Source organism: Malania oleifera, chromosome 4 (assembly GCF_029873635.1).
Source record: "Malania oleifera isolate guangnan ecotype guangnan chromosome 4, ASM2987363v1, whole genome shotgun sequence".
Classification (NCBI taxonomy): Eukaryota; Viridiplantae; Streptophyta; class Magnoliopsida; order Santalales; family Ximeniaceae; genus Malania; species Malania oleifera.
This window is the reverse complement of record NC_080420.1, coordinates 87,715,101-87,787,189: the sequence shown is the minus strand read 5'-3', so window position 1 is coordinate 87,787,189 and position 72,089 is coordinate 87,715,101. Positions and strand designations below refer to the sequence as shown.

The following is a 72,089-nucleotide window of genomic DNA, read 5'->3' as shown; positions in this document are numbered from 1 at the left end:
GCCAGCAGGTAAAGGCTGAGCACCAGAGGCCAAAGGGGCAGTTGCCGTCGTTATTTATCCTAGAGTGGAAGTGGGATCATATATTTATGGACTTCATGTCAAGATTACCGACGGTGTTACATGGCCAGAATGCCATCTGGGTGATTGTTGACTGTTTGACGAAGACCGCCCACTTTATACCTATTAAGATCAACTATTCCCTTAGCCGTTTAGCGAAGACCTACATTCAGGAGATAGTTCGTTCTCATGGGGTGCCAGTATCGATAATGTCAGATCGAGACCCGCAATTCACGTCACGATTTTGGAAGAGTTTGTAGGAGGCTCTAGGGTCTTAGTTATCGTTTAGTATGACATTCCATCCTTAGTCAGACGGACAGACTGAGAGGACGATACATATACTAGAGGATATGCTCCGATCGTGCGTATTAGATTTTGGGGGTAGCTGGACTTAGTTTATGCCGCTGGTAGAGTTTGCGTATAATAACAATTACTAGTCTAGTATTGGCATGGCACCATTTGAGACTTTATACGGTAGGAGATGTCGATCTCCTTTGTTTTGGGATGAAGTGGGTGAGTAGCAAGTAGTGGGGCCAGAGCTTGTATAGCAAGCATATGATAAAGTTCGGCTTATCAAGGACAGTATTAATGCAGCTCAAAGCCGACAGAAAAGTTATGCTGATAATCGCCATAGGAATTTAGAATTTGATATGGGCAATCATGTATTTTTGAAGATAGCTCCGATGAAAGGGGTTATGCGATTTGGGAAGAAGGGTAAACTTAGTCCTAGGTTTATCGGTCCATTTATGATTCTAGATAAAGTGGGACTGGTAGCCTACCGGCTAACTTTATCATCTGTGTTGTCCAGAATCCACGACGTATTCCATGTTGCTATGTTGAGGAAATACGTCCTAGACCCTTCTCATATCATCAGTTACGATGAATTAGAGCTCAGTGATTCACTGGTGTATGAGGAGGTACCAGTACAGATTCTGGATAGGAAAGTACAGGAGCTACGTAACAAGAAAATTCCTCAGGTAAACGTTTTGTGGAGGAATCATGCGGTAGAAGAGGCTTCTTAGGAGTCTGAGGAGCTGATGAGACAGAGGTATCCATATTTATTCTAAGAAGTTTAATTAGGTAAAATGTAAGTAGTTAGGTAGTTTTCTTTTGCAGGTACATGTAATGGTTTAATTAGTGTAGTATTTTAGTTTTGGGAGAATTTTTCTTTTGTTTATATGTAATCTCCCAGGAAGTGGAATGTAACCACGGTATTCCTCTACCATAAGTGAGGGTAGGTAATAAAATAAGTAGACCCCTTTTTTCTGGTTAAAGGATGACGAGTTATGCGAATAGTAAATTTTGAGAACGAAATCTTATAAGGAGGGGATAATGTAACGACCCGAAGGAAATAGAAGTTAAATGATAAAGAGGAAGGGAATTGGAAACAGTAACAGAAAGAGGAAGTTTACTTCGTCGACGACATTAAACTTTGGAAGGAATAACCAAGGGGAAATCATCAAGGCTTCGTCGACGAATACAGGGGATTTGTCGACGAAGACTAAATTTCTTCGATGAAGAAATACCGAGAGAGGTTTGAGCCGACTGAATTTCGCCAACGAAGGACTGAATTTCATCGACAAAATTATTGAAAGATTCATCGACGAATGACATGGCTCGTTGACGAAATCCCCTGTCTATAAATATCAAAATCCGGATTTTAAACTTCCCTAAGAAGCTAACTCTCTTCTCTCTCTCTCCCCTTCGATTCTCTCTCTCTCTCTTGTCTATTTCAGGCTAAATTTACGTCAGATCGTTAATCCGAAGCCACCATGACACTCCTGGGGAAGTTCTCTCCAAATCTACCGGAGCAGATTGTTGGTGAAAGCAAGTTCGAAATCATCCCTGAGTTAAGGTAAGGCTTTTTAAGCAAAATTTGGTCTTCCGATAGTTATAGGAAATGATATACAAGTGGAAATACTAAACTTTAATACTGAGAGTTTTCATTTTCAGGGTATTAGTTAGGAAATCCTATAGGTGTCGGACTAAATTATTTTGGGCGCTTTCTCAGTAGCCACGTAAGGGGATAAACTAAGTTAGTACTTGATGAAAAATATGTATACTGTTATAGCATTTGGTTTCTAGAAAAATAAATATATTTATATATGAATTACATTTGGGAAAATACTGCTGGAAATGATCATATGTTGAATATGCGAAAAATTTGTTAGTGTGGCATGAGTATAAATTGTTTTGAAATATTGTTTTTTAGGAATGTTAAAATACGAATTTTATCATGGAAAACCGACGTATGGGCCGAGATTTTTATATATGTTTGCCGACATACAGGCTATAAAGACTCAAAAATTTAAAAAATTAAAATAATTTGAAAAATAAATAAATAAAATAACAGATAAATAAATAAAAGGAATGGCGTGGAAAAAAATAATAATTAAAGAAATTAAATTAAATTAAGATAAATTAAATAATTATTTATAAAATTAAATATTTTTACATTGAATAAAAAAAACTAATTAGAATGATATATATAAGTAAGTTATTATAATATATATATATATATATATATATATAAATATAAAGTCAAGTAAAAGAAAGAAAAAGAAGAGAGAAGAAAGAAGAAGAAGCTGGAGCAGGTACGCCCCCCCCCCCCCCCTCTGCAAAATTTTCTGCGTGCCAGCCACCTACGTCTCCATCTCTATCTTCTCTCAATTTCTCGGCGAGTTTGCAACGGATTGGGAAACGGAAGGTGCTGTTGGAATCTTGGTTTCGCTGCCGACATTTCTACTGGAGTAGGTTTTTCATGGAAATGATTTAGGCACTGCTCTTGGGGAAGGTAATTTTTCTCTATTTTTTCAATTTTTCCTTTAATATGCGGTTAAATCGACGATCGGACACCACCACGGGGTCCTAATCGTCGTCATCGTCATTTTGGCGTAAGTAATTTTTCAATTGGGGTTTTTTAGGCCCTACTCCAAAGAGAGAGTGGGATTTGGGAATTTGGCTAAATTTAAGGGTATTATTATTTATTTAGGAATTATGGCCCTAGGAAATCTTTAAATAATATTTTATTCAGGAATAATTTATTGGAACTAGGAATTTAATTTCAAGGTCCGGGTGAGCGTCGCAGGTATTTTTCGGAGTCCCTATTGGCGTAGTTCAAGAAACTAGGTAAGGGGAAAAATATACATAAAATCAGAATTTTTATGAATTTAATGGAAAAATAAATTGTGTTATATGTACGTGTGTATGTTTCGGTATGGGTAAAATGTCAACTGTTTAAATTATATTTTTTTTTTGAGTTTAAGATTGTTTATTAGATATGTATATGCGAAAATGAACTAATTTTCAGGATAATTATGTAAGAAATGAAAGGTATTTTCAGTATATAAACATTAAATATTGGTTAGCTTATTTTACAGGCAGTGTATGAATTTTATTGCTAAATTGTGTGGTATGAGTAAATAAAATGCTGTGTGGAAATATGTTAAATGTATGAGATGCAGGTCAAGTAAAACAATGAGAATAAAATATGAGATGGACAATGTTGCCTATGTATGTTAAATGCAACCATGTAAAGGTACAACAGCTGAAAGTCGGGTTAGCAGATTCTAGCTCATTTCTATGTAGACTAACTGATGACAGCTAAAAGGAGCTGTGTTAGATTCTAGCACATTTCTATGTGGACTAACAAATGACGGCTAAAGAGCAGCTGTAGTACAAAGGAATGAAATGAAAATGTTATGAAATGAAATGACAAGGAATGACAGTGCAATGAAATGAAATGTGAAATGTGAATGATACGAATGGGAAAGAGTCACTTAAAGTGAAACACAAGGAAATGTTAAATTATGAACATGAGAGAATGTGAATGATTGAATAACGATGGAAAGAATGATGTATTATGATATTAGAAGTATCTATGTACGTAGAACATGTTACGATTGGGCAATGCGTACCTTTCGCCTAAGGGCTTGCTGAGTAAGGCGAGTGTACTAGTAGTTATAGATGTGGCAGTAGTCGCATAACGTACTAGGGCAGAGGGAACCTATTTGTATGGGTAGGTAGATTTCCCTATCCTTAAGGCCTTCGCCGATAAACTTTTGTGATAAGTGGTTCCATGTAAAGTGTGTGAAGATTACCCCCGCTAAGGCTGAGAGCATTAAGCAATACAAATGCCCATCTTGCAGGAATTTTTTTCCGATTTATCTTTTTTTAAGAAAATATATTAAATAATACCTTTTTTGGGCAAATAATTTCCAAAATGACTTTGACGTAATATCGCTACTTGGTCCAGCGAGATTTGCCATGTGTCACGAAACGACTCTTATTTGATGTGTTATTCTAGATTTGTACGGCATGTGTGTATGAGATAATCTTTTGGCCTTACTAGCATGTTCAAACCCCCCCCCCCCCAAAAATCCTTTTGTTGCTTGAATCATTCGCCTAAATGGAAACTAAAATATTACTTTTAATGTTTGATAACATCAAGTATTCATATCCTTTGGATCCATTAGTTAATTAACTTAAAATAATCTTCACTCATTAGTTACTTAACTGTTTGATTTACGAATGGGGTTAGCGAGTCTCAGTTCAACCAAGTTTTGAACATTGAGCTGGATCAAATTATAGAAGTGTTTACGCTTATCCAAGTCCTTTTTTTACACTTATTACCCACACTATTTCGTTGGATTAATTTGAAATAGATATGTGATCATAAATTTTTTTAACAATGTTTCATATGTGTAGGTATGTTGGCTAACAAAGATAGCCTTCTAGTTTGAAATTTGACTTCGTTTGGTACATGCTTGAGCATGCATGTTGGATTTAGTTTTTTTTTTTTTGGTGGGGGGGGGGGGGGGAGGAGATATAGGGTTCAAATTTCAGGAACAAAGTGTAGCCCTCTAATTATTGTCAACCTTCATCTAAGCAGTTGCACTGATATGCTATGCTCATTTGGCAGCAACTTTCATTCACAATTCATGAAGTTTGACATCATTTTCTTTTTTCTTTTGTGGTAAGTATGCAGTTGGTGACCTACTTTGCAGACATGAATTGTTTTCACATAAACCATGGTATATGTCCAATAAGTTAGTGTATATTTATAACGTATGATTGTTATATTGAGTTCTTTAGTTGTTGTTAACCCAACATTCTATAATATGAATAATAGTAATATGAGTATTGGAACTCAAAATTTGATATACATTTAGCATAGTGTGGCTGACCAATTATATAAAGAATCATTACTGTAGAAAATTCAGAAGAGTCCCCTTTAAAAATTGAGCATATCCCATCCATGCACCTGTTCAAAGAAAACATTTATCCAACACAATCGATAACAGTATGTTCACAATGTTACATTCACCAGTTTCATACACATCCAACCTATCAAATTACTATAAAAATTTCGGCAGAATCCCCTTTAAAAATTGAGCATATCCATCCATACACCTGTTCAAAGAAAACATTTATCCAACACAATTGATACTAGTATGCTCATAATGTTACATTCACCACTTTCATACACATACAACCTATCAAATTATTATAAAAATTTTGGCAGAGTCCCTTTTCAAAATTGAGCATATCCATCCATGCACCTGTTCAAAGAAAACATTTATCCAATACAATTGATACCAGTATGTTCACAACGTTACATTCACCACTTTCATACACATCCAACCTATCAAATTACTATAAAAATTTTGGCAAAGTTCCCTTTAAAAATTGAGCATATCTGTCCATGCACCTGTTCAAAGAAAACATTTATCCAACACAATTGATACCAGTATGTTCACAACGCTATGTTAGACCTAGTGGCTAAGGGCTTTCATTCCAACCTTGTTTTGATGACAACAACCCATTAGCAGTTCTTTAAGGTTACTAATAGTTTTCCTCTATTCTAGTCCAGATGCACAGGACAGTTCCAAAGCAAGCATAAGAGATAAACAAGTCTCAAACTAGTAAAGAGCAGATGACCATCAACATAGTCCAACATATGACATACCCAGAACTTAGCCACTCAACCAAAGCGTTTATGGATCCTGCATAGCAAGCACAAGCTCTGGGCTGTGTGTGTGAGTAAGGGAGATTAATATTGTAACTCTTTTTGTATGGTGCGGTTCAAAAGTATCTAGAAAGAGATGGGTAAATTACATATGCATTTAGTTCACGATAGACTAGGACACAGGCACTAGTCTCACACATACATAACAAGTCAAGTAAACTGCACAAGATGTCTATAACCCTCAAACATATTTTATTAAACCCAAGACATCTTAAAATAGATTAAAGGTCATTTCTAAAACAAAGATGAAAACCTTTTACTTCAACATAAACTTGGTTCAAATGAATTTAGAAAGAAAAGTAAAGGGCTCGTCAATGAACACAGGGGTTTCGTCGACGTACACAGGGTACTCGTTGATGAGAAAATACCGAGACCACCTAAAAGTTCAAAGCACCTTCGTCGATGAATACAGGGGATTCGGGGATGAATTTTGTGCAAAGGTTCGTCGACGTACACAGGGTACTCGTTAACGAAAAGAAACTGAAACCTATCTAAATTCATAACCAATGGTTCATCGACGAACACAGGGCTTCATCGACGAAGGGACTCATGGGGCTCGTCGACGAAGGTGTGACCTCGTCGACGAACGTCGGGTTGTAGACAACATTTTTTGCGCGTAAAATAACCCGGGAAAATATTAGTGACGATTTCTGGGGTATTAGTGACAAATTAAATCCGTCACTAAAAGATAAACATTAGTGATGATTAAATAACAGTCAGTACTATTTTTTTAAGAAAATAAAAAATGTTAAGTTCAGAGTATTAGTGATGAATTTGTAGGTTCGTCACTATTAGGCCATTATTAGTGACAGATTTGACAACCGTCACTATTACTTACTTTTCAAAAAGAAATAAAAAAATTTAAGTTCAGAGTATTAGTGACGACTTTGTAAATTCGTCACTATTAGTCCCTTATTAGTGACGGATTTAAGAACCGTCACTAATACTTCCTGTTTTAAAAAAATAAAAAATTTTAAGTTCGGAGTATTAGTGGCGAATTTATAAATTCGTCACTATTGGTCCCTTATTAGTGATGGTATAAATTTGAGAACCGTCACTAATACTTCCTTTTTTAAAAAAAACAAATAAAAAAATTTAAGTTCCGAGTATTAGTGACGATGTTGTATATTCGTCATTAATAAGGGACCAATAGTGAAGAATCTACAAATTTGTCACTAATACTTCTTTTTTTTTGAAAAAAAAATAAAAAATTTTAAATTCAGAGTATTAGTGACGAATTTACAAATTCGTCACCATTGATCCCTTATTAGTGATGAATTTCTAGATTCATCACTACTAAGCCATTATTAGTGACAAATTGTGGACCGTCACTAATGTTATGTTATTTTTTTTAAAAAAAATTAGACGGAGAGTAGTAGTGACGATTTTGAAACCGTCACTAATGCCCAAAACTCTTATCCCTTCCCGTGGGGTATTTTCCCATACGTTCTCTTGCTCCTCGCTTTTCCCTCCTGCTCCAGCTGGCTCCTCCTCCTCCCCTCCTACTCCCGCGAACCTCTCTCCCAGTCTCCCATTGCTCTCGGTCTGGTATGCCCTGTTCGCCGGACATCTTAGGCTTCATTGGAGCCCTAGCGGACTCGCGACCCCCGTCGAACCCCTTTCCCAGTCTCTCGCTATTCCCAGCCAACTGACGACCTTCTCACCGGACATCTTGGGTTTGGTTGGAGCCCTAGCCAACTCGTGACCCCTGTCGAACCCCTCTCCCAGTCTCTTGCTACTCCCAAGTATCTCTTGAGACCTATACGTCTATTTTGTATTCCAGAAATATTTTGCATTCTGTTGGTGCTTTAGGGTATCTATTTCTGTCTTGTTTTTGCTTTTGCTCCTGCGTTTATTATTTGTTATTTTTGAATTTTTGTGCGTAAAATAGTAGGAAATCATTTCATTCAAATATGCTTTATTTGAGACTTTGTTTTGATTTTTGAAGTGTCCAAAATTGGAACACTTCAGAAGTAAAAAGCTCACTTTGTTGGAATTGTTTTAGGAAATGGTCTACAATGTTGTGAAAATGTTGCCTTTCAAAATTGTTTGGACTTTGGATGCAGGTTATTCTTTATGAGCACATCATCATCCAAGAACCCTCATTTTGTGCTGTTCTCAATTAATGGAGAGTTCCCATTGAATACTCAAAATTTATTTTCTATCTTTTCCTTTTATTTTATTTTTTTTATTTTGAGTAATACATTCTAGTTTAAAAATGCAGTGGCCATTCTCATTTTGCTTTATAAGCATCAGAGAGAGAGAGAGAGAGAGAGAAGACATGAACTTTTGTGCATTTCAATTGATTTCAAGTTTTCTGACTGAAAAAGAGATTTCAATGGTAACATACAAATATTAAAAGAGATCAATTTAACTTTATTTTGTTTGACATAATTTCATTTTTATTTTAGGGATGATTTTAATATAAGACCCTAATATATTAACTTAAATGGTACATTCTAATTTACACATAAATAATGCACATTATGCTCGATATAAATCCATTCAAGGCAAAAAAATGCAAAGAACTATGTAATTTAAGAAATTAAATTAATAAATAAAATTATATTTGGTTGGCTTATTTCCTTATGCACAATATATTTCCTTGTGGCTTGTGTCTCTATTTAAAGATATTCTTGTCCTTGTGCATGAGTTGCATATTTATGAGCTCCTCCATAGCTCCTACAGCTTGATGTTCGTTTATGGAGTTTGTTGTAGATTAATAGCTCATTTGCCAAAATTAATTCATACAAATAATTTCATACTTTAGAATGTTTTAACACGTGGTGATAAAGGTAATTTTATTTCCCTTAATGTAATTACATATATTTAAAGAAAAACATTGACACTTGAAATTCTTAGGATATTTCTCGGAGAAATTGCAAATTAATTCAAGAAAATAAATATGCTGGAGGAGTGACAAAAGAAACAAAGAGGAATCATTTGGCTTTGCACTGTGTTTGTTAGGTAAGAGGAAGGAAAAGGGGAATGAAAATGTGAGGGGAAAATCCTGTTTTTCTTCATTTGGTAAATACAATAGCTTGAGTGTTTTTAGGTTAAAGGGTTGGGAGTTGAAACTTTCATGCTGGTCTCAGGTTTAAATTATTGAAAGGGTGGGAATTTTTAAACCTGCTATAATGGTAGAATAGAAAGTCTTAGTGCCTATTCAGTCGTGAGAGACCATTTTTATTTTCATTTTTAGTTTTTTTTTTCAAATAATTAAAAAAAAATCCAGATTATGAATTTTCATTTTCTAACATTTATATAAAAAATTTGAAAAACAATAAGCTTTGGCCCTATTCCCTCATGAAGAATACTTTTATTTTTCATTTTTAAAAATTTTAAATAATTACAAAAATACCATATTATTTTTCAATTTTCTAAATTTGCGTAGCAAAGTTGGAAAATATCTTTTCCTTATTTTCTTTATTTCTGACTTTTTATATATGATTTTTGGAAATTTTTTAAAAATTATAATTTTCTATATTCCAATTATTTGGAAACCTAGAAATAAAAGAGTTAGCATTTTTTTAATTCTTTTAAAAAACTAAAAATGAAAAATAAAAACTATTGAAAGGTTTTCTAGCATACTGAAGGCGATCTAATCTTTTAAAGGCCTAAGCTGTGAATTCAAGTTAGAAGGTATGCATTAATAGGTTATGCCTCACATGGTAAAACAAATAAGTTCATAGACCTTGAAAACAACCTCGCGAGGTTTAAAAATTGCTTAAGAGGATATTTCTTGAATTCAGGTTCAATGCTCGCAATCGAACGATGAACTTTCAAATTTATGTAAATTTTAAAGTATCAAACTCAATGCACATTATGAATAATTTTGATGATTTGTTGCCCAAAATAGTGTAGCTTGCGAACAATCTTCAGATAGGGCACATCTACGTGCACAAAGTTGAGCAGGACTGCTAAGTGCTGATCCAAATGAGTAGCAATTTGAACAGTAGACCTAGTTTGGTTACATCAGTTGGCTGGGTCTGCTGGGAAGAGTGGAATTTTAGGATTTTGTATTTTTAAGGTTTTTCAACATTGTGAATTGCATGCTAGTAGTGGAATTAGGTTCTCGCATGCTCAAACTCACTAGTATTTGCATGATGCGTATTATTGTGATTTGTTTGCTTGAATCTATCAAGTTTTAGTGCAGAAATTTTTTGAAAAATGTCCAATTTACAGATGGCATGCTGCCAAAATTTCGTTAAAATTTGTCCATAGTAAAACTATGTACAAAGAAATGTATGCATGATCAGTTAAATCTTAAAGTCATTCTAACTCGCGTCTCTTATGTTTTGAAATTCGTAAGAAAAGAGACGATCTTAGGCTTATAATTGAAAATAAAAAAGACTTGGCTAAGAACAACAATCGTAAGTGTACAGTGAAAGGTCAAGAACTAAATGGAATATGAAGTAAAATGCCAAATTAATTACTGTCATTTCATGTTTTCATTAAAGCTTAGACCCGTCCAAGAACGGTTACTATACATTCATTCCTAATCTTACGTGTGAGACAAATCAATTGTTGTATTTCAATTAATTATTGTGTTGACTAATAATCACTTGAACATGTTAATTATTTGCTTCACTTACGATTAGTAATGTTTGTATTTCAATCATACTTGGATTGTCCAATGTGGATAGTTCAGGAAGTTGTATTTACATTGTTGTCATCGTTCACGCTTTGTCAATTGTCATTATATATTTCGAGCGCCTCTCTACTTGTGTTCTCTGGGTGCATAGTGGGGTGTCGTGACAATTTGTTAGTGATGGAAGACTAGCAAAATTTTCACTTTCCCCATCTCGTGTACTTGGAGAACCATGGGGAGATGCTGCCGAAATTTATAACGACTACGACAAAGGAATTTGAGCGATTGATCACAATGTAAATGCAACATTCCTGTATGGGATAGGATTCATACCCTTTAAAGTATGTTGATTGATTATAGGATTTACGATGCATGCATGATAAACATTATGAGAATATAATGAACACCATTTACTTGAATATATTATAGGGTAATTAATGAACATGGATAAGAGTTGGATGGACGCTCGGGGTAGGTTTTTACTAGAATACGTGAAAGGGGTACATGATTTCATAGAGTTCGCGCATCCTCGTGCAAACAAAGCCAGTAGACTAAGTTGTCCTTGCAAGAAATGTCAGAACATAACATTTAAATACATTGATTTGGTCCATTCACATTTATTAGACTTTGGAATGGAGAAAAGGTACACAACATGGGTGTTCCACGGTGAAGATTACGTAGTTCAGAGCGATGATGATAACGATGAAGATGAGAGGGCAAATATAGTAGGCGGTGATACCTGTTCGGAAGGGGTAATTGAAATGTTAGGTGACTTGCAAAGGGGGATTGCAATGGACACAGGTGATGTACCTGTGTCGCGTACTAGTGATGAACCTACTTCAGCAGGTACCGTACCTTGTGATGCTAGTATATTGAATCGACTCGGTAAACCATTTGCTAATCTCATGAGGGATGCACGGGTGCCTCTATATCCAAATTGTAAAACGTTCTCAAAATTAGAGTTTCTGATAAAGTTGCTTTATGCAAGGACAATGCATGGGTTATCTCAGAGCGCATTCAACATGCATTTAAGCCTCATTAAGGCAACCCTGCCTGATGGTGAAACACTTCCCAAGTCTTTTTATGAGGCGAAGACATACATGCGTGAATTAGGTCTCGGTTACACTGTAATACATGCGTGTAGGTATGATTGTGCACTCTTTTATGGTGAACATGAAAATGCGAACGAGTGCCCAAAATGTGGTGAACTGAGGTATACAACTAATCAAAAGAAGGGTAAAAAGATCCCCACAAAAGTTTTGCGATATTGTCCATTAATCCCGCGGCTGCAACGATTGTATATGAGCAAAAATACTGCTATAGATATGAGATGGCATTAAGAGAATCGTATTTAAGATGGAAACACCCTTAGCCATCCAGTGGACTCCGAAGCTTGGGCTGATTTTGATAAAATGCATCCATGGTTTGCTAGTGATCCTCGCAACATCAGACTTGGCCTTGCTTCAGATGGGTTCAATCCTTTTGGAAACATAACCAACCCATATAGCATGTGGCCAGTTATGATGATGTCATATAATATGCTGTCATGGCGATGTATGAAAGAACCTTTCATTTATATGTCTTTGCTGATTCCCGGACCGAGAGCACCTGGTAATGATATTGATGTTTACCTGTGTCCGTTAATTGACGATTTGAAAGAATTATGGAAAAAAGGAGTGGAGACATTCGATGTGGAAACTAGAACAACATTTCGGATACATGTTGCAGTCTTGTGGACAATTAATGATTTCCCCGCATACGGCAACCTATCAGGTTGGAGCACAAAAGGTTACTTAGCATGCTTAGTATGTAATAAGGATGTTGGGTCCTTATCCTTGAATCATGGCCGCAAGTTATGCTTTATGTGTCATCGCCATTTTCTACGAACTGGACATCCTTGGAGGACTCGTGGCCTCAAAAGCTTCAATGGAAAACCTGAATGAAGGTCGCTGCCAAAGCGACTAAGTGGGGAAGAGATATTAAACCAGCTAAGGTTGATCGGAGATGTGAAATTTGGGAAACCACCGACCAGTAGAAAAAGAAAACGCGTTGAGTGGGAGTTGAATTGGACAAAGAGAAGCATCTTCTTCGAGTTGCCATACTGGAAAGATCTTCTACTACACCACAACTTGGATGTCATGCACATCGAAAAGAACATTTGTGAAAATATCATTGGTACATTGCTTGATATAAATGGGAAGACAAAGGACACCGCAAATGCTTGCCGAGATATGAAAGATATGGGAATACGGCCTGGGCTACACCTGTTTCATGATGGGGACAAAATTCTCATGTCATTAGCTCGTTACACATTTTTGAAGGATGAAAAGAATAAATTCTTTGAATGGTTGAAATCAGTGAAGTTCCCCAATGGATATGCATTAAACATAGCTCAATGCATAAACACGAAGGAAGAGAAGATGCTAGGAATGAAAAGTCATGACTGTCACGTCCTTCTATAACAGGTTTTACCCATTTTCCTTCGTGGACACTTGAATGAAGATGTTCACTCGGTGCTGATTGAGCTGAGATTCTTTTTTCGGAAGTTGTTCTCAAAAAAATTGAGCGTAAACGTACTTTGAACGGTTAGAGGATGACATCGTGATCATACTATGCAAGCTGGAGAAAATTTTTCTGCCAGCATTTTTCAATGTGATGGTCCACCTAACTGTCCATTTACCAAAGGAGACCATAATTGGAGGACCGGTTCAATATCGTTGGATGTATCCTATTGAGAGGTAAAGTATAAAGTCCTTGTATAATGGTCACGTGATTTCCTTGTTTTTATTTTTTTTTTCTTTATTGTGTCTACAAGTCTATAATGCTACGTAAAATGCACAGGTTCTTGTCCACTTTGAAGGGGTACGTGCACAATAAGGCACGACCGGAAGGTTCAATCATTGAGGCATACATTAACAGTGAATGTCTTGCATTTTGCTCAATGTATCTACATGATATTGACACAATATTTACTCGTGATGAGCGAAATGCAGACGTTCATACTATTAATGCTGAAGATGAAGAACCCAGGAGCTCTATATTTTGAGAAAATGTTCGGCCTTTCGATGCATGAGTTTACGATTTCATTGATATGGACGACCTACAAAAGGCTCATTTTTACATCCTCAACAATTGTGATGAAACTGTTCCATATACCGAGTACGTGGTTCCAAACTCCTTACTTTGCATTGTATTTACATATGCATAATTATATACTTACTTGACATTAACATGTACTACTGTTGCATATAGCGAACATAAAGCTGAACTCCTGGCCCAAAATGAATGGAATGTTGACGAAAGATATAAGAAGGAATTTATCAATTGGTTTGGGAGTCGTGTAAGTAACAAAAACTGCTTGAGAGAGAAGCAATGTATGTTTTCACTATTGACGGTTTATTCTTCTAAACTCCTATTTATTTAATAGATGAAAGTCATGTATTACAATAAGGAACCAACAGCAAGTAAAGATTTGTACGTGTTGGCATGTGGCTCCGATCAATGAGTTAACCGCTACAACGGTTGCATTGTCAACGGGTTATGATTTCATACAAAGTCCCTCGAACTGCATAGAAGAACATAAAATTGTGGGGTTACGGTGTTAGGCACAGAAGGAGATGAAGAAATTGACTACTTTGGTGTGATGGACGACATTATAGAGCTTAGCTATGGAGCAAACAAAGTCGTCCACCTGTTCAAGTGTACCTGGTGGGACATCGGCAATAAAAATACTGGGATAAACACCGATGCCTACTTTACCAATGTCAATTTTAGCAAAATCTGGTATCAAAATGACCCTTTTGCGCTTGCGACACAAGCAGAACAAGTGTTTTATCTTAAAGACACCAAATTGAAGGGTGAATGGCATGTGGCCCAAAAAATTCCTCCCTGAAGTTTGTACGCTACTGTAGAAGTTGCAGATAGTGAGATGAGTGTCAGTGAGACTGCATTCCAAGAAGATAAGTCATCTGTCCGTGCAGCAACGCAATCTACTACAGATGTTGTCGAAAAAGGCGCCGATCCTATACCATTGCATAGGGATGATGCCATGGCAGAGCACGCAGGGACTACTGACATTACAATTGAACCTTCTGTAGACGTTCACTTCATCGACGATGAGGAAACTGATGGAGAAGATGAAATAGGGATCGAGCACTGTAGTGAAAAGGAAGACACTTTAGAAAGTGAGGATGATACCGATATTGAGGATGTATAGGGGGGTAAGCATGTTATTTTTGTCACTATGTATCTGACATGTGTAAATAACTTAAAAATAGATGTATGCTGCATCCATCTAATATTCGTACTTCTTATGTTTACTTGCCTATTAATTTGCAGATATGGCACCAGGAGGCCGACGTTGGAGAAATCCTTTCAGGCACACGAGTACATCACATGAGGATGATCTGACATCCTCCAGAACAGCGGACCCCGTCAGTCCTAATAAGGCGGCACTATTGACTCTATGAGTCAAATCCGGTTTTGATAATGACAAATCACTTGGTATTTGATCTGTGCATTGAGTTTGTGAACAGGAACCATATTAAGCATGCCCGGAAAGATAACAATTCATGGAAACCATAAAGTAAAGCTGACACATCTTTGCAAGATCCATGGAACTCAAAGAGTACGAGAATCAAGATGCAAGCGGTAAAGTTCAAGAACATCTTGGGAATGAGTATTTAGAACTCATGTACTTACATTTTCATATGATGTAATTTGAGGCTCAACATAACTTAGAATGATTTTAGGATTCAGGCATTTCATGTATATCATTATGGGACTTTCATGAACTTAGAAATATTCTTAAAACCTTGGAAAGTACCTTTATAAAAGAGCCAAAAAAGAAAGTAAAATATATTGTTAAATTTAAAAAAAAATGAAAGGAAAATTAAGAAAAAGGGGACTTCAGTAGCCTGAACTCACCCTCAGTAGCCTGAAAAATTTCTTTAGGAGCCTGAAGATTAAGTTCGATAGCCTGAAGAACTAATGGGAAAACACAGCACGAAGGCCGAGGTACTTCGGTTGCCTTAACTGGAACTTCGGTTGCCTAAAGTCACTTTAAGAGCCTGAACTTCAACTTTAGTAGCCTGAAGTCGCAGGAAAGTTTAAAAATCATATTTTTATTAAACAAACTCGCGAGCTATTTCTTTGATCCAACGGTTGAAATCAATCCTAAAGGTAAGACACTATAAATACTAAATATCTAAACCCTAGAACCAATCTAAGACGCTCAAGAAAAAGAAGAACACATCTTGTTGAAAAACATTGGAAACTTGCTACTATTGCTATACGATTGCCTACGCTTCAATCTCTAACCATCAAGCTTGGGCAAATCAACTCAGAATCTCAAAGCGAAATTGTTTACTTATCTGAATTCTCACTCTAGTATTGAGGTTTGAACATTCAAGTTATTATCTTCAAGAAATTCTCATCTCATTTCTTGTTCTTGATTATCTTTAGAAAAGTTTGATCTTGTGTGTGTTCATACATATAAAAAATTGTTTTTGAAAATATCATTACTTGAGAAATTGTTTAGCTATTAATTGATTGTTTTTTATTCAAAAGTATATATATATATATAGTTTTCATAGAGCATATTATTGAAAAATCTATTTTTGATTAGGTATTAAAAGGTTGATCTTGAAATTGCTTATACATATACATATTTATTTTAAACAAGATCATTACTTAATTAAGGTTGTGTTACTGATTTAATGGTTTGATTCAAGTGTACATTTAATTATAGGATTCATATTATATTTATATTAAAACACTTGAGAATATATCCTTGGTATTCATAAATATCTATTTTATTACGGGATATCTTGTTTTGAAAATCTTATACTCAGGATTTTGTTATTTGAATTACATATCATATCCATTTACATATTACAAAGATCGAGTTGTGATCCAATATTTGATAGAAAGCTTTTTCATATAGATTGATAAAATATTCAAGACAAGGCTTGTATCAAGTTCACATTAGATATATGTGTGCATCTTTACAAAGTGAACTAGAACCCTAGTATACTCCAAAGCATTTTTAATATATCATTACGTGAGAGTTTTAGTTAAAGAGGGTTTGTGTGTTGAAACATATCATACATAAAATGATTGTATCGTTTTCATATATTCATGAGCTTCAAGTTTAATCATATGTTAATGTGTTAGGAATTTGATTTGTACTCACACGCTTTTGTTAGAAGCATTTTTGAGTGTTATTTTTCAGATTTTATTGTATACACGATTTGGTGTGTGAACCGGTGTGTGAGGAGAGAGCGGTATCTCTTATAAGCAGCGGAGTAGGAGGGAGATGTGCCTCTTGTAAGTAGCGGATTGTAAGGGAAGGTCCGTCCCAATTTAAGAAGCCGGGATTTAGTGAAATCCTTGGGTGGTTGCTCAAGGCGAGGACGTAGGCCAAGTCGGCTGAGCCTCATAAAAACCGTGTTTGTCTTCTCTCTTCCCTTTACTGTTTTATTTTCAACACTGCATTTAAATTGTGTATATTGCATGTATAGGTTGGATAGCCTTACACATAAGTAATTGAGTAACAAGAATTCATTTGTAAATATATAAGAAGGGTTTAAGCAGTAAATAAGCATCAACGAATTTTTTAAATACCCAATTCACCCCCCCCCCTCTTGGGAGTACACTTGATTCAAACACCATTGTCTGAGCCATCGGCACCTCGGCCAAACATGGATACCACTTATGCGACTGATACGCAGGGTGAGTTGCCTACCATGATGAGCAGTGTTGGTATTGATAATCTAATTTATTTACATGTCAACTGTTGATGATAGTTATTCACGTATATGATTATAATGTTGTTCTTAAATTAACTCTACTTTTAGCATCTACATCCATGGTCAGTTCAGGTCATGGTGCAGCGAAGAACATGTTGCTGAAGAACCTAGATAGGACAAAACAGCGGATTCAGATCGACATTCCTCCAAGATACACCACCCCGATGAACGATTGGTGCACCACGTGGACGAGGGAGCTCGGCATTATATGCCGATAGTATGCTCTAGTCACCGCATTCAGTTGGCCGCAGGTGACTCAAGAGCAGTGCATGGTTCTTTACATGCACATTTTGGTAAGTTCCCAAACCCTATAAAGCTATTTTTAATTTAAATGTTTTTTTACTTTTGATATACTAGTCAATTAACAACTGTCTAACATTGTAATAGTATTACCTATATATGCAGGAGGAGTTTGATATGGACATCTTCACAGATGACCATGTGAGGAGGGCGGTTGATGTCCAATTGTGTAATAAATTTAAGAGCTATCACTCAAAAATGCTTTCCCATTTTCGAGCAATGTGAGATGAAGCACAAGCGCGGTCATACAATAAGATATACCAAGAGGATTGGGAGGTGGTGTGTCTCCATTTACGCAACCCACGCTATTAGGTGATGTGTTTGTATTATAATCACTAATTTTTCACAATGATGTCGCTAATAAGTTGTCATTACATCTTCCTTGTAGGCCATATGTGAAACAAATGCTGCGAACCGCAGCAAACTCCCTACAACGCATGACAGTGGATCGAGACTATTCATAAATCATCGCCAGGTGATTAATATATATAAAATTATCTGACCATTACATGACATAATACTAATGATGTCTTATATGATAATGTAGCGTGATCCCGAGACTGGCGCAGAGGAGCCGCTGCCGGATTTGTATCAGAGAACACACCAACGGCGATCAGGGGAGTGGTGCGAGGGTGCACAGGATGGACATGTAAGTGAAACAAAAGATTTAGTTTATTACTTTATTCAAAACATCAAATTTGTAGTCTTACTTATTCCTGTTTATCATTTTCATGACTGAAATTAGGCACAGATGGTCGAGCTGAGGGATGCACCTATTTTAGAGAGGAGTCAACACATAACAGATTTCGAGATCACTTCCTAGGTGCTTGGGCAACGAGCAGGGGGCTGGGTGAAAGGTCTTGAAAGTGGATACATCCCCCCAACATCATCATCATCCATAGGTGCGGCGGCTCATGCAGAGATGGAACGACAGCGTCGAGAGGCCGAGTATGATAAACAGGAGATGGCTCGACGGATGTAGATGATGGAAATGGAGAACGCGCAATTGAGAGACACGGTCTCCAAATTTCAAGCCCAGATGCAAGCCATGATGGATAGGCAAACACAGTTAGAGGAAAGGATGCGCCAATCTGGACCAGATGATGCGGATGGCTCCTCTGATTAAAAGGTATGTATGGTACTTATAGCTTAACATAGTACTTGTGCAAAAGTAGTTTATGATTTTATTTGTGTTATAATATAGCGAAATTTTCAATGATTAACAAATACATGTATTATTAGCTCCTTTGAAGAGCTTTTTACATTATTCTAACTTGGACACTAAAACCCATTAAGTTGGGTGTTAGGGGGTGACAGTAATAGGGTCCAATTTTTATTTTTTTTCCAGATGCAGTTGATGTGTATTGCATGCTAGTAGTGGATATAGGTTCTCGTGTGCCTTCAACTTCTTATAAATGATCTATTTGAACCTATCAGGTGCAAGTTTTATGGGAAAACATTCAATTTACAGACAGCATGCTGCCGAAATTTCGTTAAAATTTTCCCAAATAAAAAGAAAATATAGGCTTAGTTTAATGATGACGATGATTATAATACAACACATTAAATATCTTAAATATTTATTTATCTATGTATAATAATGGAGGTGGGGATCTAGGGACATGAAATATTATTTTGATAGCAGGAGAAATTTAAAATGGGCACCAGTATGGGGACTTGTATAAGAGCAGGGTTCTTAATTGCCCTTCTTCTTTTTGTCTTTTGATATGCCCCACATCATTTTTAATGTTCGGATCCGTCGTGTAAGATTTCTAACTCATTAATTATAAGGTATTATGATCACAAATTGAGTTTCATCTTAAATTATGTTTTTATACTTATATGGGTATAGATCTTACATGAAAAAATAATTTGTCATGTTTCTTGTGTTTGTGCAGCTTATAAGTACGAATAACTTAATTAGGCTCAATTGGGTGATGTTTTACTAATTGTTACTGATACGAGAGGAGTGAATCAGATGATTCGGAGGCATGTTATTTTGTATAAAGTACAATAGTGGAAAAGTAGATTCATGTCTTATGTGGATGAGATTAACATGAGATGTGTTCATGTCATGCTCTATTTGGGTCTCACATCGATTTTTTAGGACATGTTTAGGTCATTTAAAAGGTTTTTAACGAGCATATTATCGGATGACTCGAGATAACCATTTTTTTTATATTCTGAATTTAATATATGGTTACATGTATTACTGTCGTAAAAATGCTACATGAATGCATGTTAGTCTAGAATGCCTTTTGCATGGCGGACGCAGTTGATGTGTATTGCATGCTGGTAGTGGATATAGATTCTCGTGTGCCTTCAACTTCTTATAAATGATTTATTTGAACATATCAAGTGTAGGTTTTATGGGAAAACGTTCAATTTACAAACAACATGCTACCAAAATTTTGTTAAAATTTTTCCAAACAAAAAGAAAATATAGGCTTAGTTTAATATTAAAATATTTTTGAAAGGATGAGTGAAACTTAGGAATCATAATAAATGAGGCAATGTATACTTAGTTCATTTAGAATGGACATTCATTTATATGTTTTTGGTCCGGTAAGTTTAAAGCATTCATTGCCGAGTCAAAATCATTGAAAATATTATAAACACTTGGTTGAGGATTTGAAAATTTGAAAAAGGCATAAGTTGAATATATACATAACTCAGAGGGAGCATCATTTTCATAATTATTTAAATTAAATGCTCTCATTATCTCATAACATTCATGTCCAAATGCCTGGATGAATAACAATACTACACTGAATTTAATACTATCCACTATTCTGTGCTATTTATATTCTAAATTTAATATATGGTTACATGTATTACTGTTGTGAATATGCTACATGATTTCATGCTAGTTTAGAATGCCTCCTGCATGACATATGCAGTTGATGTGTATTGCATGCTAGTAGTGGATATAGGTTCTCGTGTGCCTTCAACTTCTTATAAATGAATTATTTGAACCTATCAGGTGTAGGTTTTATGGGAAAACGTCCAATTTACAAACGACATGCCGCGAAATTTCGTTAAAATTTTCCCAAACAAAAAGAAAATATAGGCTTAGTTTAGTGTTAAAATATTTTTGAAATAATGAGTGAAACTTAGGAATCATAATAAATGAGGCAATGTAAACTTAGTTCATTTAGAACGGACATTCATTTATATGTTTTTGGTCCGGTAAGCTTAAAGCATTCATTGACGATCCGAAATCATTGAAAATATTATAAACAATTGACTAAGGATTTGAAAATTTGAAAAAGACATAAGTTGAATATTTACATAACTCAGAGGGAGCATCATTTTCATAATTATTTAAATTAAATGCTCTCATCATTTCATAACGTTCATGTCCAACTGCCTAGATGAATAACAATACTACACTGAACTCAATACTATGCACTGTTCTGTGCTATTTATATTCTGAATTTAATATATGGTTACATGTATTACTGTCGTGAATATGCTACATGATTTCATGCTAGTTTAGAATGCCTCTTGCATGACATATGCAGTTGATGTGTATTGCATGCTAGTAGTGGATATAGGTTCTCGTGTGCCTTCAACTTCTTATAAATGATCTATTTGAACCTATCAGGTGCAGGTTTTATAGGAAAACGTCAAATTTACAGATGGCATGCTACCGAAATTTCGTTAAAATTTTACCAAACAAAAAGAAAATATAGGCTTAATTTGTTAAAATATTTTTGAAAGTGTTGGCTTGGTTGAATGTCTAGAGCGGGGGGTGAGTAGACTTTCTTCAAGGATGTGCTAACTTTCTACAACCACAAAAATCTTACCAAGAGCAAGTGTATAAAGTTGCAGTGTAAAGATGCAGGAAATCACAATAATAATATAAATGAGATATGAGAGAAGAAAAGCTGAACACAAAGATATTTACGTGGTTCGGCACCCCGCCTACTTCCACGCCTTGAGACCAACTCAAGGATTCCCAAAATTCACTATAATCCTCCTTCGGGCGGAGAAGCCAATACACGGCAGCTCACAAAGAGCTTCAACAAGGTGCTCACTTAGAGACACCCAATAATAGCTCACAAAGAGCCTTTCTTTACAAGAAGTAGATGAGAAATAAATGTAAACTTGAATACTCCCTTTGAGATGATTACAACAATAAAATCCTTACTCAATGTCCTCTTGTCAATGTCCTCTTGCAGCATTTAATGTTCGCTGCTGCCCGACGTTCGTCAACGAAGCCTAAACTTCCTCGACGAGCTCTTCAGTCAATTCATCGACAAAGCCCTGTGTTCGTCGACGAGTTGCTGGTTCTGAATTCAAGTACCTCTCGGTATATTTTCATCGACGAGAACCCTATGTTCGTCGACGAGTTCTTCATTACATTCGTCAACGACGTCCTATGTTCGTTGACGAGTTATGGCTCTGAATTTAGATGGCCCTCAGTATCTTTTTGTCGACGAGAACCCTACGTTCATCGACGAAGTTTTTGTTACACTCATCGATGAAGCCCTGTGTTCATCGACGAGTTCCTTCTTCTTAAGACTTATTCTTTTAAGTGCACAGAAGGTCCTTGTCCGTTTGGGGGTTTCTTTTCACACTTTTAAATAACTTTACTTGTATTTTTTTTTGTGTGTGTGATACGCCCATTTCTTGCTCTTAGTTTTGAGTTTTACTCTATATACAAGATATTTACAAGATGGTCTCTCTCTCATTCTCACACTCATCCTTCAGATGACTTGTATATTGTGTGTCATCCATGAATGCATTGAGAGGCTTGTGCTTTTGGTAATGGCATGAGTTGCTTTGACTGTTTGTTGGTTCAGATGTCGTTCTGTATAGCTGAACATGACTTAGAGAGAAACGTTAGTAGTTTTAAGAACTGCTAATGGGTTGTTGTCATCAAAACACGGTAGGAATGAAGGACTCTTAACTACTTGGTCTAACATTCTCCCCCTTTTTGATGATGGCAATCCATTAGTGTTCTCTTTGAAAGATGAAAGCTCCCTTTTACAAAATGGAATGGTTTAGATTTTAAATAAATTCTCCCCCTTAATGTTTGCATTTTATAAAAGAATATTTTGTTCAAATTTTGGCAGCATGTCGTTTATAAGTAGGATATTTTCCATTTAAACCTGAATAAACCATGATAGTCCAGTATACCAATTATTCAAGTACATAGATAGAGCATTTATATTCAAAAGATGCAATGCTTGCTAATGTTTCATTACTAAATATGTGTCATGCTTACAAGCAGTGATTAAGGCTAATATTTTCAATTAGAAATGTATTCTAACTTCATTCGAATACAACTGAAAAAGAGACCTAAATCTACTTCTCCCCCTTTGCCATAATCAAAATTGGGGGACAGCGGAGCAAGTGCACTATTCGGGTGGGCGACCCAAGCGATCAAACAGTGCAGCAAAAGACGCGTCAAGAGTGTCAAAACGAGCACGGTTAGAGCTTCCTTGCCGAGCAAGAGACGCATCTATAGAGTTAAAATGATGGCGGTGTCAAAGTTCGAATTGCGTCATAGCATGCTAAAGCCCATCCAGGCGCTCCAGTATGTGCCCATACACGGTGTCCTCATGCTCGCCTTCTTCAGCCTCTTCTTTGGCCTCCAGGGCAGCCTCAACCTCATCGACGGGAATATTGCCCTGCTCGTGGGCTTTGACCCACGTGTTGGTTACTTCGTTCTTTTCAAAGTGCATGCGACGAAGAGTCGCCTCAGTGTAAACATCTTTTGGCGCGGGATGAATGCAAGGCAGGCCAACACAAATGAGGTCGTAATAATCAAAGAAGGTCGTGAGAAGATGACCGTACAGGAGACAACCGCGTTGCCGTTTGAGGTCTTCTTCCATGCTCTGAACAATAATAGAGGGAAGATATATACCACGGCCAACCCATAGACAGTAAATGCAGAATATGTCTCTGAGGGTGACCCAATCCCTGCCACCAGTGCGAGGGCACAAGTTATATGTTATTATATGGTGGAGGACCCGTAATTCCATAGTGAGGTCCTTGGATTTCGGGCGAGCCATCGTGGGAATATGAGGATTACCAATAATCAGCTTGAGGGCGGTGTGTGAGTCGAACCAATCAAATCGTGTTGGCCAAGACTACTTAGGGAGGGCACGAAGAGGATAAAAGGTGCAACTGAGTACCACGGAGAACGTATCATCGGAAAGCTGAATAACGGTGCCTCGAACAGTGGCGTAAGCAGCAATGCCATGATATGAGGGAATGAAATTCGCGTAGAACTCGCGAACAAGGTCTTCATAAACGAACTCATCAAGATTGAAAAGGGCATCCCACCCGACGGCTTTAATCTTGGTGAGAAGGGTGGGGAAATGAAGCTGGGGAAAATTGGAGGGTACGATTTTTCCATAGACGATATACCGCTTGAGAATGTCATTTTGGTAACAGTAGACAACTTCAGGGGAGACGAAGCGGGGGTCGAGGTTGGCTGGAGCAAATGTAGAGGGACCAGAGGCAGGGTGAGATGATCCTTCGCCGGCTTCAGTTTGAAGATTTTGGCGTTTAGGGCGGGGAGCCATGGAGGGACGGAGAGAACTGGTATGGCCAAGAGGAGGAGGGAGCTTGAGGTAATGGGACAAACGAGGGTGGCCGAGAGAAGGAGCTAGTAGGGTGGTGGTGGCGAGAGACGTAGGTGATGGCGCAGGGTGGGCGGAGGAAGGACACAGAGCCGAGAGAAAGGAGAGGTGTGTGAAGAGGGCTAGGGTTTGTCTGTTTTAACTCAGAATAAATAAGTAGCCCGACAGTTTTCATCGACGATGACCTGTGTTCGTCGACCAAATTATGGAGAATTCGATGACGATACCCCTGTGTTCGTTAACAAATTTTATAAACTTTTCGGCGACGAATACCGTGTGTTCGTTGACGAATTATGTAGACTTCTTGGTGATGAATACCCTATGTTCTTCGACAAGAACTGGATAAAGGAAAAGGAACAACGAAGTGTAAGAGTATGAGGAATAAGACCGGGGGTAGGAGTTGACATGAGAATCCTATAGTATGTCTGAAGGAGTGCACATTCCTAGGGCATGTCGAATTTTGTGGAATCTTTCTTCATTGAGAGGCTTTGTTAGAATGTTGGCAAGTTGGTTTTCTGTGAGAACGTAAACTAACTCAACGTCTCCTTTTTGGATATGATCTCAAATGAAGTGATGCCTAATTTCAATATGCTTAGTTCTAAAGTGGAGGCACGGATTCTTTGATATGTTGATGGTACTGGTATTGTCACAATGAATTAGAGTACCTTTAACTAAGATGCGGAAGTCCTCAAGTTGTTGTTGCATATATAATGCTTAAGCACAATAGCTGCTGGCGGCGATATACTCAGCCTCGGTGGTGGAAAGAGCTACAGAGGTTTGTTTTTTACAAAACCAGGAAACAAGAGAGTGTCCAAGGAAATGGCATGTTCCACTAGTGCTTTTTTCTATTAGTTTTACAACCACCATAGTCAGCATCAGAGTAGCATGTGAGGTCAAAGGGAGCATTTTTAGGATAGAAAAGTCCTAAGTCATGAGTGCCTGCTAAGTATCTAAAGATTTGTTTGACCGCCTGAAGATGAGATTCTTTGGGACAAGCTTGAAATCTAGCACATAGACAAACACTAAACATTATATCAGGCCTGCTGGAAGTGAGATACAATAAGCTACCTATCATGCCTCGGCAAAGTTTTTGGTCAATGTTTTTCCCTTTTTCATCTGCGTCAACGTTTGTTGTGATGCTCATAGGAGTTACTTTAGATTTTCCCATCTCAAGATTGAATTTATTTAACATGTCCCTAATGTATTTGGCCTGATTTATGAAAATTCCATGCTTCATTTGTTTTATTTGTAGACCTAGGGAGAAGGTTAGCTCACCCATCATACTCATCTCAAATGTTTCTTGCATAGTTTGAGCAAAATCTTGACACAAAGTCTCATTTGTGGCCCCGAAGATAATATCATCCACGTAAATTTGTATAAGTAGCATATCATTTTCTTTATGTTTTAAGAAAAGAGTGGTATCAAATTTTCCTCTTATGAACCCATTTTCTAGAAGGAATTTGCTTAATCATTCATACCAAGCTCTGGGTGCTTACTTAAGTCCGTAAAGGGCTTTTGAGACTTTATATACATGATCGGGATGAGTGTGGCTCTCAAAACGAAGAGGTTGTTGGACAAATACTTCTTCATTTATGTATCCATTCAAAAAGGCGCATTTAACGTTCATTTGAAATAATTTAAAGTTTTTGTAACAAGCAAAGGCAAGGAGCATTCTAATGGCTTCTAGTCTGGCTACAAGGGCATAAGTTTCATCGTAGTCAATACCCTCTTGTTGGTTATATCCTTAGGCTACTAGTCTAACTTTATTTCTGACAATGTTTCCATCTTCTTCTTTCTTATTCCTAAACACCCATTTAGTGCCAATTATTGTAGTATTTTTGGGCTTAAGGACTAAGTGTCATACTTTGTTTCTTTCGAATTGATCTAATTCTTCTTGCATGGCATTTATCCAGTTTTCATCATTTTCAGCTTCTTCAAAGTTTTTAGGTTCTATGTGAGATACGAAAGCAATGTGATTACATCCACTTCTAAGGTGAGATCGGGTGCTAACTCCTTGAGAGGGACTACCTATGATGAGGTCAGTTGGATGATTTTTTACAAACTTCCAAGCTTTAGGTAATTCATGATTTTCTTTTTCTTCTGGTTGGTTAGATTCTTGAGGGGAAGATCCTAGATGATCTACATTTGTATCTTGACAATTTGTGTCTTGATCATTATTTAACTTGAGTTGTTCTAATTATCTTTCAATTCTAAAGGTAGTGACTTGGTTTTCTTCATCTATCTCAATAGGTGTTTTGGATGCGTGAGGATTTGTTTCATCAAATACAACATGGGTTGATTCTTGAATAGTTTGAATCCTTTTGTTGAATACCCTATATGCTTTACTATTCATGGCATATCCTATGAAAATCCCATCATCGGAATTTAATATAAAACACTTACATCCAAAAACCTTAAAATGCGTTATGTTAGGTTTTCTACCCTTCCATATTTCATATGGGGTTTTTCCTATGTTGGATCTAATGATAACTCGGTTACTAACATAGCATGCTGTGCTAACGGCTTCTGCCCATAAATATTTTGGCGAATTATGTTCATTGAGCATTGTTCTAGTCGTTTCTTGGAGTGTTCGATTTTTTCTTTCAACTACTTCGTTTTGTTGTGGAGTTTTTGGTGCGGAGAAGTTGTGTGAGTATCCATTTTCGTTGCAAAAATCCTCAAGTTCTTTATTTCTAAACTCTCTCCTCTATCACTCCTAATGTGTATAATTGACATTCCCTTCTCATTTTGAATTTTTTCACAAAAATGAATAAATGCATTACAGGTATCACTTTTGTTAGTAAGAAAAATTACCTATGAAAATCTAAAGAAGTCATCAACTATAACAAATGCATACAGCTTTCCACTAATGCTAGCTATGTCATTAGGTCCAAATAGATCAAGATGGATTAACTCTAAGGGTCTTGATGTTGAGATTACTTTCTTAGTTTTGAAAGAGGTCTTAACTTGTTTTCCATATTGACATGCATCACATATTTTGTCTTTCACATAATTATCTTTTGGTAGGCCATTTACTAGTTCCTTGGATGAAAGTTTATGAAGAAGATCCATGCTTGCATGACCTAGTCTCCTATGCCATAGCCAACAATTTTCATTGGTGACAGCTAAACACTTAATGTTACAATTTGTGATGTCATCAAACTCAATTGTATATATGTTGGATTCACGTTTTCCTATGAGAATGGTGTTTCCATTTAAATCATTTTTTAAGCATTTTGTGGATTGGAAAATAATGTTTAACCCTTTATCACATAGTTGACTAACACTTAACAAATTATGTTTGAGAGTATCAACTAGAGCAACATTTTCAATAGCCAAGGATGAATTACCTATTTTACCCTTACCGATGATTCTTCCCTTGGCGTTATCTCCAAACGTGACTAGCCCTTCCTTTTTGTAGGTGAGGGAGAGGAATTTGCTTGCATCTCCTGTCATGTGCCTTGAGCATCCACTGTTTAGAAACCATTTGTTCTTTACGGAGTCGCTCTTTAAGCACACCTGCACACAATATCAAGTGATTTGTTTTGGTACCCATATTTTCTTGGGTCCTATTGGGTTAGTGTTATTAATCACCCATTTGTAGCTCATATTTTTTCCTCTATTTCCCCTGAAGGGGCAAGTAAATCGCACATGCCCTTTTTCTCACAATATAGGTAGACTTTATTTGCGTGTGAGGGGTTTAGTTTAGGTGCATAACTTTTCTTTGATGCAGAGCTCCTTTTAGCATAGAGGTTTGCAAATCCTATTGATTCGGAAGATGATAGGCCGTATCCTAAACCTTCTTTGAAACTTCCAAATCTTTGAGCTCCAAGTAATTTATCGAAATTTTCCTTACCATTTGTAAATTTATATATGGTATTGCTTTGATCCTCCACTTTCTTTTTCAATGAAGAGTTTTCTTGAAGAAGTTCAATTACTTGACTTTTCTAGTTTTCAATTTCTTTTTGAGAGGACTCTTTGTAGTTTGAGTATTCTTTAGAAAGCTTTTCTTTTTCATGACGAGAAGATGCATTTTTAGCTTTCAAGGTGTCACATGAGCAAATTTGTTTTAGTTTGCATTTTGAATAATTTTCTTCTAAAAGTTTGGTTTTCTTTTTAGATGCACTTAGTTCAACATAGAGTTTTCTACAATTTTCTTCTAATTCTTCATATGAAGGGAGATATTCGTCATCAGAACTTACCTCACTTTGTTCGTCCGCCATAAGACAGAAATGAGCGACTTCTTCTTCGACTTCTTCGTCGGTTGAGGTTCCATCTAGTTCATCCCATTCAGTTGCGTTCATTGCTTTGAACCTCTTCTTGTCTCCTTGTTGATTGTTGCTTTTGTTTTTGAAGAGAGGGCAATCAGCAATGCGGTGCCCGATCTTTTTGCAATTGTAGCATTTGATGCTCGTTTCTCCTTTCTCCTTTTGTTTTCCATTTCGTTTGTTCATCATAAAGTTTCTGAATCTTCTAGTTAGTAGGGCAACTTCGTCGTCATCATCATTCTCCTCTTCTTCTATGATCTCTTTTTGTTTCTCGACTTTTAAAGCAATTCCGGTAGCCTTCTTGGGTGTTTCAGCTTCAGCAGCAGCATTTGTCTTCTTGATTTCGTAGGTCATGAGAGATCTAATTAGTTCGTCAAGTGTGACCTTTGAGAGGTCCTTTGCTTCCTCAATCGCTGTGGATTTTGCGTGCCAAGATGTTGGTAAAGAACGAAGGACTTTCTGCACATTATCTTCCATAGAGTACTCTCTACCGAGAGCTTTTAGTCCATTAGTGATGTGTGTGAATCGTGTGAACATAGCTATAATTGTTTCACCTTCTTCCATTTTGAACATTTCATATTCTTTTACAAGCATATAAATTTTAGATCTCTTTACCAGGGTAGTGCCCTCATAAGTTACCTGAAGTTTTTCTCATATTTCCTTGGTCGTGTTGCAACCACATATTCGATTGTACTCTTCATCACTTACGGTGCAATATAGGAAATTCTTGGTTTTAAAGTTGAGTCGTGCCAGCCTTGCATCTGCCTCGGGAAGTTTCCCAATGGGTATGTCATCATCGTCTTCATTTTTGAAAGTTTAGTCTCCTTCAGTGATGACATTCCACATACAGTAGTCATAGGCCTGGATGAAGATAGACATTCGATCCTTCCATGCTGGGTAGTTAGTTCCACAAAACTTAGGAAGGCGGTCCACGGATTGACCTTGGGCAAACATATCTGCCATGTTGATCTTTTCACCTGGATGTTACTCCGAATTTCAGCGACTGGCTCTCTAATACCACTTGTTGGCCTAGTTGAATGTCTAGAGGGGGGGGTGAATAGACTTTCTTCACAGATGTGCTAACTTTCTACAACCACAAAAATCTTACCAATAGCAAGTGTATAAAGTTACAGTGTAAAGATGCAGGAAATCACAATAATAATCTAAATGAGATATGAGAGAAGAAAAGCTGAACACAAAGATATTTACGTGGTTCGGCACCCCGCCTACTTCCATGCCTTGAGACCAACTCAAGGATTCCCAAAATCCACTATAATCCTCCTTCAGGCGGAGAAGACAATACACAGCAGCTCACAAAGAGCTTCAACAAGATGCTCACTTAGAGACACCCAATGATAGCTCACAAAGAGACTTTCTTTACAAGAAGTAGATGAGAAATAAATGTAAACTTGAATACTCCCTTTGAGCTGATTACAACAATAAAATCCTTACTCAATGTCCTCTTGCCAATTGAGTAGAAGCAAGACTAAGAGCAGCAAGAGGAGGGCAAGTGAGTGTATGAGCAAACCCTAGAAATAACAATACCAATGAATGATCTTCTTACAATATCAACTTTCTTGGGTAAGGAATAATTGCTATTTACTCCTATTTAAACTCCGAATGGGTGAGGGCAAAGCTAGAGAGCCGTTGGGCATTTATGAATATGAGACAAGGGTCAAACTAACCGTTTTACAGCATTTAATGTTCGCTGCTGCCCGATGTTCGTCGACGAAACCTAAACTTCCTCGACGAGCTCTTCAATCAATTCATCGACGAAGCCCTGTGTTCGTTGACGAGTTGCTGGTTCTGAATTCAAGTACCTCTCGGTATATTTTCATCGATGAGAACCCTGTGTTGGTCGACGAGTTCTTCATTACATTCGTCGACGACGTCCTGTGTTCGTCGACGAGTCATGGCTCTCAGTATCTTTTTGTCAACAAGAACCCTGCATTCATCGATGAAGTTTGTGTTACACTCATTGACAAAGCCCTGTGTTCTTCGACGAGTTCCTTCTTCTTAAGACTTGTTCTTTTAAGTGCAAAGAAGGTCCTTGTCCGTTTGGGGGTTTCTTTTCATACTTTTAAATAACTTTACTTGTATTTTTTTTTTTGTGTGTGATACGCCCATTTCTTGCTCTTAGTTTTGAGTTTTACTCTATATACAAGATATTTACAAGATGGTCTCTCTCTCATTCTCACATTCATCCTTCAGATGACATGTATATTGTGTATCATCCATGAATGCATTGAGAGGCTTGTGCTTTTGGTAATGGCATGAGTTGCTTTGACTGTTTGTTGGTTCAGATGTCGTTCTGTATAGTTGAACATGACTTAGAGAGAAACGTTAGTAGCCTTAAGAATTGCTAATGGGTTGTTGTCATCAAAACACGGTAGGAATGAAGGACTCTTAACCACTTGGTCTAACAAAAAGGATGAGTGAAACTTAGGAATTATAATAAATGAGGCAATGTAGACTTAGTTCATTTAGAACGGACATTCATTTATATATTTTTGGTCTGGTAAGCTTAAAGCATTCATTGCCAAGTCGAAATCATTGAAAATATTTTAAACACTTGGCTAAGGATTTGAAAATTTGAAAAAGGCATAAGTTGAATATATATATAACTTAGAGTGAGCATCATTTTCATAATTATTTAAATTAAATGCTCTCATCATCTCATAACGTTCATGTCCAAATGCCTGGATGAATAACAATACTACACTGAACTCAATACTATAAACTGTTCTCTGCTATCTATATTTTGAATTTAATATATGGTTACATGTATTACTGTTGTGAGTATGCTACATGATTTCATGCTAATTTGGAATGCCTTCTGCATGACGGATGCAGTTGATGTGTATTGCATGCTGGTAGTGGATATAGATTCTCATGTGCCTTCAACTTCTTATAAATGATCTATTTGAACATATCAGATGTAGGTTTTATGGGAAAACATCCAATTTACAGACGGCATGCTGCTGAAATTTCGTTAAAATTTTCCCAAACAAAAAGAAAATATAGGCTTAGTTTAATGTTAAAATATTTTTGAAAGGATGAGTGAAACTTAGAAATCATAATAAATGAAGCAATGTAGACTTAGTTCATTTAGAACGGACATTCATTTATATGTTTTTGGTCCGGTAAGCTTAAAGCATTCATTGTCGAGCCGAAATCATTGAAAATATTATAAACACTTGGCTAAGGATTTGAAAATTTGAAAAAGACATAAGTTGAATATATACATAACTCATAGGGAGCATCATTTTCATAATTATTTAAATTAAATGCTCTCATTATCTCATAACGTTCATGTCCAAATGCCTGGATGAATAACAATACTACACTGAACTCAATACTATCCACTATTCTGTGCTATTTATATTCTGAATTTAATCTACGATTACATGTATTACTCTCGTGAATATGCTACATGATTTTATGCTAGTCTAGAATGCCTCCTACATGGCGGATACAGTTGATGTGTATTGCATGCTGGTAGTGGATATAGCTTCTCGTGTGCCTTCAACTTCTTATAAATGTTCTATTTGAACCTATCAGGTGTAGGTTTTATGGGAAAACGTTCAATTTACAGATGGCATACTGCTGAAATTTGGTTAAAATTTTCCCAAACAAAAAGAAAATATAGGTTTAGTTTAATGTTAAAATATTTTTGAAATGATGAGTGAAACTTAGGAATCATAATAAATGAGGCAATATAGACTTAGTTCATTTAGAACGAACATTCATTTATATGTTTTTGGTTCGGTATACTTAAAGCAGTCATTGCTGAGTTGAAATCATTGAAAATATTATAAACACTTGGCCGAGGATTTGAAAATTTGAAAAAGGCATAAGTTGAATATTTACATAACTCGGATGGAGCATCATTTTCATAATTATTTAAATTAGACACTCTCATCATCTCATAACGTTCATGTCCAAATTCCTGGATGAATAACAATACTACACTGAACTCAATATTATCTACTGTTCTCTGCTATTTATATTCTGAATTTAATATATGGTTACATGTATTACTATCGTGAATATGCTACATGATTTCACGCTAGTCTAGAATGTCTCCTACATGGCGGATGCAGTTGATGTGTATTGCATACTGGTAGTGGATATAGGTTCTCGTGTGCCTTCAACTTCTTCTAAATGATCTATTTGAACCTATCAGGTGCAGGTTTTATGGGAAAACGTCCAATTTACAAACGGCATGCTGCCAAAATTTTGTTAAAATTTTTCCAAATAAAAAGAAAAACCATGAACACCGATAATTATGATAAAATGAATGTTAAAGTAATAATGATTGGATTGACATCTCCATTAGTTCTAATTAAAATATTGCTCAGGTAAGGACAAATTCTAAGTTGGATTCGTTTAACAAGTGGATAGGTAAATATAAATATTGTCGACGTAGCCACATTCACCCTCCCTCCATCTTTGCTTCAAATTTCTAGTTTTGAAAATCCGTAAGAATGCCAAGATGTGACACAAATTAGGGATTCGTCTGGACATATGGGTTGCAATGTTACTGTACAAAAGAACAAAAAAAAGTGAAAAAAAATTGTCCATGCACGAGATCACCGATGAAAGTGCCTAGGGCATATTTTATTTTCCATGATTTTCTCAACTACCAAACAAATGACCAATTTCATGTCCATTTGACTGACATATTTTACTTAGTTCTAATATTTTCTCATTAAGACTTGAAAAGATACACACTTGCTCATGCCAATTCATAACCTTTTTCTCCATGAATCTTCCCATTTCCCTCTTCTGCAAACCTCACAATCACTGTTTAGAGTTTTATTTCAAGTAGAGCAATAATGTTTGTCTACGAAATAGTAAAGCATGCTAATTGGACACGTGTCCCCAATTGGATTTATTCGCTGCATCCCCTTCCCCACGCAATGCTAATACCTCATTGAGTCGTTGTGCAAATCCCCCATAAACTAATCTCATGTTGTGTTCTAGAGCATGCATTTTACATCTTAAATTTAGATTTAAATAGACTTTAATAATTTCAATATAATTTTATGCTCCTCGTGTTTGGAGATACTTTGGACTTGAATTTACATTGAATTTAAATCAAATGTAGTATCAAATTGTATTAAAATTTGTCCAAATCCATTCAAACTATTCGAAATTTATGGTCTCGAATGCAACGTTACTTTTTTCATTGTTGATATTACTACCGTACAAATTATGCAATATGCATGATTATAAAATTTTAGCAAATTTGTTATATCATATAATTATTTTTCCTGATTATACTTAGCGCCAGCTCACCTCGATTGGGTATACTAAATTTTTTTAATGAGTCTTAATTTGTAGGATTCGCGGCTGTCATAACTTCAGCACGATGTCATGCATGCATACACTATAGTCATCAGATGCAACTTTTGGCTATTTCTTTATAATTTTTATTTTTATTTGAACAAATGAAGTTTTTGTATTTTAATTTGAATTTGTACTGTATTTGTATTTGAATTTTGAATATTTTTAAATAATTTTTGTTATCTGAACATATGTTATTTCTTCATTTTAATTGAATTTGTATTTAAATTTGAAATTTTGAATGATTTACGAATTTTGTAGTAATTATGGTTTCAGTTCATGTATTCGAAAATATAATTATAGATTTTTATATAAGAATTCATGATTAAAAAAAATTAGTATTAAAAGGTTTTTTTATTTTTCTAATTATTAGTGAAGAATTCAAATTAGTCACTAATACAACTTCTATTAGTGACGAATTTCTAATTCGTCAATAATATCATACTATTAGTGACGAATTTCTAATTAGTCACTAATACGGCTTCTATTAGTGACGAATTTGAAATTCGTCAATAATACCATGCTATTAGTGACGAATTTCTAATTCGTCGCTAATACTCTACTAGTAGTGACGAATTTAAAATTCGTCACTAATACTTTACTAGTAGTGACGAATACTATTAGTGATGAATTTCTATTTCGTCACTAATACCCTTACTATTAGTGATGAATTTGAGTTGAACCGTTTTACACTATATAGTGACGGTGTTAGGGTTTTAGTGACGGATTATATCCGTCACTAATACTCCATTATTAGTGACGAAAGTTGAATTCGTCACTAAAAGTTAGTAGTAACGGTACATATAACAACTATTTTAAAACCATCACTAATACCCTGATTTTTTGTAGTGCGTTAAGCTTCTCTCTTCCTTTCTCTCGTGTGTTGCTCAGTGTTGACCCTATGGGTCATACCTTGTTTTGATTATGACAAATACTCAGGTATTTAATGATTGCCGAGTTGGTGTGCAGGTTTATCTTGGTAGTATTCTATGATGACACTCGGAGACCCGGAGGAAAACGAAGACTTTGAAGACCCTAGATATAATTTATTTGTTGTAATTTATATTCGGGTCTGTAATATTTAAGTCGGAAAGGTTTGTAATAGTAATTAGGGTATTCGATTTGTAATAAGCACACACATCACATGCATGATTTATCTTGTAAGCTCAAACCAAATCATAATGCAAAATGACCTTAGCATGACCTTAGGGTGTACCCTTCGGTCGACCGACACCGGACTTTTTCGGTGTCTTAATTTTGGACACAAATGACCCTAGGACACTCACTCATGCATACATATGTTTGAATATTTGACTTAGGTAATTATATGCTTGAAAAAAGACAAAAATGTACAAGTCTTGTACTTTCGGTCGACCGACCCACACAGGTTATTTCCTCCTAGTCGACCGAAATCGGTCCGAGTCAACATGTTGACCACGATCCGGTCAACCAAGCCCTTACAGTTCATTTGATCCCGGTCGACCGAACCACTTGGGAGTCAACATTTTGACCTCTCGATCGACCGAGCCCTTACAGTTCATTTGACCCCGATTAACCGAACCACCTGGGAGTCAACATTTTGACCTCCCGGTCGACTGAGCCCTTACAGTTCGTTTAACCCCGGTCAACCGAACCTCCTGGGAGTCAACATTTTGACCTCCTGGTCGACCGACCACTTTTGTACTCCAACTACCTAGTCGACCTGAGGGTCCTCGAGAGAATTCCCAGCGGTCTGGTCGACCGAACCAGGTAGTTTAGAATATCCTAGTCGACCAAAACTTGGAGATTTGGAAAATCGCCCTCCCCCGGTCGACCGACCACTCAATTCAAAATACCCCTGGTCGACCGTACCACTTGAGTCCTGGTCGACCGAAACATTTCTGGTCGACCGGACCTCTCGAGTTGCTCCTATTTTTTTACCGCGGTTAATAATTTTAAATAGGATTAAAATGCTTTAAACATCATTAAACTTTCCTAAGAATACCCAATAGGTCCCCAACGGTCATATTTTCTCCCATGTTTATATATATGAGTTTATTTGGGAAAATTAACAGGGGATTAGCAATCTTTGATTAGGAGAAATTCTCTAAAAATCTCAAAGCTTATAATACTCACCTCTAACACTTATTCTTACCAAATCTTCTACTCAAACATTTTTGTAAGTGTGATTTAAGTGTTGTTGCCTTCTAGGGTTGCTCTCCCATGTGTGGTAATTATTTTTGATGATTTTAATTGAGAGCTAACCCAAGTATTCTTAGGGGACTTTGTTAATAAGTCTCTCCTAAGAAGACTTATATTAAACTTCCAAGTATTGCACATTCATTACAACACCTTGTGAAGTTTGTATTCGGTGTGGATTGCAAAAACCATCTCAAAATACTTTCAAATATCTAGTGTGCTTTGTCTTGATAAATCTTTAAAATATTTTTTTGTGAGCAAAATCTTTGTTGCAATATTCATTGATTTATATCTATAGTTGAATACAAAGATTAAACTCTTTTTGCAAACCAAACTTATACAATGCTAGAGCTTCATATACATATATGTATTGAGAAAACTTGTTGATTGAAATATATGAAGTGTGGCTAATATCTTTGCTTGAGCATTTATATTGAATATCTAGTGATACAAAAATCATATAGGTTTGCACTCTCATTCACGAATTACATCGATAGTAAATCTATTTGAGAGTAGACATCTTAAGACCACATTGAGCTTACTTATTATATCATTTGTGGTGTATGTGATTGCGCGTAACTGGGTGCATATCTGCTTTACTTGAAAGCATTTTCATTGTATTTCAAATACTGTTGTGTTTCCAGGCACGGGCCTGAAGAGGGAGACTAGCTCTGGAATAGTCCCGGATTGGCTTAAACCCAGTTAGGAAAGTTAGGTATGTCGTCCTATTAAGGCGTGTAGGTTGAGGTCAGCCCCGCTAATTGACCTAGTTAAGGTTGAGGTCAGCCCTGTGTTAATTTGACCTGGTTGTAAACGGTGCCACTCCACCCTTAAGTGAGCTATTAGTGGAATCCTCTGACTTGCGAGCTAGAGGCGGGGACGTAGGCACAGTTGACCGAACCCCGATAACATATCGTGTGCCTTGTTTATATTTCTGCACTTTATATTTACGGCACATGTATGTTATGGTGTGAATGATGCGCATGATTTAAATTTTCCCATATTATATTATTTGCGCATTTGGAACTGCATAAAAAGACTCTAGGTTGTATTATACGGCTATCTCATTTAACCTAAGAGATAAAAGTTTAAAATTCCAATTCACCCCCCCTCTTGGGAATACACAAATTATAACACTCGGTTATTGTCATTGGCTTTATATATATAATGTGATATAATACTCTTATTCTTGTCAAGAAATCTTTGTGATTGTAGAAAAAGTTGCATATTCGTGAAAGACGTCTATTCACCCCCCCTAGACGCATATCTGGGCCAACAAATGGTATCAGAGCGTTATTCGCTAGACATTCGGAGTAACTTCCAAGCGCAAAGATTATAATGGCGGATATGTTTGCCCAAGGTCAATATGTAGATCGTCCTCCCAAGTTCTGCAGAATTAACTATCCAGCATGGAAAGATTGAATGTCAATCTTCATCCAAGCTTATGACTACCGAATGTGGAATGTCATCACCGAAGGAGACTACGTTTTCAAGAATGAGGAAGGTGATGACATACTGATTGGGAAACTTCCTGAGGCTGATGTAAAGCTAGCACAACTAAATTTCAAGACTAAAAACTTCCTTTATTGTGCTGTAAACGATGAGGAATACAACCGAATCTGCAACACGGCAAAGGAGATGTGGGAAAAGCTTTAGGTAACGTATGAAGGAACAACCCAGGTAAAGAAATATAAAATTTATATGTTAGTTAAAGAATACAAAATGTTTAAAATGGAAGAGGGTGAGTCAATTACTACTAAGTTTACTCGCTTTACACATATTACAAATGGACTAAAAGCCCTTGGTAGAGAATACTCTATGGAAGATAATATGCAGAAAGTCTTTCGATCTCTACCGGAATCTTGGCACGCAAAGTCCACGGCAATTGAGGAGGCAAAGGACCTATCAAAGGTCACTCTTGATGAGCTAATTGGGTCACTCATGATCTATGAAATCAAGAAGAAAAATGCTACCGCAGAAGCCGAGGCACCAAAGAAGGCAACCAGAATTGCCCTAAAAGTGGGAAAACAAAATGAGCTCGTGGAGGAAGAAGAAAATGACAACGATGATGAAGTTGCTCTCCTTACAAGAAGATTCAAAAATTTTTTGATGAATAAACGAGGTGGCAAACAAAGGGAGAAAGGAGAATAAAACATAAGGTGCTACAACTGCAAAAAAAATTGGGCACCGCATGGCTGACTGCCCTTTCTTCAAAAACAAAGGTAACAATCAGCAAGGAGACAAAAATAAGTTCAAAGCCATGAACGCAACCAGATGGGATGAGCTAGATGGAACCTCAACCGATGAAGAAATCGAAGAAGAACTTGCCAACTTCTGCTTAATGGCGAACAGACAAAATGAGGTAAATTCTGACGACGAATTCCTTCCATCATATGAAGAATTAGAAGAAAACTGTAGGAAGCTTTACATTGAATTGATAGCTGCCAAAAAGAAAAAGAAATTTTAGAAGAAACTCATGCAAGATGTAAGCAAAAACAAATCTGCTCAAGTGACACTTTAAAAGAGGAAAATGCATCTCTCAGTTTTGAAAACGAAAAACTTATCAAGGAGTGTAAAAATTACAAGTAGTCGTCTCAAAAAGAAGTTGGAAGTTCGAAAAAACAGATTATGGGAATTCTTCAAGAAAATTCAAAATTGAAAAAGAAGGTTGAAGATAAGATCAAAATAATACAATTTACAAAATTACAAATGGTAAAGAGAATTTTGATAAGCTACTTGGAGTCCAAAGATTTTGAATTTTCAAAGAAGGATTAAGGTATGACTTATCGTCATTCGAATCAATCGATTTTGTAAATCTTTGTGCTAAAAGAAGCTTTTTGTCAAAGAAAATCCCTGTACCTAAACCAAACTCCTTACATGCCAATAAAGTTTGCTTATATTGTGAAAGAAAGGATCATGTACGCTTTACTTGCCCCTTCAGGGGAAATAGAGGAAAAAGCATGAAATACAAATGAGTGATTAAAAATACTAACCCCATCGGACCCAAGACAATATGGGTACCAAAACAAATCACTTAATGCTGTGTGCAGGTATGCCTAAAGACCAACTCCACAAGAAATAAATGGTTCCTTGATAGTGACTGCTCAAGACACATGATGGGAGATGCAAGCAAATTCCTCTCACTTACCTACAAGAAAGAAGGATTTGTCACATTTGGAGACAATGCTAAAGGAAGAATCATCGGTAAAGGTAACATAGGTAATTCATCCTTGACTATTGAAAATGTTGCTCTTGTAGATACACTTAAACATAACCTATTAAGTATTAGTCAGTTGTGTGATAAAGGGTTAAATATTACATTCCAATCCACCCAATGTTTGATAAATGATTTAAATGGAAATACCATACTGGTAGAAAAACGTGAATCCAACATCTACACAATTGAGTTTGATGACATTAAAACTTGTGACGTTAGATGTTTGGTTGCAACTAATGAAAATTGTTGGTTATGACATAGAAGACTAAGCCATGCTAGCATGGATTTACTGCATATGCTATCATCTAAGGAACTAGTAAATGGTCTACCGAAAGATAATTATGTAAAAGACAAAGTATGTGATGCATGTCAATATGGAAAACAAGTTAAATCATCTTTCAAAACCAAGAAAATGATATCCACTTCAAGACCTTTAGAATTGATCTATCTTGATTTGTTCAGACCAAATGATATTGCAAGTATTAATAGAAAACTGTATACTTTTGTAATAGTTGATGATTGCTCTAGATTCTCATGGGTAATCTTTCTTGCAAACAAAAGTGATACTTGCAATGCCTTCATCCATTTTTGTGGAAAAATTCAAAATGAAAAGGGAATGTCAATTATTCACATTCGGAGTGATAGAGGAAGAGAATTTAGAAGAACTAGAAGTCTTATTTTGTGCTATTTCGAAGTTCAGGAAAAATCACAAAAAAAATCACAAAAAATGTTTTCACACTTAGGAAAAATCACAAAAAATATTTTTTTAGGCACATAAAATCTTTCTCATCCTGGACGAACTGCAAAAACCTCCTGGAATAGTATTTTCATACTTAAAAAGCCTACATATTTCAAAAACCCCGAGAGTGTATTTTGTACCTTATTTTCTTGATTTTCCATTCCAATGATTGCAACAAAGGGCATAGACTCTTCGGAGTATTGGATTGCCCCGATTTTGAGGGAATACCTATAAAGTATTTTCATTTTTGGTTTTTGGAAGGGAGTAGTTTTGACAGCCTTATTAGATTTATTTTAAGGATAATTTTTGATTAATCTAGTATCGTTCGTAAGGACAGGCGCGTAGGGGGTGCTAATACTTTCCCCTCGTGTAACCGTACTCTCGAGCTCGACTCTGGTGACGTAAACCGATTCTACCCCTAATGGGGTAGCGATCAAGTATTATAACCGCATTTCAAAAGATTAGTGGCGACTCAATCACACCTTGTTTTCCACTAAAAATACTTTTTCAAAATCACACATCCATTTTTTCCTAGTTCGCAGACGCAACCCATTTATACTAAAGAGCTGTTCTCTGGGCAAGGGTCCGGGATGTCACAACGCACACTAAACTCTTTTATCAATCAAACAAACTCTTCGATCAAAAAAATTAATTTCAAATTTATGAACAAAGCGAATGGTGGATTTGTGTCTTACCCCGTCTCCTCGAGTTTATATAGCTACTCCTCAACGGTTAGGCAGCTTCTCGACGAGCAACAGTCACCTTCAACCTGCAACACGTCCGGCCTCTGCCTTAGCAACGGTAACCTGCTTTGCTCCTCCCCGTCTCTCTGCAAAGCTTGCATAGGAGGACCTACTCTCTATTCGCAAACAAAATGGAAGGAGAAAGGACTCTGTAAGGGATGAACCAACGAAATTTGCCACGCATCCAGCGTCGAATGGTTGAGCGATTAGTGTTCCCAAACAAATCTTGTTGAATGAACTAGCGAGATTTGTTACGCGTTTACAGCAGTATCCTTCATCCATAGTAAATTTCCTTACTTGGAGTAACAAGATTACGTTAGAGTTATTTTGGAAATACGAATATTATTCAATATATATTTAAAAAAAAAAGTTAAATTGGGGAAACACTCACGTATAGTGGCATCAGTGCATGCGCATTTCATTACACAAGTAATTTCTCGGACGCTGGGCTCTCTGCTTTCTCACTCCCTACTCTCTCCTCTCTATTAGTCTCTTTCAACGCGCCCTCTCTCTCTCTCTCTCTCTCTCTGACGGTAAGATATTGAATCTATACATCAAATTTTATAATTTAGAACAATAGCTATTTTTTTCTTCTTCTTGTGGATTTGCAGATCGATCGAGCTGGCTAGAGTTCATCGAAGCGTTCCTCTCAATCGTCGGCATCAAGTTGGTATGGGAGGAATAGGAAATGTGAGGTTTAAGCTTCGATCTCTAGATCTGATCCAAATCTTTCAACGCTTTCTCTTTCTCAGCCTCGATTTCTCTTTTCTTTCCTTTATTTTTTGGGTCGAAACGAAACGAATGTCAGCTTCGATCTCTCTCTGCCTTCTCTGCTCTCTCGCTCTCACGTTAATTTTTGTTGATGTTGACCTATCTAATAAAGCTAATTTTTGTTGTGGATCTGTAGAGCCGGTGGAGGCTTTCAATCTTCTCGCCCTCGACGCAGCAGTGGGTAAGTTCTTTTTTTTTTTTTTTTTTCTCCTCAGTCTCCTCCGCCGGCCATGTCAGCTTTGTTACAAACTTCATCATCCAGTCCTCAGTACCGTTCGTCCGTCCCCCTATCAACTTGACCATGTCATCTTCTTCTCCTCCTCCTCTTAGCATGGCGGTTTCTCCACAAACACCAAACCAGAGCATGAGCTTAAATCTGATTTGAGTAGGCGAGGATAATTCTGCTACGATGAAATTATGGAATATGGGAAAAAATCAGTACCACTCCTGGTTATTATTGAAGGAATTCTCAGTTTCAATATTTCATATCCTCACCAGTGCTGCTGCGTGCGTGCGTGCACAGTAACTATTTCACACACAAACACACGTTTAACGCTCGGATCATGCTGTTGTTGTTTTATTGCTGGCGCTGCTAGCTGCTGCTTTTGTTGTTGCTGTAGTTGTTGTGGATTTGTACATGTGTGTGTGTGAACTTTTCACAATAGCATGACTGAAATTGTTTGTATTACCAAAGGGGAGTTCCCTTCCTGTTATGTAAATACAGTATATTGCAAGAATATATCCTTTAGCCATATCAAAGGGATTCTCCCATTTTATTTATGGAGGGTTAGCAACTCTTCAGCCTTGGGATGCTTTGTTGTAACGAGCCCAACTTAACTTGTTCAAGGTTCAAATTTAACCAGCCACGCCTATCACGATGACTATCGTTGTGCCTCCTCGGAAATTTATTGATCTCAGATTTGTTAAAATGTGCAAAAAAATCTTGTTTGTTTGTTTTTTGTTTTTTTAATTTTGTTATGTTTTAATAAAATTGCTGCCAATGATGTACCTAAAGGCACCTTGTTTTGTTTATTGTTTGCTTGTTTCATTTATAGATCTTTGTACTTTGGTTCTTTTTCCTATACTATTTAAAAACCCATATAAATTGGTGGAGAAGAAGATGAAATACATTGATGATGATTTTCAGACGAGGTTAATGAAAATGACATGAAGTGCATAAAATACTTGTACTGAGAATGTTGTTTTCAGCATGTATTTGAGATGATAACTTTCTTACAAACCTACCTTGGATATTTTAAACTTTTATTTAGATTAGAAGGTTGCTTGATTTTATCGCAGAAGTTTGGAAAGAAAAAAAACTTTTGAAATTAATGGCTATTAAAGCTTTTGAAGAATTTTCCCCTAAGACCTTTAGCTCCCATGTTAAGAGTTCAACTTATTTTTGGAATGAGTCGTGAATCAAAAGCATACAAACATGTCCACATTTAATACGAACACACACACCAGCCACCCACAGTTGAACACATCAAATACAAACAAGGGCAAATTGCTCTTAACGAAAAGCAAATCAAGTTGGTAGAGACATGTTTGGATATGTTGGTAACAGTGCAAGTGTCAGTTTCCCAACAATTTTTTTTCCATTTTAGTTTTTAATTAATTAAAGGTTCCAAATTAATTGCGGGCCATGTGCATGACTTTTTTAGGTTTGTGTAGAAATCTCAAGTATCTTCATGTATCTTGAGTAAATTAGGAAGGTGTGTAAATACAGAAGATTGTATATTGTTGAGGGTGATTCTGTTAGGAGATTTTTTCCATAGTTAGAACTTACGATTGTATTATATATTGTAAATTGGGCTGTACAAATTCATTCAAGAAATACATAAATTATATTATGTTTTCATGGTATCAAAGCTAGAGTTTCTAAACCTTAGCTAACAATGGCCAACGGCACCGTCAACAGCAGAGGGTCGAGTTCCTCTGAAAATCTTGACGGCGACTCTGAAGCCACATCCATCGTGGTTTCGAATGGGTTAGACAACTCAACCTTTCCATTCTCGGTGGAGAAATTGAACAGAAAAAATTTTCATGAGTGGGCTCAGTCCATCAAACTTGTGATTGAAGGCAACGGGAGGTTAGGTTATCTTACTGGCGAGAGGAAGAAGCCTGCCTCAACCGATGTTGTAGCCCTGCAAAAATGGAAGTCCGAAAATTCCATGGTAACTGCTTGGCTCATAAACTCGATGAAGCCTTCAATCGGAAAGATCTATCTGTTCTTACCAACGGCGAAAGACGTTCCGGACGCTGTTCATGAGACGTACTCCAATGTCGAGAGTTAATCTCAGATCTTCGAGATAAAGACTCGATTGTGGCAGATGAGGCAAGGTGAGAGAGATGTAACCGAGTACTTCATGGAGATGACACACCTCTGGCAGGAGCTCGACCTGAGCATCGAGGAGGAGTGAGAGTGCTTCGGCGACAGCACTCGCTATAAGAAACGACTCGAGAACGAAAGGGTCTTCGAGTTCTTGGCTGGCCTCAACTGTGAACTAGATGATGTGCGAGGAAGGATACTTGGCCGATGACCCCTTCCATCGACCCGAGAAGTATTCGCTGAGGTGAGGCGTGAGGAGAGCAGATGGAAAGTGATGCTGAAGACACCTATGGGCCATATTGGGCCTAAAAATTAGCCCTAAACCCGAAGCCAAATGGGCCTGAAGTTTTGGCCCTAAATTTCAAAAGGACCTACGGGATTTGGGCAAAAGCCACATAAAGGGAGATTATGGTGCGAGCATTGTTGCAAGCCAGGCCATTCAAAAGATATTTGCTAGGAAATTCATGGAAAGCCTGCAGATTGGAAGTCGAGGCAAAATCAAAAAAATCGTGGCTATCAGGCAACTATTGATAATTCAGCTGAAAAGTCACAAGGCGAGAAAAATAACAATACCACTCCCAGTGGCGTATTCAGTTCAGGGCAGTTAGACCAACTATATAAAATGTTCTCCTCCATTCAAACATCGGGTTAGTCTTCCATTGGTTCTTTAGCCCACCGTGGTAATTTTCTATCAACCCTAAACACTGCATCCCATTATAAATCACCATGGATAATTGACTCGGGTGCCTTTGATCATATGATTGATTCTTATCATTTGTTCTCATCTTATTCACCGTGTGCTGGAAATTTGAGAGTTAAAATTGCAGATGAATCTCTCCTATCTGTTGTAGCCAAAGGAAGTATTCAAATATCTGATTCTATAACTTTAAAATCCGTCTTACATGTTCCTAAGTTGTCTTGCAATTTGTTATTCGTTAGCCAGTTGACAAAAGATTTCAATTGCTTTGCTAAATTTGTTTCATCTCACTGTGTTTTCTAGGTCCTATCATCGGGGGAAGATGATTGGCAGTGCTAAGGCATGTGAGGGACTCTACTACTTTGAGGAGGCAAATACGAGTGAACAATGTAATACTGTAATTTGTGTTCTACATCTATTTCTAGAGGTAATGAAATTTTGTTATGGCATTTTTAGGACGGGTCATCCAAATTTTCAACATTTAAGATGTTTATTTCCTTCCATTTGTTCTAATAAAACGTCTTCTAATTTTCAGTGTGAAATTTGTGAGCTTGCAAAACACCAGCGTAATTCCTTCCTAAAGTCTACATACAAACCATCCCGCCCATTTACTATGATTCACAGTGATTTATGGGGGCTTTCATGCTCTCTTAATCGCACTCATACGAAATGGTTTGTTACTTTTATTGATGATCATACTTGTATTTATTGGGTTTACTTGTTGAAAGATAAAATTGAAGTTCGTTCTATTTTCGCCAATTTCCACTCGATGATTCAAACACAATTCCACATTCACATCCAAATTTTACGTACTGATAATGGTACGGAATATTTCAACACTATCTTGGGACATTATCTTCAAGAAAATGGAATTGTACATCAAAGTTCATGTGTGGATACCCCTCAACAAAATGGGGTTGCTAAACATAAAAACAAACATATACTTGAAGTAGCTCGGGCATTGATGTTCACTACAAACATGAAGAACTATTTTTGGGGTGTCATTTTAACAGCTACACATCTCATTAATCGAATGCAGAGTTGAGTTCTTTTTTTTGCCACTTTTGAACACAGTTCGTGTCCTCCTGTTCTTGGCAGCTAACTTAGATTGGCCATTACAACAACTCGACATTAAGAATGCTTTTCTAAATGACGAGTTAGAAGAAGTTTACATGACTATACCACCAGGTTTCAGTAAGAGAGGTGAAGAAAACAGAGTATGTAAACTCAAAAAGTCCTTGTATGAACTCAAGCAATCTCCTAGAGCATGGTTTGACAAATTTGCGAAAGTGATAAAGAATCAGGGATATCGACAAGGGCAATCAGATCACACTATGTTCTTCTAATAGTCTAAAAGTGTTAAGAAAACAATCCTGATAGTGTATGTTGATGATATAATCCTAACTGGAGAGGATACAGTGGAGATGGAAAGATTAAAGAAAGTCCTAGCTGTTGAATTTGAAGTTAAAGACCTAGGACAAATGTGATATTTCTTGGAAATGGAAGTTGCTAGATCAAAGAAGGGTATTAGTGTCTCTCAGCAAAAGTATATTCTTGATCTCCTAATCGAAATTGGCATGCTTGGATACAAACCTAGTGAAACCCCGATTGAAGCCATAAAAAGGGTTGAAGACTGTGGAATAACAGTTGAAAAGAAAAGGTAACAAAGATTGGTTGGTAAACTAATTTACCTATCGCATACTAGGACCGACATTGCATTTGCGGTAAGTGTGGTAAGTCAACACATGCATTCACCGAAAAAGACTCACCTAGATGCTGTGTATAAGATCCTCAGGTACCTCAAGGGTTCTCTGAGTAAAGGGCTTCTTCTTCAAGAAATGTGAAAGTAGGGAAGTAGAAATCTTCATAGATGCGGATTGGGTAGGATCAATGGAAAATAGAAGGTCTACCACCGGATATTGCATTTTTGTATGGGGAAATTTGGTAACTTGGAGGAGCAAGAAACAGAATGTAGTGGCTCGAAGCAGTGTTGAAGCTGAATTTAGGGCAGTTGCACAAGAGATATTTGAAGGACTGTGGTTACGAAAACTCTTGGAAGAATTACAAATCCCAGTGAAATTCCTTATCAAACTCTATTGTGACAACAAAGCAGCTAATAGTATCTCTTTTAATCCAGTTTAACATGACAGGACTAAGCATGTAGAGGTGGACCGACATTTTATCAAAGAGAAGGTTGAAGAAGGAACCATCTATGTGACTTATGTACCTACCAAGGAACAAATTGCAGACATCTTTACTAAAGGGTTAGCTTGACAGAACTTTGATGACTTCATTGGCAAGTTGGATATGATTAATATCTATGATCCAACTTGAGGGGGAGTGTGTAGAAATCCCGAGTATCTTCATGTATCTTGAGTAAATTAGGAAAGTGTGTAAATATAGAAGATTGTATGTTGTTGAGGGTGATTCTGTTAGGAGATTGTTTCCATAGTTAGAACGTCCGATTGTATTATATATTGTAAATTGGGCTATACAAATTCATTCAAGAAATACAAAAATTAAATTCTGTTTTCAGTTTGTCTCCCCACCTAATTTCAGCATTTCTAAAATGACTTTAGAGGTTGAAATGCCTCAAGACACAAGGGTATATCTGCATCCATGCTATACGTATTACATTATATTGAAAGATTCTCCTCAAAGCCTATATATATATTGTGTCTAGGTTATGGATGTTAAAGCTCCACTACTTCAAATGGCATTCAAGAAAACATTTTCCAAGAAAGTTGTGCATGTTGATGAGAAATTTTCCATCAAATTCAAAGGAGCACAAGTTCTTCTTACTCTAATGGAAGCTCGTCGTGGTAATTGTGGGGTGAATGCTAGAGGTCCATGGGTTGTAAGGGGCGTTGAAGTTCATGCCAAGTACATAGGAGATTCGGAGGAAAAAATGAGGAAATTATTCGAGTCTACTCTTGATGACCACAAAAAAATATGGTATGCCGCCTAATTGTATATGCTGAAATATATAGGCATTTGCATGTATTTTTCAGACAAACTGAAATAATGAACTATATTATACTTTTTATTTTTAGGAAATACGAGTCTGCTGCATATAAGTATCGTCGATGAAATTGATTCGGTGGCAAGAGTATGTTTTGTTTTTAATGGGAAAAAAATTGAATGTCTTTTTGCTAGCTAATTTCTTCTCTGCTAATCTAATTTTAATAATGTTACTCTATGTAGAAAAGAGGACTATATGTAGAGGATGGTAATCACAGGGTTCTAAATCAGTTTTTATCCCTAGTTAGTATGGATAAGTCTATATTTTATTGTATGTTTTTGTAAATTTTTTTGTTTAAAAACATTTGTTCTTTGTTTTTTGTAGATTGATGGATTTGACTATTTGAATAATATTTTTCTTATCGGAACTACAAATCAACAGGATATAATTGACAAAATATTATTGAGGTGAAATATGTTTGAATTAATTAGTTCTTTCCATACCAACATTATTCATGAATTATGAATTTTTTTTGGCACCATGCATTTCTTATAGGCCCGGTCGGCTTGAACTCAATCTAGAGATTTCCATTCCCAATGAACAAGGTAGGGAACAAATTCTAAAGGTGCATTCAAGCAATATCTAGAAAGAAGGATTCCTTCAACTGGATTTTGATTTCAAACAACTTGGTAAGAGATCGAAAAAAATATGAGATTTGTTTGATTTATTTTAATTGCATATTTGTTTTTACTACTATGTTTGTTTTTATTCCTACTTGTATTTTCTTGATTACATCAGTTACATGCCGGTCGGCTCGAACTCAATCTAAAGATTTCCATTCCCAATGAACAAGGAAGGGAACAAATTCTAAAGGTGCATTCAAGCGATATCCAGAAAAAAGGATTCCTTCAACCGGATTTTGATTTCAAGCAACTCGGTAAGAGATAAAAAAAAAATCTGAGATTTATTTGATTTATTTTAATTTTATATTTATTTTTACTACTATGTTTGCTTTTATTCCTACTTGTATTTTCTTGATTACATCAGTTACATGCTTCTTTAATCCAACTTCTGCTTCACTGATTGAAAATTGGAGTGGCGCTGAATTGGAATCCCTTATTCAAGAAGCACTTTTCAGGGCTATAGTTCGAGCTAATGACAGTTTCCAGTGTTTTGAGGAGGAAAAGCTCATAATTACTGAAGAAGATTTCCTTGTTTGTTTTTGTTATATTCAAAAGATGAAGGAGCGTGGATGGGCACAAGTCTCTTGTTGATGGGTACTTCTATCACTATACACTTTTCTAAACTGTACTTTTTCATTGATAAATTGATCTGTTGTAGTAGACTGCTATATCATCATTGCATTTGCTTTCTTTTGGTGTAAACATTTTGCCACTTTATTTTATCATTATTATTGACTGAACAAATAGAGGTTTTCTTTGAACTAGTCATAAACTCAGAGAATTGAAGCTCTGCTTATGTAGAAATCATATCTGGTATACATGAGAATGAATAATATGGAGATATCGCACCCATCTCAAATATAGTAATTTGCATGTATTGGTGTCAGGAAAATTCCCTTTCTTCAGGCTTTGTTTCCTCAGTTGACCTTGTCTTTAACCACATTGCTGCAACCTCTCCATGATTTCTTGAATTATGAGATTGTTTATTATCAACCCAGGGAAGTATATCATTTTGTTTCATGGTTTCTATTTCTGATTAGTAAAGCTAAAAATTAGACGACATATTTTGTATTCAATGTTGACCAAGAAAAAGGATTTGCCATTTTCATGATTCTAAATCTCCACAGGTTAAAAAAAAGTTTATGTTCCTGTTGTGGAATTTAATTTTATTTGCAGATTCAGGGCTGGATGTATTTTACACAGATTGAGCCTATTTACTCACAAAGTAAATCAAAGATAATTTGTTTTCAGTTTTTCTTTACTGAAATTTTATTTAGTTTCTAAAATTCAGTGCCTCCCTAACAATTTTAGGAAGTGAAGGTAAAAAACTTAGACAAGAAATCACCCTTGGCTTTATCAAAATGGTAATTGTTCAGCTGAATGCCAACAGATTCTGGTATTCAACTGGGCATAGTAAATCTGCTTGTCTTGTCACTCAGTTTACCAAGGCTTACACTGCCATAGATCTTAACTGATAATCTCTTGCTCGGGGCTACTTGGGTATTAATTTTAAAATTAGAATTGAAGATGCAGGAGGACTACATCCTCATATTCCTTCCCCCGTTACTCAGCACAAACCATTTGAGGTTATGGCTTTGGGCTGTCCGGAGAGAATGAGAGGAGCTTATTAGATCTTACCCTAGCACAAGGCAATAGAGGTCAATGCCTTGGTGTTTTCTATAGAAACATTCAAAGTCAAGTTACCCAGGTATGTGATTCAGAAAGGGAATTCAGAAAACTGAAGGCTGAACCTGCTCATATGCAATTCAGCAAGGAGCTTGCTCCAGCAGTTTCTGTTTATGTTATACTATATTCCTTTTCAAATCAATACTATTTAAGTGGGGGCATCTCAATGATCCTCATTTTTCTTTTTATTTTCTCCAAAAGGAAATGAATAAGTAGTCTAGAATACTTTTCTCTCGAAATAGTAACTTGGTTATTGGAAGAGTCCCAACAGAAGCTAGGGGAACCAAAGGCAACCTGCTTATTAACACCTTCAAGATTAGCAAATGCTGCAGTTAAGTCTTGAAGATTCCAATTAGAATTATGTCTGACGTGTACGACCACAATAGATGCACTTGGTCCCATGGTTAAGTCCCCATGCACAATCGAAGTTGTCATGGTGTCATGGTCACTAACATATTATTTGTTGCGCGTACCACAACTCATAGTTACCTAAAAAATGCTGATGCCCTGGTGAACCACGTATTGGCACGAATGTTCCAAAATGTGGAACATTTTTGTTCCAGAGCGCTAAATCTAACGATCCAAAGTTTTAGCTTTTTATTAGTTAAAATTCATCACATTTTAATTCTATTTTTGACATTATTAATCTATTTTAAAAAGAACCTCTTCAAAATATATGAGTCCATTACACTCTTTTCACCAATACTTCTGTTTGAGTACCCCTGCTGTTCCACATTTTATATTGTGTGCCATACGTTGATCCCGTCCCCATTCCACGAACTAGAACATTCCATGTTCTAGGTAACATAGCCACAGCTACGCAATGCAACAGTCACAGACAACAACTGCAGCACCCCAACTTTATTGCACAATAAATTTTCAAAATTATCTCACAGAAGACAAAATGCAGGGACCTCCATAGATTTTTTCTGCTGATTATTTGGAAATTTTGCTACTTTTTTCATTAAAGTTCTGCTCTGCTATTCTCAAATCTTCTTTTCTTATCCTTTCTTCTCTTCTCCTTCCCCTGGCCTGCTTACTTCTACCTAGAATTTAGTAGGGGAGTTACTGTTGAAAGCAATCCCTGTTGGATGAAGCTCAAGAGGCTTTTTTCCAAGGGAAAACAACCCCTGGTCGTGTGCTATTCCATGAATTAGTGAAAGCAATCCTTGGTATTTCTCCTAGGAGGGATCTTAAAAGTTAAAAAATGTGAAAAACTTATGACATGCACTGTGCATTTGTTTTTGTTTTGCTTGTTTGTGTGAGATATTTTTTTATTAGATGGTTTTTCACATTTCAATGAATCCTGACATTGGGCAATGGCTTGTGTTAGAGCAAGAAAATCTTTAGTGCTATTAATTAATTGCTAGTTTAGGAGGGCTTTTGCTTTTTTCAAAGGGGGGAGGGCCTCAAACATGAGGAACCCCTTTTGCCATTCTCATTTGCATTGAGCTTGGAGTGCTTATACTGAAAATTAAGAGTTTCTCTGATATTGGAAAACTTAGCAATATTGACCATTTGACCTGGATATTACAGAAGTAGATCATCTACTATTTTGTCATGGAAACATCAATGTTTTAGGGGAATGAACGTTGAACGGTGCATGGCATGCATTTTTCTAAGTCTTTTGGTTGAACAAACTTTGAGCTAAGTAGAACAACAATGAACTTGTAGTTTTCAGATCGTGGGTGGGTTGCTGAAAGCACAAGAAGATGTTTTTCTGTTTTTTTTTTAGATTTCCTTGTTTTAAAAATTTCCCATTTTTTTTTTTTTCTAACTTAGTTCCTCATGTGAAAACATGACACATACACATGTTGAAACTGTTGTCGTAGTTCGGTCTTCATCTGTACCATACTAAAAATATACTGATACTCGCTTATATTTGTGATGTTCGCTTGTCATAGTATATCTCTATAGTTGTATGAATTAGAACTTGTTGACCCCCATCCTAATACTTCTTTCTTTAAGGATAATTGAACAAACACGTAAAATAACTTTTCTTTCTATTTTTTATTTTTTTATTTTTTTTTTTTGCAGGCTGGTATACATGAATGGGTAGATGAAACGTAATACATGGAAATTTTCCTTGAGAGGGTGGAACAAATTCAGATGATAATTTTCAATTGTGTTTTCCAACATGTTCTCCAAAATGTAAAAATTGTCAAGATAAGAATGTTTAGGTATAACTCCTATAGGTGTAACTCTTATAAAAGATAAGATAATTGTGAGATTACTCACATGGTTTGAATACTTGTAATTTAGGCACACATAGTGTGCCGGTGAGGAAGAGCGAGTTAGTTACTGTGGGAGGTAATAGAAGGGATAAAAATGGATCTAAAATAACTTGAAATTATATAGTGAATAAGGATTTAATAATCCTAAATTTGTCAAAAGAAATGGTCTATGATTGCATAAATTGATGGAAAATGATTTATATAGCCGATCCTATTTAGTAAGACTTAAGGCTTTGTTTTCTTCTTGTTTATATGGTTACGCTTTTCAGGTTTTTTTTTTTGTGGGAAGGGATTTAATAGATTAGTGTTTGGCAGATTGGGATACAATTTTAACTCTCCATTAGGATACTTTAACTTCACTATGATGTTATGAGTAAATTACTTTTTAATTGGGCTATTTGGTGGCTTCAATTTTTTTTTTTTTCTTTTTGGAAGAATTGAGCTCATATATTAAACAAACTGGACTAGACAAAGCAGCCAAGAAGATACAGCAGAACAAAAACAAAAGATCAACTTTGGTCTTTTTTCATATAAGGACTTGATCAATAACAAAAGCATAGTGACTTACTAACCAAAATCAAAACCTTTGTGCCTTTTAATTTTTGTTTTCTTTTGTTTATAACATCGGCAGCCTTGTAGCTCAGATTCTCTAGCTCAGTTCTTGTTCTTGTTCTTGTTCCTTTTTTTTTTTTTTTAAATATTAATTATTGGATTTTTGTGATAGCAGTGTGGGAAATTTCATCCCAGCCTGAAATGGCTGCATGAAGGCCCAAATGGGATTTTTATTTATTTTTTGTTTAAAATTATTGGGATGAATCTCTCACTGTAGTTTTTAGAAGTCTCAATCGAAATTTCCAGCTCTTAATTAAAGACCTTAAAAAAAATTATCTTTCATTTCCTTGTAAATTTGGTGATCAACCTAATGGAACAAATGGAGGTGTCTTTATGCAGATAAGAGAGCAGTGCTTTAGATCGTTGTGGCAATTATGCATGAGCTCTCTCATCCTTGTTCATAGAATCTATCTATACATGTTGGGAGGGTAATTCATTTTCACCATAGCAAATTTAGTTATATAATATAATGTCAATAGAACCAATAGTTTATTACAAGGATATGATTTTTTTTAGATATTTAATATTTTTTATTTTTACTTAAATTTGTATCACTGATTACATTTTCCCAATTAATCAGGAAAGAATTATTAAACAAACTGTTTTACTCAAACTGTTTTTCCAACAGTCTTTCTCTCACTTATTGGGCTCCAAATGGCAGCACTATGTACTTGAAATCTTGGGGAAAATGTTGAATTATGGTTCTAATACTAGTGTTACGTGGTCCCGAGTCTTTTCAACCTCAAAAGCTAGCTCATGGGTGAGACTTTCTTTCATACAATAACGACCACCAAGCCCTTCCACAATTGATGTGGGATACACTTGATTGCTGCCAGTAACAAGGATACCTATGAATTACAGGGTCAAATCCACATATGTCAACTTTAGTTGCTAATTTCGCCTAAACCCACACAAGGATTTGGTTGCAAACTATTCCTTATAATTTGTAAAAGTAAATAACTTATTATAATTTAAGTCATGAGAAGATGTTCTTCAAGATTAATAAATGGTAATGCCACTGTGTAATGTAACAAATCGGAGGTGAAAAAAATCTTTGCCAACTCAATTCTTACCAATAAAATTATTGTACTCTCACAAAATGGTATGCCACTATGTCAACCTAAAGTAAGATAATATTAGTTTAGTATAAGAAATTGACATTGGGAATAACTCATTCCATGTGGAAAATAAAGAAAATTACGCCTCTTAGTTTGATGAAGTGGAAATGTTGTCGGAGTTCACGAGGACATCTTCCAAGGAGGTCAAATAAGTAGGACAAAAATTTGATTAATTATAAACTGTATATATGTAAAGAGAAGAATAAAACACATGTATGTAAAAATTGAATTTATATATAGATTTAATATAAAATTACACTAAATATGTGTGATATTCTATGGAAGAAAGATTTTAAAAGGATTAGATATTATTATCTATATCAATAAGGTGCATCTTTCTTTTCGATAGCCTTTCTATAAGAATTTCATGATTAAACGTGCTTGACTTAGAGTAATCTTGGGATGAGTGACCTTTTAGGAATTTTTCTCAGGAAGTGTGCGAGTGAGGACAAAACATACGAAAAAAGACACGTGTTGATTTGTGGGATCAGTCATTAGTCCAATAAGACCTGTCCCCTGTTGTCTGGTCCAGGTGAAGGAGCAGAGACATAGTGCTCCCTGACAGACCTAGGTCGAGGCGTTACAGTATGAGTTAGTTTGATTCTAAGCTCTAACATATTTCAACTACAACTCATTTATATTTTATAATTATATGTCTAGAATCTTAAACAACTACATGGTTTGTAGAAAATTATAATTGTTTTTAACTTAAAAAAAGTATAGCATGTTTCTATTCATTAAAATAAGATATAATAAAATCTATAATAAATTATAGAGTTATTTTTACAATGTCGAACATCAATTCAAAGTCAATATATATTTTTTGGGTTAAAATTTATTGATGTAAAAAAAATTTAAAATTTTATTAATTAAAGACATAGAAAGCCGATGAATATTATCCCACATTATCTATGAATATTATCCCTAGGCTAAGCTTGTAGTCAATACGGTTAATCCTATTAACCAACCGAATTAACTAAAAATATTTTATTATAAAACTTTCTCTACCAAACCGAGTCAAATTATGCCTAATGCCAAATAATTAACGGACCACATTCTAATTTGATTAAATTTATTAATCAAACTAGATTGAATAATTGAAAAACTTAAAAATTCTAACAATATTTAAGAAATAGGCTGAAGCGATTTAACCAAAATTGGCTGCAACTGCTTTACAACATAATGTTATAGGTGTATATGCTTTTTTTTTTTTTTACCATTATAAATTTTGTTTTTTCACGAGCTATTGTAGATTGGTAATCAAAATGCATAGACATAAATGGAACTAGTTTCATCAAATATTTGCTAAGAAATTTCTTAGCCACTTAATTTTAATGCCTTCCATCTTTAAGTCAATAATCTCAGACTTTGCAGTGAATCGAGTTATAATTTTTTTTTTTTTTTCAGATGATTTTCAAGACATACCACCCCCTCCAATGGTAAAGGCATAGCCACTAGTGGATGTTATTCATTTGAATCAAAGATTTAGTTAGCATGATCGTAACATTTTGGTAGAGCAAGAATCCACTAACATGATACCATGATCCATGGTACTTTTCAAATATCTTAATAATCTTCATTGCATTCTAATGATTTTGGTTAGAATTTTTTTTTTTTTTTTTATATTTATTCAGTTTACAAACTGTATATACTATATCAAGATAAGTATAGATCATCAAGTGTGACAAGCTTTCAATTATCTTAAAATATTCAGATTGAGATATATTGTTACCTTTATTCTTTAACTATAAATTCACGTAAATTTTTTTTATAAAATGCTCTTAAAATAACATTATCCAATTATTTATTCTATTAATTTTCACTCCAATAAAACATTAGCCTCCCCAAGATCTTTCATATCAAACAGTGAGGTTAGAAAACATTTTGTTATTTCCATTATTTTCAAATTAGTCCCAAAATTAATATGTCATCAACATAAAGATTAATTATAACACAAAATCCATTATTAGTCTCACTGTATCCATACATTCATCCATATTACGAGTAGAAAAACCTTTACACCCCAATGTCTTGTCAAAAATTTCATACCATTACTTAGGTGCTTGTTTTGGACTATAAAGTGACTGCTAATTTACACATTTCGTTTATTGGCCTTTTATTGCACACCATTCAGGTTTTGACATATATATTTCTTCTTTAAGGTTACAATTTAGAGAAAACAATTTTTACATCCATTTGGTAAATTCCTGGTTTATAAACCAATGCTAGAGCAATTAAAACTTTAAGTGAAAAATTCTAGTCACTAGTGCAAAAGTATCAAAATAATCCATATTTTTCTTTATTTTTGAATATCTACTTACACCCTATAGGTTTTGTATCAGGAGGCAAGGCCACTAAGTCCTAGGCGTGATTAAACAAAACTGATTATATTTTATCATTAATAGCTTCTTTCCAAAATGACACTTTAGAAGAAGTACAAGGGTCATCATCAAATATAAAATTTTAATATTCACCTCCAGATATATTTTCTTTCCTTTTATCTCTTGCTTATTCTAAATTCAATTTTAGAATTTTCAAGTTTCCATATTAGATTTACGAGTAATCTTCTCTTGATTATCTTTTAAGGGGAAATACGTGTTTCAAAGAAGTATGCATTTTTAGTTTCTATTATTGTGTTATAATTCAACACTTCAATTTAATAATAAAAAAACTAGAGACAATGTTATATCATTCATAACCAATAAACTTGTAGTCAGAGGGTCTCGATAAAAAATGAAACTTTTTCATTTGTTCAAATTTGTCTTTATCTTATAGGGTAAAAAATAATTATCGATAATATTAGCTTGGCATTCTTATGATATTGATATGTTTTTTGTACGACTTTGAATATATGAGAGAATCTTGGGATGGACCACCATATTATGTTTGAATCGTGTTTGTTATCATATCGTACAATTGTTGAATAGATTATGAAGCAATTATATATGAGTTGCTTGAGTTGCCTCTAAGACTTCCTTCTCTTTGCCTTTGTTTTTAGTAACAATGTTGGGAGTAAAATCAGAAATTGTGGATCTTGGCTCAATTTACATTATTTTGCTCCTCCAATTTGTTCACGAATGAGGCAATTTATAGATTTTTTTCTTATATTTTTTTCTTTAACCGTTTTGGTGAAGAGTGAGATCTTTCTCTCCATCTTTGCAATATTCTCCTCCACAGTGGCAGTAATGGTCATCATTATAGACATCACATTAGGGATGTTTAGTTGTGTGGGATAGATCTCTTCCATGGGGCTTTTGAAGAAAAAATATCCATATTGTATGTCGTTAAAGAAGTATTTTTTTGACATACAAATCGATGTTCTACTCCCACTTTTAGATTGTTCTTAATTGTGAATGAACTCGAAATTTTGCACAGCGAAAATTAAATGCAGCAATAATAAAGAACAAATATGAAACACACACACGCAGTATATCTGAAAGTAAGAGCAACAACACAAAGATTTACGTGGTTTGGCAATACCTACATACACCAGAGCAATCGACAAAAGTTTTTACTATGAGAATTTCAAAGAATACAATACAATACGAAACAATATAATATACAATGATCTTCCTCATCCATAATATAACCAGAATGGTATATCTATAAACACTTTGGAGGTTTCCCTCCAAACACCCAACCAACTTAGCATTCACATTCAAATATTGAAAATCTGCGCTAGGTTCTTAAGCCAAACTATCGATTGATTGGGCTAAACCGTCGACTGTTTTAGATAGAATGTAAATTGTCTGAATTCTGGAGCAACCAGTTGGCTATTTTAGCCAAATAGTTGATTGTTTGTTGCTGCTTCTTAGCACATGTGACTTTCAATTATGTTATCTTCCTTGTTAATGCAATCCATAGATTATATAAGCCACAAAAACACAACAATCTCCACTTTAGCGAGTATACGCCCCTTAGGAGAACCTAAAAACATAGCTCGTTGCTCCACCTTGACCTTGATACGTTAGGTTGGATCTGTCTCCCTTTTAGCACTTAGAGACATGAAGTAAGTTCAAACAATGCTTGAACTTTTCAGTAGTAACTGGTTTTGTCAAAATATCTGCTACGTTTTCATATGTGTGAACCTTCTCCAATACAAGTTTACTTGAAGTAATCAATTTCCGGATCCTGTGGAACCTTACATCAATACTCTTGGTTCTAGTATGGTACACTTAATTCTTTGCCAAGTAGATAGCACTCTAAGTGTCACAACGTGACACAACCCCACTTTACTGTATACCCAACTTTTTGACTAAACCGGTAAATCATAAGACTCCTTTGTAGCTTTGGCAACTGCCATGCATTCAGATTCAGTTGTAGACAATGCTACCAAGGATTGTACCATGGACCTCCAACATATAGGGCCTTCCAAAAGAGTAAAGACATAACCTGTTGTAAACCTTCTGTCATCCATATCCATTGCATAGTTAGCATCAACAAACCTCACAATTAATGGACTATCCTGTTGCTTGCCGAACATGATGCCATAAGTAGAAGTACCTCGAAAGTATTTGAAAATCCATTTGACAGCTTCCTAGTGTTGTCTACTGCGGCTCGGATGAGTATTATTGTTTATATCGCTACGACTATAAACACTTATTTTTTTATATTAACAAAACATCCCCTTTTTCTTTGCTCTTCCGGAACTAGTACAGAAATGGGTGCTTTTTTCACGTTGTTTACCTTAGTTATTGGGGGGTTTTGGGGAAGGCCTATGTGGGGTACCTTTTGGGTGTGAGATGTCGTATTAAAGAGAAACTTACTCACCACACTCACTGCATGTGTCAAGTTTGGTCTTGTACACACCATGACATATATTAAACTCCCCACGACGCTAGCATAGGGGAACCTTTGACATGTCCTTGATATCATCATCCGTACTTGGGAATTCAATAGTAGACAATTTAAAGTGACTCGCTAGAGATGTTCTTACCGATTTAGCATTAACCATGCTGAACCTTTCTAACACTTTCTTCACATAACCTTTCTATCCTCTCACACACTCACACATATATATAGGAAAGGGAATGATCAAATAATTTAAATTGGCAAGCTGCCAATTTTGACAATTTGGATTCCTGGTGTCAACAAATTTAAAGAAACAGCCGCTAGCATTGTAAATATATAGCAGATAAAGCCGAAAATGTTAAAGGAACAGTAGCTGACTGCTTTTGACTTATTCTTCCTTACCTTACATGCTACATGCAAGTATGAATGGGTATGGATCCATCAATTCTCTCGCAACTACACTGCTTTGCAAATCGCGTGAAAATTGAGGAGGAAAATGTTCAAAAATCATCCAGCATATTTCGTTTAAAATTCACTAGCGTCTTTTACTTAAAAAATATTGGACCATCTAGCTTGTTTTAGAAAGCATCAAACTGGGAATTAAAGTTTCTCTTACTTATATTAAATATTTTTTTATAAAAAAAAATTAAAAAAGGAAAAAAACTTTTATATATGATAAATTATATAGTTTTTGTTTTACTACGCTTACCTGGGAACTAAAACAAATGAACAAGCCCAACCCACAACCTACCTGTATGCTCTCACAGGTCAGGCCACAGCCCAATATGCTGTCCGTACCTACTGCAAAAGCTTGTTGTGCTTGTTGCTCCTTTCTTTTTCCTTTTTTTTTTTTTTTTAAATATATGTTAATTTATAAGTATAATAATATTATAATTTGTAAATTTGTGAAATAATCCATCATTTAATCGGTGATGGCTTCCCCTTAATAATTTATTATATGTGTTTTATTTTATTTAGAAAGAAAAATATGAATCAAATTGTCCATAATTGTAATGCACCATTTAATCCTAGAATGCAGTTATAAATGATAATTTTTTTAAAAATAATAATGATGTTAAATAGTATTATTATTATTATTATTATTATTATTATTAAAAATGAGTTATTATTTTATATCATTTATTATTCTTAGTTTTCGTGTAAATTTTGGATTATTTATTTAAAGATCTTAATTTCTTCTTTTAATTGAATTACTTTCTTTTGTAAATTTTGATGAATAATTATAAAGTAAAGAATCTCAATCCCATCACATTGGACTTGTGGTCTTTCATTTCATACATATTTAAAAGATACAATTGTCTTCCTTCTTAAACGTAATTTCTTCCTTCACTAAATCTACTTCTAATAGCATTTTTAAATGTGTTTATATACACACTATTAGAATGTCCATACATATATATTTTTTGACACTTGGGGTCATGCCGATCCCATTTAAGCTTCCGTTCTCTTCTCGTAACTCTCTACTCTCTGCTCTTTACTCTTTATCAACCCTCCTCTCAAGAGTTTTTTCTCGATTTATCTTTTTTTTTTAAATATATATTAAATAATATTTTTTTTGGGAAAATAATTCCCAGAACAACTCTGACGTAATCTCGCTGCTTGAATTTCACTACTTCAAGTAGTGAGATTTAAATAAATCTCGCTGGACCAAATAGCGAGATTTACCACGTGTCAAGATCAGATTAATTTATTTTTCAGACAAATCTCGCTGGATCATCTAGCGAGATTTGTACAACATGTCTGCTCCCAACCTTAACCCTCTCTCATTTATTGGCTGGAATAAATGGATAGATGGATGGATGAAAGGTGTACAGCCTGTTATTACATTATACATGTATGGCATAGGACAGTGGATACATAGAAGGTGAGAGTGGGAATGGGACCCATTTTCTTAATAATTAATTAGCAATTCCTCCTACAGCTTAGAGAGAGAGAGACCTTAAATATTAAATTTATATATACATATTAAATTTATAATGTACAAAAGAGCTCAGCTTTAATACTAAGAAAGTTTTTATTTTTTTCCATTTCAAGTAACTGAATTAAATGTTTTAGAACTTTTTTTTACATAAACCCAATAACAGTTATATGAAAATTGTGTCAAGAGTACTAATATTTTTATTATATTAAAATTTTATAATCAATTATTTTAGTATGCTTCTCCAAAAACACGGTTCAAAAAAAAATTATAAGCCCCTCCTTTTTTAATTAAAACTTTTTTAATTAAAAAAATTAATTAATTGCAAAATAATTTTAAAAATTATAAGCCCCTCCAAAAATACTCTCTCTCTCTCTCTCTCTCTCTCTCTCTGCTGCTAGACATGCATTAATTTAAGTATGCGTAATTTAAAAATATAGTAAAAAAATTTAAAATATAAATTTTTCTCCCTATAAGTTTATATGAAGAGGTAAATTTGACTTAATAATTCCTAAATAATGTATTAAAAATAAGTACCTGTACTTGTTGTATTGTCAATTAAAGGTGTTCAACAAAAAGTAAATTGAACTGTAAATACTAAGAAGTATTATGTGATTTTGTAAATTGAAATTGAACTAAACTTATTAAATAAGTCATAGATCAATTTTTAATTATTTAATTTGAATTGATTTTTGCAATATTGCACTTAAAATTAATCATGTGTACTATTTTTTGTTATTTTGGAACACATTTGATATTATTTATAACCATATCTACATATGTACATTATAAATTTAATATGTATATATAAATTTAATATTTAAGGTCTCTCTCTCTTTGAGGAGGAATTGTTAATTAATTATTAAAAAAATGGGTTCCACTCCCACCCTCCACGGACCCATCATTCTATGTTATGTCATATATGTTGTATGTAGTAACAGGTTGTATACGTCCGTCCATCCATCTATCCATCAAAGAGGGTTAAGGTTGGGAGATGTGCCGTGCAAATCTCGTTAGATGGTCCAACAAAATTTACCTGAGAAATAAATTAATTTGATCTTGATACATAACAAATCTTATTGAACTAAGTAACAAGATTTGTTTAAATTTTGTTAGACTAAATAACGAGATTACGTCAGAATCTATAAAATACTTCTCAGTATAATATATTATTCAATATATATATATTTTTTAAAAAGATAAGGAAAAAACTACGCCTCTCAAGCATCCATCTCTCTCTCTCTCTCTCTCTCTCTCTATATATATATATATATATATATATATATATAAAATTTTCTGACACTTGGGTCAGGCCGATCCCATTTAAGCTTCCCTTCTCATCCCATTTAAGCTTCCCTTCTCTTCTCGAAACTCTCTACTCTCTGCTCTTTACTCTCTATCAACCCTCCTCTCAGCATCCATCTCTCTCTCTCTCTCTCTCTCTCTATATATAAAATTTTCTGACGCTTGGGGTCAGGCCGATCCTATTTAAGCTTCCGTTCTCTTCTCGCAACTCTACTCTCTGCTCTTTACTCTCTTTCAACCCTCATCTCAAGCATCCATCTCTCAGCCTTCTCTCTCTCTCTCTCTCTCTCTCTCACACACACACACAAAAAAACACACACACTGGCACACGGTAATTTGTGTTGATCTTGATCAATATATCTGATTTTAAATTTCAAAATCGAGCTAATTTTTCTTGTGGGTTTGCAGATCGATCGAGCCAGCGGAGGCTTTACCCAGAACTTGCTTAATCTCCGGCATTCTTCCCAGTATTTGTCTAATCTGAAATTAATCAACAAAGGCGTATCTTCACCCTCCCTTAATTAGTTGTTTCCGCGTCGAGTCTCTGATCAGATACCAGCTGGCTTCTTCTTCCTTTCTGTCTCTGAACAGGGTAACATTCCTATATTTTATTTTATTATCCCAGACGACTTTCTTTAAGATTTATTTCCTGTCTTAGCTGAACAAATCATTTGAAGATTCAACACATCTTGCAGCGAAGGAACAATCTCAATCTGGCATATAGCCGTGATTGTGAAGAGTTCTCTTCCTCTGAGATTCTGAAACCAGAGATCCATCCACTGTAGATCGACTTAATTTCCTATGATATATAATAGTTGATGGAAGCGTTCCAATGGATCAAAATCGTTGGCGTAAAGTTGGTGCGGAAGGAATAGGAAATCGTTGAATTTATTTTTGGAATTAGTCGTGAATCAAAGGGATCCACATTTAATACAAACACACACCATCAAATAGACAAACACTATGAACTTTTATTGTAAATTTTCTCCGTCTTTGATATATGTATATACATATTTGATGTCTTAACCTATACAAAAAAAGTATAATAAATTGAAACAAGGACAAATTGCTCTTAAAGAAAAGCGGGAGAGACATGTTTGGATATGTTGGTAGCAGTGCAAGTGTAAGTTTCCCAGCGATTTTTTTATTCATTTTAGTTTTTGATTAATTACAGGTTCCAAATTAATTGTGGGCCATGTGTATGACTTTTTTAGGTTTGTCCCCCACCTAATTTTAGCATTTCTAAAATGACTTTAGAGGTTGAAATGCCATGGGCACAAAGGTATATCTCCATCCACATATATATATATATATATATATATATATGTATATATATATTTATTGTGTGTCTAGGTTAAGGATGTTAAAGCTCCACTACTTCGAATGGCATTCAAGAAAACATTTTTCAAGAAAGTGTTAATCTAGGGGTGGAGCAAGGATTACTTGCTCATGATTCTGAAAATTTATTTTAAAATCTTAGAGGACAGTGTCAAGGTAATTGCTAGTTGTATTGTTCTTACTAATTTGTTCACTAATTGTTTGATTAGAATTAAGAATATGAAAACTAAGAAAATCTGTTTTTTTTCCCCCTCTTTTGGGTGGTTTAGATTATTGGTCAGGTCTATGACCAAGGTAAGCTGTTTGGAGGCATGCCTTCCACATTTATGGAGATATTTGAGAAAGCTTTTTCATCGAGGACTCTTCCCTCGGACCTATGCAAAAGGTAAACTCTTGTACTGAGTATAAATTTGAAGTTAATTTTTTTTTTTTACTAATTTTTTCTTTTAAAAGTGTAATTTCATATTACGCATAAATCATGTCAGGGATATGTTGTTGTATGGCCCATTGGAATTGGAAAAACATTGATTTTCAGGAAATAGTTGCGCTACTGAATGCTAGAGGTCCATGGGTTGTAAGGGGCCTTAAAGTTCAGGCCAAGTACTTAGGAGGGTTGGTGGAAAAATGAGGAAACTATTTGAGCCTTCTCTTGATGACCATAAAAAATATGGTATGCCACCTAATTGTATATGCTGAAATATATAGGCATTTGCTTGTATTTTTCAGACAAATTGAAATAATGAACTAAATTAAACTTTTTATTTTCAAGAAATATGTGTCTGCTGCATATAATTATCGTCGATGAAATTGATTTGGTGGCAAGAGTATGTTTTGTTTTTAATGGGAAAAAAATTGAATGTCTTTTTGTTAGCTAATTTCTTTTTTTCTAATCTAATTTTAATTATGTTATTCTATGCAGAAAAATGACTATATGTAGAGGATGGTAGTAACAGGGTTCTAAATCAGTTTTTATCCCTCTTTAGTATGGATAACTCTATATTTTATTGCATGTTTTTGTAAAAATTTTTGTTTAAGAACATTTGTTCTTTATTTTTTTGTAGATTGATAGATTGATGGATTTGACTATTTTAAACATTTGTTAGCTTGAATGCACCTTTAATAAAGAACAAATGTTTTTAAACAAAAATTTTTAGAAAAACATACAATAAAATATAGAGTTATCCATACTAACGAGAGATAAAAACTGATTTAGAACCCTGTCACTACCATCCTCTAAGTATAGTCATCTTTTCTGCATTGAGTAACATAATTGAAATTAGATTAGAAAAGAAGAAATTAGCTAGCAAAAAGAAATTCAATTTTTTTTCCCATTAAAAACAAAACATACTCTTGCAACCGAATCAATTTCATCAACGATAATTATATGCAGCGGACTCATATTTCTTGAAAATAAAAAGTATGATACAGTTCATTATTTCAGTTTGTCTGAAAAATATATGCAAATGCCTATATATTTCAGCATATACAATTAGGTGTCATGCCATATTTTTTATGGTCATCAAGAGAAGGTTCAAATAATTTCCTCATTTTTCCACCAACTCTCTTATGTACTTGGCATGAACTTTAAGACCCCTTACAACCCATGGACCTCTAGCATTTAGTGCAACTATTTTCCTGGAAATCAATGTTTTTCCAATTCCGTGGGAGCCATATAACAACATATCCCTAACATGATTTATGCTAATCTGAAATTACATTTAAAAAAAAAAAATCTTTAAAAAAAAATTTAACTTCAAATTTATACTCAGTACAAGAGTTTACCTTTTGCATAGGTCCAAGGGCAGAGTCCTTGATGAAAAAGCTTTCTCAAATATCTCCATGAATGTGGAAGGCATGCCTCTTAATGAAAAACACTTGGTAAGAGATCGAAAAAAAAAATCTGAGATTTATTTGATTTATTTTAATTTTCCTACTTGTATTTTCTTGATTACATCAGTTACATGCTACTTTAATCCAACTTCAGCTTCAGTGATTGAAAATTGGAGTGGCGCTGAATTGGAATCCCTTGTTCAAGAAGCACTTTCCAAGGTTATAGTTCGAGCTAGCGACAATTTTCAGTGTTTTGAGGAAAAACTCAGAATTATTATTGAAGAAGATTTCCTTCTTTGTTTCTGTTGTATTCAAAATATGAAGGAGTGTGGATGGGTAGGAGTTTCATGTTGGTGTGTACTTCTGTTACTCTACACTTTTCTAAACTGTACTTCTTCATCAAGGAATAGATCTATTGTAGTAGACAGCTATATCATCATTGCATTTGCTTTCTTTCGGTGTAAACGTTCTGCCACTGTATTATTATTATTATTATTATTATTATTATTCGGATTTCCTGGGCTTACGCGCCAAACTAATCCCAGGTCTATGCCAGTCATGTCCTCAGCCAACACGTAGGAGGTAAAACGCGGATGTGTGCTATAGTCGGTAGGGTTTGAACCCCCGACTTTACCTTTGTCCAAGGTTGTCTGATGAAATGCAGATGTGCGTTGTAGGCGGCAGGGTTTAAACCACAGACTCTACCTTTGTCCAAGGTAAGGTTTTATCATCATTATTGACTAAACAAATAGAGGTTATCTATGAACTAGTCATAAAATCAGAGAATTGTAGCTCTTCTAATGTAGAAATCATATCTAGTTACATTAGAAAGAATAATATGGAGATATCGCACCATTCTCAAATATAGTAATTTGTTTGTATTGCTGTCCGGAAAATTCCCTTTCTGCAGGCTTTGTTTCTTCAGCTGACCTTGTCTTTAACCACATTGCTGCAACCTCTCCATGATTCCTTGAATAATGAGACTGTTTATTATCAACTCAGGAAAGCGTATCATTTTCTTTCATGGTTTCTATTTTCTGATTAGCAACGCTAAAAATTAGACAACATATATTGTATTCAATGATGACCAAGAAAAGGATTTGCCATTTTCATGATTCTAAATCTCCACAGGTGTAAGAAAAGTTGATGTTCCTGTTGTGGAATTTAATTTTTATTCGTAGATTCAAAGCTGGATGTATATTACACAGATTGAGCCCTTCTGATTCTGTTTCCCAATTTACTCACAAAGTAAAACAAAGATAATTTGCTTTCAGTTTTTCTGTACTGAAGTTTAAATTAGTTTCCAAAATTCAGTGGCTCCCTAACAATTTTAGAAAGTGAAGGTAAAAAACTTAAACAAGAAATCACCCTTGGCTTTATCAAAATGGTAATTGGTCAGCTGAGCTGGGCATAGTAAATCGGCTGGTTTTGTCCCTAAGTTTACCTAGGCTTACACCGCCATAGATCTTAACTGATAGTCCCCTGCTTGGGGTTACTTGGGTATTAATTTTAAAATTAGAATTGAAGATGCAGGAGGACTACATCCTCATATTCCTTACCCCGTTGCTCAGCACAAGCCATTTGTGGTTATGGCTTTGGGCAGTCTCAGAGAGCATGAGAGGAGCCTATTTGATCTTACCCTAGCACAAGGCAATAGAGGGCATGTGATTCAAAAAGGGAATGCAGAAAACTGAAGGCTGAACCTACTCATATGCAATTCAGAAATTCATATTATACTATACTCCTTTTCAAATTAATACTATTTGTGGGGGAACCAAAGGCAACCTGCTTATCAAACCGTTCAAGATTAGCAAATGCTGCAGTTAAGTCTTGAATATTCCAATTAGAATTATGTCTGACGTGTACAACCATAATAGATGCACTTGGTCTCCATCCGCAATCGAAGTTGTCATGGTCACTAACATATTATTTGACGCACATAGGACCGCTCATAGTTACCAAAAAAATGTTGATGCCCTGGTGAACCACATATTGGCATGATGGTTCCAGAACGCTAAATCTAACGACCCAAAGTTTTAGCTTTTTGTTAGTCATCACATTTTAATTCTATTTTCAACATTATTAATCTATTTCTAAAAGAAAAATATTTTCTACATTTAGAAACACCTCAACCTCCTCTTCAAAATGTGAGTATCATTACACTTTTTTAACCAATATATCTGTTTATGCGTACCCCAGCTATTCCACATTTTATATTGTATGACATACATTAATCCCGTCCCCATTCCACGTTCTAGGTAACATAGCCCCAACTACTCAATGCAACAATCATAGACCACAACTGCAGCTCCCCAACTTTATTGCACAATAAATTTTCAAAATTATCTCACAGAAGACAAAATGCAGGGACCTTAATAGATTTTTTCTGCTGATTATTTGGAAATTTTGCTACTTTTTTCATTAAATTTCTGCTCGACTTATCTCAATCTTCTTCTTTTCTTATCCTTTCTTCTCTTCTCCTTCCCCTTGCCTGCTTACTTCTACCTAGAATTTAGTCGGGGAGCTACTGTTGAAAGCAATCCTAGTTGGATGAAGCTCAAGAGGCTTTTGTCCAAGGGAAAACAATCCCTGATCATGTCCTATTCCTTGAATTAGGGGAAGCAATCATTGGTATTTCTCGTAGGAGGTGAGGGGTTTTAAAAGTTAAAAAATTGTGAAAAACTTATGACATGCCCTGTGCATTTGTTTTTGTTGTTGAAAATGAGTACGGATAGCACAAGGGAAATTATGAAGGCAGTAAAAAATGAAGTATCAAAATAAAATTCACACACACAATATATCTAAAAGCAACAAGAATCAATGCAAAAACATACGTGGTTCGACAATACCTACATCCACGGGAGCAATCGGTAAAGGTTTCACTTTGAAATTCTCAAAGTATACAATACAATTGTATTACAATGATCTCTCTGCCACGATACACTTAGACAAGTGTATAAATAAACTTTCCTTTGGAGGTTTCCCCCAAAATCTAACCAACTTAACATTCAAATTCAAAATTTAAATTCAACCTCACAGCCCAGAACAAAATTGTTGACGGTTTTCCTGAAACCATCGATGGAACAAAATACCGAGAGCAGGTTTTTAAAGATGTCTGAACTTGTAGTGAAATTGTTGATGGTTTCAGAAAACTGTCAACGTGTTTATCCAAAATGCTGATATTCACTATGTTTTTTCCCTTTGCGTATGTTAACCATTCCAATAAATGAGCCACCAAACACAACAATTTTTTTCCCTTTGCGTATGTTAACCATTCCGATAAATGAGCCACCAAACACAACAATCTCCACCTTGGCGAATTTCTGCCCCTTAGGAGAACCCCGAAAAACATAGCCTGATGCTCCACCTAGACCTTAGAACGTTAAGTTGGGTCCGTTTTCTTTCTAGCACCTAGAAACATGAAGCAAGTTCAAGCAATGCTTCAACTTTTTAGTACTAACCGACTTTGTCAAAATATTCACTGCATTTTTAGATGTGTGAACCTTCTCCAATACAAGTTCACCTGAAGTAATCAATTCCCGAACCTCATGGAACCTCACATCAATATGCTTGGTTCTAGCATGGTACACTTGATTTTTCACCACGTAAATGACATTCTGACTGTCACAATGCAGCACAACTTCATCTTGCTATATTCCCAACTCTTTGACCGAATGGTAAGCCATAAGACTTCTTTTGCAGTTTCGGCAAATGTCATATATTCAGTTTCAGTTGTAAAGAATGCCACCAGAGATTGAATCATGGATCTCCAACATATAGGTCCTCCTACAAGGGAAAAGACATAACCTGCTGTAGACCTTCTGTCATTCATATCTTTTGCATAATCAGCATCTATAAGCCTCACATATGAAGGACTACCATGTTACTTCCAAATATGATGTCATAGCCCGATGAATGTCGTAAGTATCTGAAAATCCACTTGACAGTTTCCTAATGTTGTCTAATTGAATTAGAAAGAAACTTAATGACCACCCTCACAGCATGTGTCAAGTCTAGCCTTGTACACACCATAACATATATTTAACTCCTCATGGCGCTAGCATAAGGGACCTTTGACATATCCCGGATATCATCATCCATACTTGGGCAATCTATAGTAGACAATATAAAATGACTTGTTAGAGGTGTACATACCAGTTTTGCATCAACCATACTAAACCTATCCAATACCTTCTCTGTATAACTGCCTTGAGATAACCATAACCTCCCTACAGTTCTACCCGGTGAATCTTCATCCCAAGTATCTACTTGGTTAGACCAATATCTTTCATGTCAAAATCTTTATGCAACAATTCCTTTAACTAATTTACCTCAGTTAAATCTTTAACAACTATCAACATGTCATCGACATACAACAACAAGAAAATAAGAGAACCATCATCAAGTTTGTTCACATACACGCAACAGTCATACTCACATCTTTTGTAGCCAATCTTGATCATATAGGAATCAAATATTTTATACCATTTCCTTGGAGACCGTTTCAACTCGTAAAGAGATTTCTTCAACTTGCAAACTAAGTTTTCTTTTCCTAGTTCACTGAATCCCTTCAGCTGTACCATATAAATATGTTCCTCCAAGTCTCCATGAAGAAACACCATCTTCACATCCATTTGTTCCAAATGCAGATCATAATGGGTTACCAGCCTCAATACTATCCTGATAGAAGTGTGTCAGACTACAAGTGAAAAAATTTCATCATAGTCTATTCCCTTCTTCTCTGAGTATCCTTTTGCTACTAACCTTGCCTTGAATTTTTCTCCTTCCTTTTCTAAAATTGCTTCCTTGTTCCTATATACCCATTTGCAGCCTATAGTCCTCTTCCCATTTAGAAGCTCCACCAACTCCCAAGTTTGATTCTTTTGTAGTGATTCCATTTCCTCAATCGTTGCACCCATCCACCTACTTTTCTCCTGGTTGTGCACTGCCTCTTGAAATGTAGTTGGATCATTGCAACTAGTAAGGAACGCATAAGACACTAACTCTTCAAATCCATACCTTGATAGTGGTTTGATAGTGTGTTTGGATCTCTTTATAGGAAGATTGTCAACTTGTTGGTTTCCTAAGCTAAAACTCCCTACAACCATAGGACCATAATCATTGCTTTTGCTCTGAGCTTTCAAATCCACCGGCACAACATTTTCATCTCTGCCCCAACTTTTTGGCTCTTGTTTATGTTCATCACAATCTTGAGTATGCTTCACCATAGTCTTCTCATCAAAGACTACATCTCTACTTATCACACCTTGTTTGCCACTGGATTCCACAGCTTGTACCTTTTCACACCCCTTTGATATCCCAAAAAGATACAGCGTCTAGATTTTACGTCAAACTTCGATCTCTCCTCACTAGACACGTGAACATAGGCTGGACACTCGAATACCTTTAATCTAGAATAGTTTACTGCATTTCCCATTCATACCTCTTCTACTACTTTCCCCTCTAGTAATGCCCTTGGTAATTGGTTTACCAAGAAACAAGTCATACTAACTACCTCGGCCTAGAAGTTCTTTGGTAGCCCTGCATTAAGCCTGAGACATAGAGTTCGTTTCATCCTTTTAGTCGCACAATTTTGTTGAGGTGCACAGCGAATAGTGAAGTGTCTCTTAATGCCCTGCTTCTCACAAAACTCCATGAACCTAGAATCATTGTACTCGGTCCCATTGTCTGACCTAAGACATTTGAGTCTCCTCCCTGTTTGGTTTTCCACTTTAGTTTTCCACAACTTGAACCTGACAAACATATTAGACTTGTGCTGCATGAAGTAAACCCAAACTTTCCATGAGTAGTCGTCAACAAAACTCACATAGTAAACATGTCCACCTCTTGATGCTACTCTAATCAGGCTCCAAACATTGGAATGCACATAATCAAGAATACGTTCTGTCTTGTGAATAGCTTATTTGAATTTTGCCCTGTTTTGTTTTTCAAGAACACAAATCTTACAAAAATCCAGCTTACATGTTATTATGTCGTTCAAGAGTTTCCTCTTGTGAAGTTCTTTCATTACATATTCCCCCATATGCCCAAGACGCATGTGCCACAAGACAGTTTCATTAGATTCAGCATCTACGGCTGTAGCTCCACCTACAATAGTAGTTCCCTGCAGTGTGTAAATATTCCCATCTACCTTTTGCCCTTTCATCGCCGTCAGATTACCTTTCTGTACTTTCATAACCCCACCTTCGGACTTGTAATTGAAACCATTACAATCCAAGGTGCTAAGTGAAATAAGAATTTTCCTTAACTGCGATATGTGTCTTACATTACTCAAAGTTCTCACAGCACCATCAAACATTTTTATTTTAACATTTCTTATGTCAATGATCTTACAAGAAACATCATTACCCGTAAGAACCAAACTTGAATTCACCAACCTATTGGTGCTGAACCACTCCTTGTTTGGAGTCATATGGTAAGAACATGCCGAGTCAAGTATCCATGAGTTCGTAAGGTGATTCGATCCCAAAAAAATTGAAAGTACATCACCATCACTGCAAACTAAATTTTCTTCTTGAACCACATTCGCAGATTTTGAATTCCCTTCATGCTTTTCAGCATTTCCTTTCTTCTAATCCGGAAACTCTAGTTTCATATGCCTCTTTTTACCGCACTTATAACACCAAATATACTTTTTATTCTTGGATTGAGTACGAGACTTTTGACTAGATCCATGTTTGAATTTTCCTTTCCCACGCTCATAGTTACCTTTCATCACAAGTCCTTCTCTTTCATTACATATTTTCATACTTTGATGAAAATTCAGTAAGACACTTGTCACCTCTTCTAAACTAAGAGTCCCTTTTCCCCATATAAGAGTGCTAACTAAATTTTCATAAGTATGAGTTGCATGCAAGGCATTTAGTAACATCAAAGCCTTATCATCTTCATCAAA

The 72,089-nt window shown here is 35.6% G+C and overlaps 1 protein-coding gene and 1 long non-coding RNA gene across 41 annotated transcripts; both read left to right on the top strand.

The window, feature by feature from the left end:
• The first annotated feature begins 41,274 nt into the window (after positions 1 to 41,274).
• Positions 41,275 to 52,403, top strand: LOC131154511 (uncharacterized). Of its 39 annotated transcripts, XR_009136486.1 has the most exons (12): positions 41,275 to 41,408; positions 41,487 to 41,565; positions 41,783 to 41,827; positions 44,979 to 45,102; positions 47,359 to 47,630; positions 47,729 to 47,784; positions 47,880 to 47,939; positions 48,022 to 48,104; positions 48,193 to 48,326; positions 48,436 to 48,574; positions 48,685 to 48,914; positions 52,044 to 52,403. XR_009136486.1 is itself a non-coding variant. In XM_058107321.1 (7 exons), exons 2-6 carry the CDS (start codon positions 41,548 to 41,550, stop codon positions 48,281 to 48,283), a joined length of 366 nt encoding a protein of 121 aa, XP_057963304.1. In that variant the 5' UTR covers positions 41,275 to 41,408; positions 41,487 to 41,547; the 3' UTR covers positions 48,284 to 48,326; positions 48,436 to 49,191. The 39 variants fall into 39 exon arrangements, 1 of the variants encoding a protein (XP_057963304.1); XR_009136480.1 differs by having other exon boundaries at positions 47,729 to 47,939; XR_009136482.1 differs by lacking the exons at positions 44,979 to 45,102; positions 47,880 to 47,939 and having other exon boundaries at positions 48,776 to 48,914.
• A 9,598-nt stretch (positions 52,404 to 62,001) lies between these two features.
• LOC131154510 (uncharacterized) lies at positions 62,002 to 66,446 on the top strand. Of its 2 annotated transcripts, none has more exons than XR_009136459.1 (4): positions 62,002 to 62,336; positions 62,414 to 62,597; positions 65,328 to 65,889; positions 66,084 to 66,446. It is a non-coding gene; the product is annotated as an uncharacterized LOC131154510 (long non-coding RNA). The 2 variants fall into 2 exon arrangements; XR_009136458.1 differs by lacking the exon at positions 66,084 to 66,446 and adding an exon at positions 63,613 to 65,221 and having other exon boundaries at positions 62,011 to 62,336; positions 65,328 to 65,688.
• Positions 66,447 to 72,089: the final 5,643 nt, after the last annotated feature.

Bases quoted from the DNA above. Each gene is read 5' to 3' on its own strand.
- LOC131154511 (XM_058107321.1), top strand. From the start codon at position 41,548: ATGGGAGGAATAGGAAATGTGAG. The intron at 41,571-41,782 runs GTTTAAGCTTCG...GTGGATCTGTAG, and splicing joins GGAGGAATAGGAAATGTGAG to AGCCGGTGGAGGCTTTCAAT. The intron at 41,828-44,978 runs GTAAGTTCTTTT...TGTGTTTTCTAG, and splicing joins CGCCCTCGACGCAGCAGTGG to GTCCTATCATCGGGGGAAGA.